Source organism: Saccoglossus kowalevskii, chromosome 21, assembly GCF_978046115.1.
Source record: "Saccoglossus kowalevskii chromosome 21, keSacKowa6.1, whole genome shotgun sequence".
NCBI lineage: Eukaryota > Metazoa > Hemichordata > Enteropneusta > Harrimaniidae > Saccoglossus > Saccoglossus kowalevskii.
The window spans coordinates 24,684,433-24,751,380 of NC_140661.1; the positions used below are offsets into that span (position 1 = coordinate 24,684,433).

General features: G+C 35.4%; 3 protein-coding genes across 4 annotated transcripts; 2 read left to right on the forward strand and 1 right to left on the reverse strand.

Moving 5' to 3' along the window:
* The first annotated feature begins 3,466 nt into the window (after positions 1-3,466).
* Positions 3,467-19,994, forward strand: LOC100370902 (sodium-coupled monocarboxylate transporter 1). Its single transcript, XM_085494947.1, has 14 exons — positions 3,467-4,010; positions 5,953-6,018; positions 6,885-6,936; positions 8,943-9,010; positions 9,167-9,321; positions 10,526-10,666; positions 11,094-11,223; positions 11,502-11,590; positions 12,017-12,129; positions 12,654-12,808; positions 16,515-16,783; positions 17,894-17,994; positions 18,470-18,591; positions 19,470-19,994. The coding sequence occupies exons 1-14, from the start codon at positions 3,675-3,677 to the stop codon at positions 19,542-19,544; spliced, it is 1,872 nt and encodes a 623-aa protein (XP_085351073.1). The 5' UTR covers positions 3,467-3,674; the 3' UTR covers positions 19,545-19,994.
* Positions 19,995-26,406: 6,412 nt separating this feature from the next.
* Positions 26,407-30,440, reverse strand: LOC146729816 (galactosylceramide sulfotransferase-like). 2 transcript variants are annotated; one of them, XM_085494869.1, is made up of 4 exons: positions 30,376-30,440; positions 29,468-29,521; positions 29,235-29,373; positions 26,407-27,858 (listed from the first exon to the last, which is right to left on the reverse strand). In XM_085494869.1, the coding sequence occupies exons 2-4, from the start codon at positions 29,472-29,474 to the stop codon at positions 26,796-26,798; spliced, it is 1,209 nt and encodes a 402-aa protein (XP_085350995.1). In that variant the 5' UTR covers positions 29,475-29,521; positions 30,376-30,440; the 3' UTR covers positions 26,407-26,795. The 2 variants fall into 2 exon arrangements, with proteins under 2 accessions (XP_085350995.1, XP_085350996.1); XM_085494870.1 differs by lacking the exon at positions 30,376-30,440 and having other exon boundaries at positions 29,468-29,656.
* Positions 30,441-31,727: 1,287 nt separating this feature from the next.
* On the forward strand, positions 31,728-34,731 carry LOC144351330 (uncharacterized). The gene is made up of 3 exons (XM_085495177.1): positions 31,728-31,973; positions 34,011-34,146; positions 34,312-34,731. Exons 1-3 carry the CDS (start codon positions 31,961-31,963, stop codon positions 34,538-34,540), a joined length of 378 nt encoding a protein of 125 aa, XP_085351303.1. The 5' UTR covers positions 31,728-31,960; the 3' UTR covers positions 34,541-34,731.
* The last annotated feature ends 32,217 nt before the right edge of the window (positions 34,732-66,948 follow it).

Here is a 66,948-nt window from a genome sequence, read left to right on the forward strand (position 1 = left end):
ACATAGAGCAAATATTACGTTGATTGTGATTGGTGGAAAGTTGTTTGCGTCTTTGAAAAGGCTATAAAAGGTCATTTATGACTTGGGCTTGTAGAAATTGACACCCTGGTCTGACAATTTCTTTTTTTTACAGTAACACATAATCCATTGGAAGCTAGTTGGATGGTCAATTTATTTCAAGTCGCAGTTCTCAGACACGTACTCAGTGTATCTCATAACCCCACACGTGTACTCACCATGCCTGTATTCGGAAACTTATTAATATGCGAATTGTTTTGCAGCTCACTAGCGTTCCATAACCTGAAACTTTGCATAACAAATAAAAAACGTTTGCTATGACCATGCGAACTCTGTGTCTAAACATAATAGATGTGGCGTCCAACAAAGGTCCATTCTAGGACCTCCTCTGTTTATTCTATATATTAATGATGCATCTGATAAACTGGACTTTATAATACATGCAGATGATTTTTACAAGAACACTGTAAACAAGGAAATATAAACTCATGTTAACAAGTGGTTAAAAATAAACAAAAATCCCGTAAATGTGAAAAGAAAACTAAATCGTGGGATTCCTGCCCGGTATAGTGCTTGTAAATAAGATTTACACAAATTATACCGTGTTCGGAAAAAAAAGCTCTGCGTATTATTAGCAGAAGTGCATACCGAACATGTACTCGTTCACTCTTAACAAAATATAAAGTATTGAATACATATGACATGTACAAGCTGGAACTTTACGTATAAATATGCAAATAATGAGGATCGGCAAGGGGTATTTTCGTAAGCTGTAGTCAATTGTTTTTATTTTCGTAATAATGTAATTTAAATAAATGTAATCAGTAATTTGTACAAAAATCTAATTTTTTGTTAGCGTATAAAGCATTTTCAACATTAAATGTCGTAATTTGTACGCAAATTCCAATTTTGATTCTTAAACACAAATTATCAAGTATATTATGAAATGTAACATGTAATTAGGAATTTGCTTTATCTGTAAAGTGTAAGAAACATTTTTTTTACTGTAATTGGAACTTTCCTTTTTATTTCCTGTAAAAACTTAAAATGCATTTTTATTTCCTGTAACCTTGCTCCTTTCAATAATGTTCTCCCTGCCATATTCACTGGTATATTTACAAAACATTCTCATTGTCGCGCATACGATACTAGAAATAAAAATAATTTATAACTACGAAAACTGAAAACTCTATCCCGAACAAGGACACTACTAGTTTTTTCTGACCAAAAACTACCAATCAAATCAGTCAATCAATTAATCAAGATCAAGCGTATATGTATTTTAGTCGGCTCACAAAACCTTCTTGTTAAATAATCATATTTAAAGCAGAGGGGTCGTCACCTGCGCATGCACCGGAGTCCCAAGCGACGATAACAATGCACGTTTAAAACGCAAAGGCTCATGGGTAGATGCTTGTTTGTAAACAATGACACGCTATGGCCGTCTGCCGCATGCGCAGGTGACGACTCCACCGCTTTGAATACAGTACAAAGTGTGACCATTTATTTTTTTATTTTGTTTGTTTGTTCATATTTTGTTATTTTCAACTTTTTCTTCGTACGATTCGAAATGCGGGAAATGCACACTGTTGCCCACTATTGTTTACCACATGGCAGGGACGGGTACGGGTAAACGGGATGAACGGTACGGGTGAACGGGATGTGACAGTCCTAACCTGTTTTCAAAACTCTCCTCGTAATGCGTATGGTGCATCCTCACAAGACCATATCATCGCATATTAAACGTTTTGTGATCGGACGTTGAGGGAAGAGTACTACGCAAAAACATACAGCACATTTCTTGAATTGTTGAACGCTTGAAAGATTGAAATGTTGTATTCACTCGTTGAGAAATATAGGGAAATAAATCAGTCTTAATATTTTACATTTGAAGAAGTTATATTATTAAAAACCGTTAGGTTTATTGGCGTTTTAATTATCTAGATTTCGCCGCCTCACATACTACATTTGTATAACCAATTGCCAGACATCCAGACATTTTTTCGATTTGTTCTCTTTAGAGAGAATCTGTTTTTGATTCTTGAGAAATATAAAACCACACAGAGGTCAATTTATTTATCTACGTAATCAGTAGATTTGATTTGACTTGTCACTACAACTACGATGGTTCAGTATATTAAAAACAAAACGTCGTCATACTAATTATGATAAAAAATAATTTTGACATTTTAAATGATTGTGACAAAGGACGTTGGGGTACAAATGGTCGTGGCAAATGAATGCATGAATTTTATTTCACTAGATGCAGTCAATTAATAAACAGTATCATTATGTTAATAAGATAACTTAATAATAGTAGTAGTAATATCCACAACATTACTGCCTAATAATTTGATGTGGCTAGTCTAGTCTGTGGTCCGGTATCATATCGGGAAAACTGAATATTAGAAAACTATATACAATTATATATACAACATTGTTTACTACTAAGTATTCTAGTGGATTTGAAGGATCTTGTGACCTGCATTCGTTTAATGTAATTATGTTGTGAGTCAGACAGTGAAAGCAGGTACAAAGCTAAATCAAATTATTTAAATAGAGAAGCAGTGTGAGCGTGAAAAAAAAAGAAAAGAAAATGTATTCGGCGGATTATTTTTTCTGAAGCATTATATATAAGAAATCAAAAACATTTCCTGAGTTTATAACTTCATCACCAGAAATAAAATTGATATCAGAATCGATCCTTGTAGGACGCCACATTGGATTTTCAGAAGTATTCAGGATACTGATAGTCTGACGAGTCGCGTGAGTTGCGCTACCACGCCTACATATGAGGCTAGTATACTGACAGATTGTTGGCGATTACGTTTGGACCATGTAAGCAGCACAGGGTCGCAATACTGCAATGATGTAACCTAAAGTTACAATATTTGTCAATATTTTCAGCAATATCTGAAAGTAAGTCTACAAGGGCAAATTTGGTACTTCGCTTCTTCCAGAAGTATTTATAAGTATTTATACTGTGCATACAACAACAAGTTCCGCCACAAATGTATTATCACAAATAATATCCACACAATGAATAAATCTATCACGTGATAATTTCCGCTTAACGTATAATTATTCAGAAATTTGTAAAAATCACGTACGAATAATCTGTATATAATAATCTAACTATTCTTGTGATATAATAAGTCAAAGTGAACAACTTTTTTTTCACGTTTTATATTTGGGAAAAAATAAAAAATATACAAAATACAAGTAAGATATATTTCGGCACATATCTTATTGTGTCTCTGGTTTATATTAGGATAGTTTATGTACCGATGTATTACATATCATACGTTCATAAGTTGTTATTCCTTCAGATTTGTATGGTTTCCTCCGTTGGTACTTCACCAGTACATCGACCACGCCAGCTACCGACGCGCCGAGAGTGAAAGGGATGACCTTAGAATAGTACGTTTGACCCTGACCCCTCTCAGTAGTATTAAAACACGTGGCTACCGGTATATCGACGTAAATGCGCTGTTTGCTGCAATTGTTTTATTATCGTAGGTACACCGTGGTCTTAAAACTACGCTTTAAGTACGACATCCCGGACAACATCCAGGACAACATCAACACACGCCTATCACGCCGGGCCATCGCGCTGATTTGACCGAGAGTGCTACGCTGGTAATACCGGTATCATCATGGCAGCCAGCTTCTCAGTGGTCGATTACGTGATATTTTCGCTGGTGTTAGCGATCTCCGCTTGCATCGGTCTCTTTCACGCATTTACAGGAGGACGACAGAAAACTACTTCCGAATTTCTGATGGCCGACAGAAAAATGCGTTTCTTCCCCGTGGGACTGTCTTTATTGGCGAGTTTTATGTCGGCTGTGGCGTTGTTGGGGACATCGGCGGAAATCTACACTTTCGGTACCATGTTTTGGGTGATTGGGCTCTCTTATTTTATTATGATCCCAATATCTGCACATCTGTTTTTACCTGTGTTCTATCGACTGCGTATCACGAGTGTATACGAGGTAAGATCACAACTGACTCTGATTATTCCACTTCAATGACCTCAACTGTTTTTAAACATGGCCTACCATTATTGAAATATCGCACAAGTCTTTGTTTCTCTTAATTTTTGCATAATCTAATATTCAGTGTTGTCACTACAACACAAACGCCACGCACCCTCACCATGATACCCTCATCACAAACATAATTGTATTGACTGTCCCGCATTAAAAAAAATGAAATGAAGTAGCACCATCAAACGCAACCTTTAACCTTTTTGAATGTCACACTGGGTCAGGAATCCTGACATGTTCAACGAGTATTGGTGGCGGGTGATCATATTTTAGTATGACGGTTTACTCAATGGGACCAGTACAAATAACTTACTCAATACTGCAAATCGGGTTAAGATTTATCGTAAACTAAACATGGTGCGTTTACAGAACACGACACAGTACTCGTTAGATACAACAATCAAAACTACTAATACGCACCCGAACTGATTGTTATTGTACCAATGCAAATGGTATTACAGAATTGTATATGTCCCGCGGAGCGAATGATCAGATGTGAGCTTTAAGAACAACCTTTTTCAGTTCATGATAAATCATAGTCCAATTCATCTATCAATATACTGTGCCAAGCAACAATTCTAAAAATATGCATGTTCTTGTCCACACTGCATCTTTAAAGCGGCGTAGTCGTCACCTGTGCGTGTTTCAGATGGTCATAGCGTGTCATTCATTTGTTGACAAACAAGCGCTTTTTGAACGTATGTTGTTATCGTCGCTTGAGACTCTGGTGCGTGCGGAGGTGACGATCCCTCTGCTTTAAATATTATTATTTAACAAGAAGGTTTTGTGAGCCGACAACTAAATACATGATCTTGATCGGTTGATTGACTGATTTCCTTCCATAGTTTTGGGCCAGAAAATAGTATCCTTGTTCGGGATATAGTTTTGTTCAGTTTCCGTAGTTATAAATTATGTTTATTTCTCGTATCGTATGCGTGACAATGAGAATACAAACAAGCGTCTGCCCATAAGCATTTGCGTTTTAGCGTATGTTGTTATCATCGCTTGGGACTCCCGTGCGTGCGGGAAGCAAATAAGTCAGGTAGCAAATAAAACTCACACAGATAGTAAATTAGTATACGCGAATTTACTTGTATCGCATGATGAATCGACAATAAGAAATAATGGGTGGTAAATTGTAAAATACATTTATTTGCCTTCACTTATAATTAGTTTTGACCAAAATCATGTACGCTATTTTCATCTTATCCGTTTCCGAGTTCATGTCCACGTCCATATTCGTATCCGTATCTGTGCCAATAAAGTTTAGCTTAATGATAAATCTACAAATCGCGATAATTTATTAACGAGAAACAATAAAAGCGTTAACAAACATGCTTACAACAGTAAAATAATAAATAACCCCACAGTAATTTGTAAAAGCAATCCGGTGTAGTATAGAATATATAGAATGTTGGCGACGTGTTTGTATCGTACCACTTAGTCTCAACAACTTTATGAATGTCGCGACATTAAATTGTGTTTGGAATTAATGAAGGTGCTGTTGATATAATTCGATTCACCCGCTGTAGAAATATTGTTTTAATTTTTTTTTAAAATTCAATTCAGAACGAAGATCAGGCTGAGGAAATAGGGTCACCACCCGCAATTTAGTCAATTCGTCTGCGGTTGTGCGAAATAGGCGGATTAAAAAAAAATATATTACCAAAAACAAATAATTTGATAAACAAACCATACAACGGTAATGACAGAAACATCTCCCCTGCCCAGTAATGCCTGGTCGAGAGTTTGTGTGTGTGTGTGTGTGGGGGGGGGGGTCTGATGAGCTATTAATATTTTTTTGCGGGTTGGTGAGAATTGTTATTGTCATTAGATAAAAATAAAACACTACATTCAAGGCATAACCACACTTTGTTTTTGTTTTCAGTATCTCCAGCTTCGCTTTTCGATGACCGCTCGTCTTATAGGGTGCTTTGCATATATCGCTTACATGGTAAGTCAGCCCCAACCACTCGTTCAACCACGTGACCTGCCATCAAATAAAACAAATCCCACGCACTAGATATTTTTGAAAAAAAACACATATAGGATGTAGGATCTTTTTAATGACGTCTAATCTTGAATAATTAACTGTTGTCAATCAATGTCACCTGACATGGATACGCCGAACATGATGCATCAGTCTAATCACGCAACTCGCGAGAACTCGCAGTTGAACGGAGAATCATCTATTATGCGTTTTTCATTCGCAGATGCGCGTAGCAGGCGATGAACTCAAATTGTTCTTTCGATGTGTCACTTTCTGAATTTCCGACGGAAGCTTTTTTTAGTGCAGTGCGTCCGTGTGTCCCTGGGTCCAGACGTCCGTGCGTCCGGGGAGGTATCTTAAACATGCCTGAACCAATCACAATCAAATTTCACACGTACATCATACATATTATTATACATATTCATATCAAGAAACTGTTCAATGTCGCATCGTTCGTATCTTCGGAACACGCTCCGTATTAGCTTGCACACAGTCTCTTGTTGTTGTTTTTTCAATAAAATGTTATTTGAATGTATAAATGGCAAAAGCCGGGTAGGCCGCGAAATAAACAGTTTTGTTTGTTTGGCGATATACCCGGCTTTCGCGGTAATTCGGCTTTATACACTATATACATTCGTGCTTTATTCAAGTCTAGATTAGCCCCATACAGAATGTACGGAAAGAATTAGTGTTATCAGCTTGTAAATAAACTATGAGGGGTTCTGTGAACATGCGCTGCATAAATGATTAACAGCACTCATTAGCATAGCCACACCTCCAATAAACTATTTTACCAGGTGAATAATTTGTTTGATCTGATTGGTTTACAGATTATGTACATGGCTGTTGTGATGTACGCACCGGCACTAGCATTGAATGCAGGTAATACTATGTATAAATTTCCAGGTACAAAATTAAATGAACGAATGTCGAGGATGTAGTGGAGGTTTTCAGGAAGTAAAATTCACATTCATATAGAAAAATTATTATAAACCATATCAAGCCATACCATAAATAAATAAATAAATAAATAAATAAATAAATAAATAAATAAATAAATAAATAAACCAGTTGTTGAAGATTAAAAGGGATACAACATTTTTATTTTTCGAAAAATGTTGACTAAAGGAAAAAAACATTCACAGCAATTTTGATTTGCATTTTTCCTTTAAATGCCGTGCATACGTTGCGTTTTCACCAGAATATTTTGGTCGTTTTTACATTCACATAGTGAAATCCTTATAATGTGTAAATTAAAAAAAGGTCCACATCTTCAATCTCTGAAAAAAAGTGAAAAATCTGATGAGTTCCTGCTGATTAGTACCCATTTGATTGAGTCTTCTGTGACTAATGTTTTGATGTCCAGTAAATTGTAGATGATTGGTAAGCATCTGGAGATGTTCTAAAACTATATTATACTTGACTGTGTGATTTATTGATTATTTAAAATATATGTAAAGTATATGCAAATTTAGTCATCACAACAATGCAAGTTGTTAATTTTGACCACTGTGTTAAGTACGTACCATTTATGACAGAGGTCTGAAATTTTCATGAAATAATTAGACATACTTGTATATTTTATAAAATCTAAAAAAATCTTTTTGAGTATTGTGTTCCAAAACAATTATACTACGTCTTTAAGGTAGAAGCCTACTCAGAATGTATTCATTGTCCTAAAAATTGTACTTATAAATATAAGGATATTGAAAATAATTTGGGGGTCACCAGCTTAATTTTTGAGAAAATAATGGTTGTATTTTAGTGGATTGTGGCCATTTTTGTGCTTTTACCATATGTTCTTATGGCAGAAATAATATATTACATCTTAAATTGTAGACTGGTGACATCGGCCGAAAAAGTATATAGTGTGAATGATAGAGTACTTTTTGATTTTCTTAAATATTACAAAAATCTGGTGTTTTGAAAAGTGGCAAAAAATATAATTTTTCTTTAACATTGTGCTCTATAGAATCGTTTCAAAAAAAATACCGATTTTTGAAAAATATTGGGACAAGTTTCTCAAAATACGCCACTGTAACACACAAAAGAATGCTATTTCATGGTGCCTTAAGATAATGGCTTCACGATTTTACACAATAAACCATTAGACATTGTCATGTGATTTATGAAAAAAAATTCAGGATAACAAAAAGTACCCGAATCAATTAATAATTTGTTGACCATATGTCATCATTATGTCACCCTAGGAAACAATGTTATAGGCGGTCTCGTACTAACAAAATGGTCACCATTCACTTAAAATATAACCACAATTTCTCGACAAATAGACTGATGACAGCAAACATTCAAATCATCATGCATATGATCTACGATAAAAAAAAAACACATCTACTTTTCATTTGCATTGTATGTGTAAGTTTTTCCACGGCGTGGTCGTAAAGTTCAGTTAAAAATTAAATGGGTTTTTGGATTAAAGTAGTCCAGAATGTCAAATACGTTTACATAAAGTGAAGGGTTGGAAGTGTAGTTTCCCTTTGTACTTTTGTATTTTTTCGGATACAGATTTTGCTTGTATGTGTAAATAAATCATTTCGCCGGCCATAGCAACCATTGGCAATGAATGTGACTCAGAGTGATGAACTCATCGTTGCCATGGTTACTATTATTAAAGCGTACATTATCATAATTATCCTTAGCATCAAGCGATAGTAATCAACAAAATCACAATATGTTATGAAGCGAGAAAATCTGTTCTAAATTTCGATGTGGTGTGATTTTTTGATCATCAACATAGTTTACATTCCAAAGTAATGTAACAGCTTACAGCTTACACTGACCAGTTACAACCGCCAAGAAAATAATATAATAATAATAATAATAATAATAATAATAATAATAATAATACAATGTTTTATTTTTTTCAGTTACTGGGCTGAACATTTGGACATCCGTGTTGACTATTGGAATTGTGTGTAGTTTTTACACATCACTGGTATGTGTGCGTTGTTTGGATATGTTAATATTATAGAGGGGCTTATAATCAAAAAAGATCACATCCTGATACGTTGGGACTTTATTGAAAAACAATACATACATTAATCTATATCCGAGATGAGGCAAAATGTACTAAAACATGTCATTTTTTTAGGGTGGAATGAAAGCTGTAATCTGGACTGATGTGTTTCAGATTTCTATTATGTTTGCTGGTTTATTGGCAGTAATAATCCAAGGCAGCATACAGCTTGGCGGTTTTAGTGAAATATGGCAAATTAACAAACAGGGAGGCAGAATTGAGTTTTTCAAGTGAGTCAGTGTGTTTTGCTTTTCGTTATATGTATTATTTTATGTTAAAGGAAACATCAAGCCAGGCAACATAATGACCCCTGAAGAAAAAGGTCCACAAATGTAGGAAAATGCAATTTACAGTGTTTTTATATCACTTTTCATTCTCTAGATATTCAACTTATTATTATTATTATTATTATTATTATCATTATTATGTAGTCAGCCATCTTGATTCTCAAGCAAAGGATTGTGGGTAAAGTATGACATAGAATCTCTTGTCAAAAATTGAGAAAATTATTTCATCTATAACATGAGAAATACTGATGAGAATTAGTTCAAATTTTCGTTGTGCATATTACTCATGTATATAATTATAGTAGTGGAAATTAGAATATTACAAATACACATGAAGTGAAGATATTGCTAAAAACATTAAAAAATAAAAATCGATATTTTAGTCGTGAAATATAAAATGACACTTTTGTGTCCCCTTTCTGTGGTCAACATGTGATGTATCACCTATATAACCTATTCACATTGGTAAATTGTATACAATATAAGGAAATTTGAGAATTTGGTAGAAAAAAATATTTTCAGTTCTGTTTCCATGACAATTATTTTATAAACATGGATGGCACCAGTACATGTATGCTACCAATCTCTAAACTTTCAGCCAATTTGAAGTTCAACTTTTGAAGTTATAGATGAAATCTGACAACAGATTCTATGATGTCGTACTTTACCATAATCCTTTGCTTGAAAATCAAGATGGCTGACTACATAATACTGATGAAAAGTTGAATATCTAGAGAATGAAAAGGGATATAAAAAAACTGTAAATTGCATTCTCCTACATTAATTTTGTGGAACTTTTTCTTCAGGGGTCATTATGTTGTTTGGATTGATGTTTCCTTTAATTTGCAGTTCACATCATCCACTATGTGGGTTGCTGCAGTGGGCCCAGTTATGGCACAATTCCAGCAGCTCGAGTTTAAATGCATTGTACTTTGTGTCATAACACTGCCACACTAGTAATGCAGATTCTAGCCTGAGAACTCTGTTGATTGGATTTGAAATTAACAAATTAATGTACATTTGCTTGTGGCTTAGATATCTGATCGCGAATATGCTTCACCTTTTAAAATTACTTTCGACTAAAGAGGACACAAATACCACCCAAATTTCTCATATTGACTGTTTGATTTATTTCCTTGCTTTTCAGTTTTGACCCTGATCCTACAATTCGCCATACTTTCTGGTCTTTGACTATAGGGGGTTCTATCACATGGCTTGGCAATTATGGATGCAATCAGCTGTCCATCCAAAGGTATCTGAGTTGTCCTACAGAAAAAGACGCAAAGCTGTAAGTAGATAGAATTCTGTTATTTGTTCGAGTATCGTCTGATGAATAGAATTCCGGCCATGTATGGATGAGGGCTGGTGGGCAGTTCATATTTTTAGAAAATATACTAGTTGATGCATGTGTTTTAGATGTACGGATTACTGTGATATTTACTGACATTTTTCAACATGCTCATACATGTAGTTACATTAGATTAGAGCTTAATATTGAATCACTTCTTGGCGCCATATCGGAGTATTTGTAAGCTTGTATGACTATAATTTAGCGAGCCAACTGACTTTGCACATATACGTTTAATCATTATCGCCTGCTAAACAATTTTGCCCTAGCCGCCAATGGGTTTCCGATGATTTGTCTGCTATATCGGACTGTTTCGCGTCATAATTTTGCTGTTACATTTGACGTATTTGTATGTTTGTTTCCGCAGTGCATTGTATTTGAATCTGCCAGGTTTGCTGTCAATTGTGAGCTTAATAATAATGTGCGGATTAGTTTTGTTTGCTGCATATGCCGGGTGTGATCCGGTCAAATCAGGACACATCTCACGAGCCGACCAAGTATGTATACTTACATTAATTCTATATATATTGCTAATGGCAAAAACGCAACATATCGACCTCTGTATGTCTGTGACTAAAAATATTGTCATAGTGATATCTTATGATGGAATGCAACATCACAAGTACTTTGATTGTCTGATTGAGGAAGTGAATATCCGAGAACATAATTCTCACTTTTAGATATTGTAACGTATGATTATATATGAATCGTTTGTATATGCTAGCAGCACGCACACTTGATGATGATGTTGCAAATGTCGTATGTTTCATTACAGTTGCTAGCATATTATGTTATAGAGGAGTTATCGTTTCTCCCTGGTATGGCAGGACTTTTTATAGCTGCATTGTTTAGCGGCGCTTTAAGGTAAATATCACTTGTACATTCAACCTATATGTCGAGCATTGAGTTTAACATGAATGAAGTATATTTTATCAATTAGTAAATTTGTTCCTCACGTTAGAACGACAAATTGGCGATTACGTAACAAACATTGTATTGTTTAAACAACATACGATACGTGTAATGTAAACTGCAATTTTTAAATGTATTGTTTCTAATTTAAAACAAAACAAAATATACTTGTTTGTGGGTTAATACGTAAACAAATATATAAATGAAAAACAAGCACATAAATAAATCACCAAATTGAACAAATAAATTATGTCTAAACAGGGTCGTGTATATCCATGGAAACAAGAATATCATTATTCACGAGATGCTATAAAAAGCATATAACCAGTGTAATATGTAATGTTTGCTTATACTGACTTTTTATTCCATGTTTTACAGCACCCTTTCCTCAGGTTTAAATTGTTTAGCTGCGGTAACATTGACAGATATTGTAAAACCTGTAATAAAGAATTTACCAGAAGAAAAATTAGCAATTATAACACGAATTATTGGTGAGTCTCTGTATATATATATATATATTACAGGCAATGGAACACGCATATGAAACATGGGCTACAATGCTGATATCATGTCTGGGTATTTATATGATATCACCATTGTAGTCCATGTTTCATATGTGTGTTCCATTGACTGTACTTTTAAATTCTACTCTGAGGTTGTCTCTGCTCTTTTTTTTAGAACAGGGAGTGTTGCACAGTGGGTTCTGTGTTTGCCTACAGTGGCGAGGCACTTGTGTGTGCGTTTGTTTGCCTGCAAAATTATTATTTTCAGGATCTGTTTTACTTGCCACCAGAGATGAAAGTATAACAATAATTTAGCTGGTATAAGAGAACGGAAATAACAGTACACTCAAATTTTCAAATCCTAGAACAAAAGACAAACAGTCAGTCAGTCAGTCAGTCAGTCAGTCAGTCAACAAGGATATTTCGCACTTAGTCATTGCATCTAACGTTTGATTCGAATGAAAATAAAACAGTTACTATTATTATCGTATAATTATGATACTTTGTTGCAGCATGCTCCTTTGGAGGTATATCAATTTTGATGGCATTTGCTGCATCACACATGGGACCAATATTACCATTAGCAATCGGATTATTGGGCATGATAGGGGGTCCACTACTTGGACTGTTCACATTGGGGATATTCTTTCCATGGACCAACAACAAGGTTAGTTTATTACAATTATTTCATTATTTTAACTATTAAATATAATATGGTTCGCCTGTCAGGTCGTAACGCTAATAAGAAAATAGTAAACTGAACTGCTAGTGAAGTAATTATCATAATGGTGTATATTCAATCGGTGGTGTGTGTGCTCGCAATTGTTTAGCTTGTTCAAAATCAGAAATGACAATTTCATATTACTTGTCTGCAATAAATATGTTCAGTTAGGTCTAGCGACGTATACTACAATGTTTGTGTGTGCTGTCCTATGTTCTAATCATAGTAATATGTTATTTCAGGCTGTAATATATATGTTCAGTTAGGTATAGCGACGTATTCTAAAATGTGTATGTGTGTTGTTCTATGTTCTAATCATAGTAATATGTTATTTCAGGCTGTAATATATATGTTCAGTTAGGTCTAGCAATGTATACTAAAATATGTATGTGTGTTGTTCTATGTTCTAACCACAGTAATATGTTATTTCAGGCTGTAATATATATGTTCAGTTAGGTCTAGCGACGTATACTAAAATATGTATGTGTGCTATATGTTCTAACCACAGTAATATGTTATTTCAGGCTGTAATATATATGTTCAGTTAGGTCTAGCGACGTATTCTAAAATATGTATGTGTGTTGTTCTATGTTCTAACCACAGTAATATGGTATTTCAGGCTGTAATATATATGTTCAGTTAGGTCTAGCGACGTATACTAAAATGTCTATGTGTGTTGTTCTATGTTCTAACCACAGTAATATGTTATTTCAGGCTGTAATATATATGTTCAGTTAGGTCTAGCGACGTATACTAAAATGTCTATGTGTGTTGTTCTATGTTCTAACCACAGTAATATGTTATTTCAGGCTGTAATATACATGTTCAGTTAGGTCTAGCAATGGATACTAAAATATGTATGTGTGTTGTTCTATGTTCTAACGACAGGAATATGTTATTTCAGGCAGTAATATATATGTTCAGTTAGGTCTAGCGACGTATACTAAAATGTCTATGTGTGTTGTTCTATGTTCTAACGACAGGAATATGTTATTTCAGGCAGTAATATATATGTTCAGTTAGGTCTAGCAATGTATACTAAAATATGTATGTGTGTTGGTCTATGTTCTAACCACAGTAATATGTTATTTCAGGCTGTAATATACATGTTCAGTTAGGTCTAGCAATGTATACTAAAATATGTATGTGTGTTGTTCTATGTTCTAACCACAGTAATATGTTATTTCAGGCAGTAATATATATGTTCAGTTAGGTCTAGCGACGTATACTAAAATGTCTATGTGTGTTGTTCTATGTTCTAACGACAGGAATATGTTATTTCAGGCAGTAATATATATGTTCAGTTAGGTCTAGCGACGTATACTAAAATGTCTATGTGTGTTGTTCTATGTTCTAACGACAGGAATATGTTATTTCAGGCAGTAATATATATGTTCAGTTAGGTCTAGCGACGTATACTAAAATGTCTATGTGTGTTGTTCTATGTTCTAACGACAGGAATATGTTATTTCAGGCAGTAATATATATGTTCAGTTAGGTCTAGCAATGTATACTAAAATATGTATGTGTGTTGTTCTATGTTCTAATCATAGTAATATGTTATTTCAGGCAGTAATATATATGTTCAGTTAGGTCTAGCAATGTATGCTAAAATATGTATGTGTGTTGTTCTATGTTCTAATCATAGTAATATGTTATTTCAGGCAGTAATATATATGTTCAGTTAGGTCTAGCGACGTATTCTAAAATGTGTATGTGTGTTGTTCTATGTTCTAACCACAGTAATATGTTATTTCAGGCTGTAATATATATGTTCAGTTAGGTCTAGCAATGTATACTAAAATGTCTATGTGTGTTGTTCTATGTTCTAACCACAGTAATATGTTATTTCAGGCAGTAATATATATGTTCAGTTAGGTCTAGCGACGTATACTAAAATGTCTATGTGTGTTGTTCTATGTTCTAATCATAGTAATATGTTATTTCAGGCAGTAATATATATGTTCAGTTAGGTCTAGCAATGTATACTAAAATATGTATGTGTGTTGTTCTATGTTCTAATCATAGTAATATGTTATTTCAGGCTGTAATATATATGTTCAGTTAGGTCTAGCAATGGATACTAAAATATGTATGTGTGTTGTTCTATGTTCTAACCACAGTAATATGTTATTTCAGGCTGTAATATACATGTTCAGTTAGGTCTAGCGACGTATACTAAAATGTCTATGTGTGTTGTTTATGTTCTAACGACAGGAATATGTTATTTCAGGCAGTAATATATATGTTCAGTTAGGTCTAGCAATGTATACTAAAATGTCTATGTGTGTTGTTCTATGTTCTAACCACAGTAATATGTTATTTCAGGCTGTAATATACATGTTCAGTTAGGTATAGCGACGTATACTAAAATGTCTATGTGTGTTGTTTATGTTCTAACGACAGGAATATGTTATTTCAGGCAGTAATATATATGTTCAGTTAGGTCTAGCAATGTATACTAAAATATGTATGTGTGTTGTTCTATGTTCTAATCATAGTAATATGTTATTTCAGGCTGTAATATATATGTTCAGTTAGGTCTAGCGACGTATTCTAAAATGTGTATGTGTGTTGGTCTATGTTCTAACCACAGTAATATGGTATTTCAGGCTGTAATATACATGTTCAGTTAGGTCTAGCAATGTATACTAAAATATGTATGTGTGTTGTTCTATGTTCTAATCACAGTAATATGTTATTTCAGGCTGTAATATATATGTTCAGTTAGGTCTAGCAATGTATACTAAAATATGTATGTGTGTTGGTCTATGTTCTAACCACAGTAATATGTTATTTCAGGCTGTAATATATATGTTCAGTTAGGTCTAGCAATGTATACTAAAATATGTATGTGTGTTGGTCTATGTTCTAATCATAGTAATATGTTATTTCAGGCTGTAATATATATGTTCAGTTAGGTCTAGCGACGTATTCTAAAATGTGTATGTGTGTTGTTCTATGTTCTAACCACAGTAATATGTTATTTCAGGCTGTAATATATATGTTCAGTTAGGTCTAGCGACGTATACTAAAATGTCTATGTGTGTTGTTCTATGTTCTAACCACAGTAATATGTTATTTCAGGCTGTAATATACATGTTCAGTTAGGTCTAGCAATGTATACTAAAATATGTATGTGTGTTGGTCTATGTTCTAACCACAGTAATATGTTATTTCAGGCTGTAATATATATGTTCAGTTAGGTCTAGCAATGTATACTAAAATATGTATGTGTGTTGTTCTATGTTCTAATCATAGTAATATGTTATTTCAGGCTGTAATATACATGTTCAGTTAGGTCTAGCGACGTATACTAAAATGTATGTGTGTTGTTCTATGTTCTAACGACAGTAAGATGGTATTTCAGGCTGTAATATATATGTTCAATTAGTTCTAGCGACGTATACTAAAATGTGTATGTGTGTTGTTCTATGTTCTAACCACAATAATATGTTATTTCAGACTGTATAATATATGTTCAGCTAGGTCTAGCGACGTATACTAAAATGTGTGTGTGTGCTGTCCTGTGTTCTGACCACAGTATTATGTTATTTCAGGTTGTAATATATATGTTCAGTTAGGTCTAGCGACGTATACTAAATGTATGTGTGTTGTTCTATGTTCTAACCACAGTGCTATGTTATTTCAGGGTGCTATATTTGGTGTGATATGTGGGTATGCGATGTCACTGTGGATTGGTATTGGGGCATACTTCTATAGACCACATATCATCACATTACCGACATCAATCGAGAATTGTACAGTTGACATGGTTACATCTAACAGTAGTGATATATTCCATAATATATCAACATCATTCAACTACAGTGTATTATACGATATAACTACCAATATGACGTCAATGAATAGTAGTTACGTCAATACTAATGAGCTATCATCATCAATAGAGTTAATAAGGTATGTCCGATACAGTGTGTTATAGGTTCCAGCATTCTATGGCGTATTCTCGCGGGCGGACATCCGGGCATTTTCACCGCATGGCAACCATCACGGTGAAAACAAAGGCCGAAAACTCTCAGAAAACGGTACTTTGGGATGGTTGTTGAGACTCCCCTGAACAGTGTAACAAGATTACCCCCTGCGTGTGTAACGCATATAAATTTGATTGTTCAGGATTACTTCGAAGTTGAGTTCCTGTTGTTTTCTAGAATTTTCACCGGCTCTTCGCTCAGCGTTCCACGTCTCTCAACAGCGCGCGCTGAGCCCATAGAAATACGTGGTACAGTGGTTGCGCGTCTTAGCAACGTGGAACGTTTTGTGACGCAGCTCCGCCCCGAGGATACAGCTAGACGAATTATCATTATCAGTATCATCAATAGTGAATTGTACTTTACTTATTTTACTTGTACTTACGAATGATGTATGACGATGACTTGTATTAATTATTTTGACTGTGTCTTCGACCTGGTAGATTATCTTAATCGATTTTCATTTGGGTGTCCCTCTGTTAATTATTGTACTGAGATAATGTGGTTGTTAGTTTGAAAAAAAATACTGAGAAAAACATTGTTTGTCAACACAAATCTCAACTTTTGTTGTTCCACTATCACAATCATAATTGAGCGATGAATGTTTGACAGTGCATTTAAAGATGATGAACTAATGAATCTTTATTTGTATTCAACTTAGAAGCCCCTTACAATAGGAATTTCGATTGGCTCTTACATTTACTGGTGTATTTTTAAATTCAGACAAATACACTTTTGAACATTTTTTCAACACTTCTGCACAAGAGAATTCCTATCGACAATGTTATCATTTCAAATATTATAGGAAATTTAATATTGGTATGCAGTGTATTCGATTCAATTAAATTATATTTTACTTAAGTTATTTTAACTAAATGGAATGTAGTTGAATTCCAATACTATATATGAATACCAACGTAATTTAACTGAATGTATGTCAATGGCTTCACTTTATGTGATGGAAACGTACGTGTGAGCGAATGAGTGCTTATTCATTAATGATTAACATTTGTCTGATTAAAATGTCATTACATTCTAGGCCGATTATTGCCAACTTGTATAGTATATCATACCTTTGGTACAGCGCCACTTCTTCATCCGTAACCATAGTGACTGGTCTAATAGTTAGTTTTATAACAGGTGAGGACAATTGTGTTAACATATTGCATAACTAGTAAAGATTAGAGTTACAGACCATCTAGTGACCACCCGAATAATAACTTAATTTTGTAAAACAAAATTGTATGTTATTTTGTATAAGTTATTTCCCCTTTACCAACTAACTATGCAAACACGGTAAATCAAAAGGGTCACCATTCTTTCATCTCTATTTTATTTATGCCTAGCATAAACCGTCATTGCGTCATTCAAAATCCACCAATTGTTTTACAAATTTTAGAAATCAAGTTCAGTTACAGACATTGTCACCGACTACCGTGTTTGTGTGCTTCGTACTTTACACACTAATATAGTAAAGTTTTAAACAAAAAGTACACCGAGCTAAGCATTTAAAAAAAAATTATATTCAATAATAATTTATATTATTTTGAAGTGAACACACACGATAACTCTTCTCAAGAAAAACTCACTGGTTACATTACCCTTCTCCATTCAGGTTATACCGCACCAGGTGACGTTGATCCTCGCCTTTTGTGTCCAATATATGATGATCTCCAACGTTGTATGCCAGACAGTTGGCGTACAAAAATATGCTGTGGTGGGAAATACAGTGATAAAGTAAGTCTTAGAAAACACCATGTATTTGATTTGTATGATGAAAAGCAATAACAGTCCACCTAATTGATATCCATAGTACATTCAGTCCATTGTACATAGTTATTTCAGTGAGAAAAGGGTGTACGGGTACAAGCAACTCAAATTGAAAACTTTTATAATACTATTGCTTGATCAAATTACCAGGGTATTAGTACAAATTGGTTTCATTATTCTCTATCTTTTTTGGAATCGCTATTCCACCAGTTCAATTTATCCAATCTATGCTAGTCACTGTATCGAACTTCAATGTATGCTAACAACCCTGTAATATTGGGAAGTGCATTTTCCTATGTGATTTCATAGAGCTCAAAAAAGAGAAAGTCTTACAATAAAACTGTTTACATTCAAGCATGTAATATTGCTGCCTCTTAGTGAGGTATATCAGATGGCGTTATGCTTTACTTTTTACTTGTGTAATATTGCATATTATAAGGTTTTGCGAAAATAAAAAACAAAACAAAACATGTAGTCACGGGGAAAATATTGAACAGAGTCATAATTCGGCAGCATATATCATACAACTTACAACACAGTTGACATATTTGACATAATAATTCTGGTTAAAATTGCCTATAAATTCCCATGTCACAATATTGTGATTTGGGATTCCATCAACTGTTTCGTTCATATTGTACGTAAATCCTCACAGTTGGTTTCGGGTATTTAGACTATTTCAGATAGTGTTGATGTAAAAAGTGTATTTTATTCTGAACTACTTTTGACGAAAATGTGTGTAGTAGTTGGATCCAAATGAATTCGAGTTAGCAAAGTCAAAGATGTTTGGCATCTTTATGAAGATGTATAACGTGATGTGTTTCCATGGCATTTGCCTCTTTTAGGAAATTGTAGAGAATGGTGTTCCTGATAAGGAAACGAAAAACGAATTAATGAAAAAAGATGAAACTGCTGTTTGACAAGAAATACGACTCGCTATCCTGTTTGAATGAATTGGCTTGTTATACATGCCGAACTCTGTAATGTGTGAAGAATATTTAAATTGACATGTATAGTATTTAACATTAATGAAGAAGCTCTATATAAATTTTACTTTATTTATTGTTGGGCACATGCAACTTCCATACATCGCAGACACATTTTACAGTTTGTAGTCCAATAAACGAGGACACACGGGATCGGGACAGGTTTATGAGGGTTGTTCTATTGCTTTGAAATACACAATTATTAGTTATCGATTATAAAAATATTAGCACAATTAATTGTATCATGTCACTGGGACATGGTGGATTAAAATGATTGTATCTGTTTTTCTAAAATGTAGATTTTTAATGGAGATTGATGAATAATAGTTTTGTATGTTTACGTTGAATTGCATAAATCAAGAGATTGCACGAAACGTGCATATAGTCCGTTGTTGTTTTTTGTTTAATACACGAGTGGGATGTGTGGTAGTTGAATATGAAGTATATCACTAAAAAATGTGAAAAAACAGCTTATTAGCCGATATAGACCCACTGTTTGAAATCCATAGTACCATTAGTTGCTTATATGGGTTTTGATTACAAATGAACAAGAATATTCACTAAAAATGAAGGCCAAAGCGAGTGTCGTGAGTGCAAGTATCTGCGAATTTCGGCTACTTTCAACAGGAACATTGAAGGAGCCAGACTGGCAATTTTGAAGAAGTGACTACTGTGTGAATTATCTTGCAGGTACGCTGTTTAAGACATCCAAAACATAAACATGAAAGCAAATGTCACGATGTAATACATCGTGTCAAATCTACATTTTCGATGTTCTATTGTGAAATAAACACAATTCAAGAAATTTGTCATTGCCACATCGTTCGTATCTTCATAACACGTTCTGTGTTAGTGCTAGACTTGAATTCAATTTGTTTGTTTTTTTCTATAAAATAAAATAGTATTTTAGTTTATAAAATGGCTGTATGAATGTATATATTAGCCCCATCCAGAACGCACGTGTTCCTGACTAAAACGTTATACTGCAGTCCCTCTATTCCCGGCCTGGATACATATTAGGTGTGAATTAGGTGTGACCCATACACTATTGTGAAATAAACACAAGTCAGGAAAATTGGCCATGCCACATCGTTCGTATCTTCAGAACACGTTCCGTATTAGCCCCATACTTAAAAATACCGTTTATAATTAGATGTATGGAAGTATATATTGGCCCCGACCAGAATGTATTTGTATCTGTCTGGAACGCTTTTGTGTTATCAGCTTGTAAATAAATTATCAGAGGTTCTGTAAATATATGTAACTGACTATCAACACTCATTAGCCACAACCAAATAAACAGTCGCCCTGACGACTGAATTGGGCCTCTAAATTTACACGAGGTTACTTCCCGGATCCAATTATTTCGAATGACCTGATAGAATAGTGTAGATATACAGTACACACTATACATTGAGATGTGGGTTACGGTTGACTGCATTGTGCAGAACCACGCACCATAATGGCCACTGGCGACGCTCTACTGTTTATTTCAGTGCAACACTGCACGCTGTGATGCCTGTGTATGTACATTGCAGCGGCGGATCTCAGGCGGGGGCTCTGGATGTCAGAACACATCTCTAGGAAAAATAATAAATTTAAATACCAGAACAACATGCCAAATTATGTCAAATATAACGTGTTGCTGAATGAAATGAATGAATGAGAATAATGCTGTATTCAATTGGCTACAATAACCTAACTAAACTGTCATTGGTTTTTATTGCTCCATTATAAATATGCGAATTACGAACCGCTTAAGGTAGCGAGAAGGGAAATTTTCACTTTTTTCTTGATTTTTCAAAAATTGATAAAACTGTTACTTTAGACCTTGATACATCACCCCAGGTTAACAAAAGATCGAAATTGCGAAATAACGTTACTCAAATTAGTGTTTTAAAACACTAGCAGGAAAAACTACATCTGGCGTTTCGTGGATATTTGCATAATCTTTATCTTTGAAAGGGTTTAAATGATAACATCTTATCTGTATACTCTGTTGTTGACGATTCTGATATAACGGGTGATAAGCTTCCAGTTGCAAACAATGCGTGTTTATCTAACGTCCATTGTCAGCATTATTGTCAGTCGAGACTTCGTCGGAGAAACATGGTCATACAGTACTCATTTCGCCCAACCTTCCGCTTTTACATCGACCGCTTATCGCTTAATTTCCGACCACGCGGTCTTGTCCGACCGGAAACCGACCGCATTTTAATCGCGTTTTTTTTTCGCTCGCTCGCTCATTGAAAACATTGACCGCTCGCCCAAACACTGATCACTGGCACATGGGTGGTCGAAATGGTGGTTTTGATAGTAAAGTGTGAACATACAACTAGTATTAACTATTATTACATTCTGAACGACACTTCAAATCTTAGACTAATAGTTGTATTACACTTGTATCGTGAAAGCAACTGAACTGGGACCTCTTGTTACGTGTTTTGGGTGCTTGTTCTAGTTGTAATATTTTTATTTTATTTTAATGAGACAGTTACGTGAAAAAAAGCCTAGGTAACTCCTTTTGACAGAGCAGAGAAACGAGGAAATGTTAGTGATTAATTCCAAAAATAACGATACCGAAAAGAAAAATAAAATTGTCAAAACTAGAAAACACATTGAATAGTTGTTTCCTTTTCGTGATTATATGTATTACACCAACGGCCAAGCCATGGCCGATGATCCGAAAGATTGAGAAGTCGGATATGATTTACAAAAACAATTTCTTCGAGTCCTGAAAAAAAATAGGCAACGTTGACAAAACGCTTAATTCGAGGTATATATTAAGGATTTTCAAGAGTTTCAATATATATAATATAATATAATGATATTTCAAGTATTGTACGTGATAATTAATGTCTAATAATGCTAAAATGTTTATATCACCCAGAAAGGAAAACAAAACACAGAGTGATTAAATTATCAGTGTTTTCTTATGATTACATAAATGTCACCGCTGTTTAATGAAAACAATGATTCAGTTCAGTCGATAGATAATTATAAAAGACGCCGGAAAACCCAAATCACAACAACGACAAACAATCGGTGATGGAAGCCAAGGGGGAGGGAACACATTTTAAAAAGATATTTGCAGCAAACATAGCAATATTCGCGGAATACGCGGATTTATCTATAAATACTAGTATTTAAAAACGTGTATATCACCGATTTGAATATCTGGATTATGAAGCGCCCTCTACATGTCTTATATTATTGATAATGTTGAACCTCTCGGAAGTTCCTCGCTGGGTTCACCACTACATTGAGACACTCACTCACTCACTCACTCACTCACAACAGACATAGTAAACTATTACAACACATGTGTATTACCTTAATATGTACGTAATGTTTATTTATATATCACAGTAATTCTGCTTATATGGAAACAAACAATAAACCCACCACAATAAGTGGAAGTAACAATAGGCAAAACTAACTAAACTAACCTTAAAATAAAATACACAAACTATACCACACTGAGGAGTCAATGACAAATTGTAGAGGTTTATGTGTCAATATGTGAGCAGTTTTGTAAGGATTTCTTGCAGCACAGAGTGTGGCCATTTATGTGTTCCATTGCATTTACTCGTTATGTGTCTGGAATGTCTCAAGGATGTGATTTCTGACTGCAGAATGTAAATATTGTATGAAGATTTAATAACATGTGTTGACATTTACAATGTAATCGACGTTGTATTATGATTTATTTCTTAAAAATAATTTTTGGATGTTGGAAATACCAATTCAGTGGTAGGCGTCTATTTTGTATTGAACGTATTTTAGTGTTCCTATCTACTGTACCATCGTTCTTAGTAGTAATTCAATTACAAGTAACACCGAATAGTCACTACTTAATTGCTTAAAGAGTCTACGTCTTAACTCGATTGTCCATTTTTTTCATGAATCCAGCATCTCCCGTTTCTCTGTGCATCTTGGAACAAATTTCAATATTCCTCTAACTACATATAATGATGTCATTCAGAGCAAGATGTTGCTCCAAAGTTTTGAAATGTGATTTCGTAAAAGAACGCATTGTGTTTGGTCTAAGTTTTCAATTGCTCCATTCGTTTGCATTCGTTAAATAACAGACGATAGGAAACTTGCATTTACTTAAAACAAGGTAATTTCTCTATTTTATCCCCAGTTCGCCGTCATGGTACCACACCATTCAGTAACGAATATCTGTATTCATCCGCATACATTGCGCCCAATAGCCCGTCTTATCTATTTATCAAATTTATTACATGCGGTACACATTTTGTGTTTGTAAATATTATATTTATAGTACATTTCAGCACAAAAATATCATAGTAAATTGATTCCATAAATTAGAAGATAATGCATCCGTGATTAAATCGAAATGACATATTTAGGTTTTCTATGAATTTGATTCTTTTATAACAAAGTAATAACTTATTGTCAGTAACGAACATCCTATTATTCATTATTAGAGGTATTACGTAACATGTAATTAAGGAATTTATTATATCCCAGTTTGTACTTTAAATTTAATGTTGGATGCAACACATATGGGACAGAAAACTGCCTGGGACACAATTCTCGGAGGCGGACATCCGGGCATTTTCTACCGCCTAGCAACTCTCGCGGTGAAAACAAAGACCAAAAACTCGCAGAAAACGGTACTTTGCAATGGTTGTTGAGAGTCCCCTGAACAGTGCAACAGGATTAGCCCTACGTGTGTAACATATATGAATTTGGTTGTTCAGGATTACTTCAAAGTTGAGTTTGTGTTGTTTTCTCGAGTTTTCACCGGCTCCACCGGCGTTCAACAGCAGCGCGCACAGAGCCCGTAGAAATACGTGGTACAGTGGTGTGCGTCTTAGCAACGTAGAACGTCCGTGACGTAGCTCCGCCGCGCCCCGAGGATTTGGATTAGCTGTGCGAATCGCATTCATTATATTTGGTGATAGCCTATCACGCGGTACAGTGTCCTAGCTGTGCGAATCGCATTCATTATATTTGGTGATAGCCTATCACGTGGTACAGTGTCCTAGCTGTGCGAATCGCATTCATTATATTTGGTGATAGCCTATCATGCGATACAGTGCCCTAGCTGTCCGAATCGCATTCATTATATTTGGTGATAGCCTATCATGCGATACAGTGCCCTAGCTGTCCGAATCGCATTCAATATATTTGGTGATAGCCTATCAAGCGATACAGTGTCCTAGCTGTGCGAATCGCATTCATGATCATACATATAATTTATTCCGATCCCAACGTATCATGACAACGCACCAATTGTTAATATTGACCACGTTACAGTCAATGAGCAAACGGTACAATAAAGCATTCAATATACGCTACATGGTTTAATGTGTCAGCGCCCTCAAGCAGATGCATTCACTGAATTTACAGAGTAAATATTTATGCGGAGAAAATTTGCCATTAACACGATAAATACATAAATCAAGTTACAAGCAATTTGTTATCCACCGTCAAAACTACTGCAATTAAAACAGCTCTTCACATCCAAGATTAAGACAAAATAATAATTCGGATATTGAAATATTCTGCGTTAGCATTATTTAACTAAATATTCGAGAGGTCACAGATACACATGATCAGCCGTCTATGAACTCAAAGTAGTTATGTTGTTTTTTTCCCGTATGAATTCGTCATTAGGTGTGAAGCGAATTATGAAATACACACTTTAGTGCGATTAAGCGCAATAAAGAGAGTTCTCCAGTTCAGAAATGATGCTTGGAGCAAATGTTGAACTCGTCACATAGTTAGGGGCATTAACTCTGGCTTTGGGGTCACTGGCGATAAATACCGTGTCGTTATGAACACGTCTCGACTATCGACCGGTTGGTGTTACTCATCTGTATACATGTTTGTGTAATAAAAAGCATGTATGACGAATCACTTTGCTCTTTCGCTGACACAACACGGGTCTCAATGGGGCTAGCAAGCACAGTAAAATAAAAAACACGTGATAGCGCCCTATCTGCCCAACACCGCCATTTGCTTCATAGTTTGTATAGATACTACCTATTACAGAATTGTTGGTTGATTTCTATAAAGCTTTTGCAAGATATAGTAATTAATGAGTTCACCTCGTAACATTCAGAACAGGGTTCATGCAAAGTTTTGGGTTTTGCGAATAGTTATTTCTGGGAATGTATTCGACAATAATTGCCGTAATGATTTAATGTGAAAGGCAAATAGGCTTGCTCATGAAATTTGAGACATGATATTTTACCTAATTGAAAACTTTATCATTAATTTCCCACATGTGTACGACCATAATTAACTTCCCAAACTATAGCAGGTGCAAATGTTCCCGCTGACTACCAACATCTCGTTTAGAAAAGGAGAGCCAACTAATTTGCTTTTGCTCCCAAATACTTCTCTTCTATTTATCCAAATACAATAGTCACATAGGTCAGCGGAACAGTGGACACGATGACGGTAGAAAAAGGAAAACGGTTTGGGAGGCCATCATAGTCTCACGTCTCTCTCGTTGTCAACGACATCTCAAAAAATAATATCGAAAGACAACACATTTTACACAAATGGTTGTTTTAAGATAACCAGGTCACAAAAATCCGCCAAATGTTTCGAAAAAACACAACCAGTCATTTAAAGACGGGAGTCTTCAGAACAAGATCATTGGTAGATGAAGCTAGTCGCGTAAATCGAATATATCAATTCTGTACTCCTAAAATACATATTAAAAGTATATATCTAATATTTATTCGGACTCCCGAATATAAGAAAGTTTCTCACTATTGAACAACGCTGAACAATAAAGCACCACAAAGATTGATTGGTCAGAAAGTGGTCCCGCATTATATTTCACTTCAAAAAGTCAAGTATACAATAATAAATCAATTCACTAAACTTAAACTTGACACAGCACAATATGCACCGACACCAAATCAAATGTTAGAAGAATGCCGTCTGGCGACAATGTGCATGTGATGCACAAAAGGGATAGATGTGCCGTTCATGCCGCTAAAATCAATTTAGCTGGTGTATTGAATAGATGTGTGACTAAACGAACTATCAAAACAGCTTTCCATAGTATAATGTGTACTGTAACCATTTCTCTACAGCGTTAAATGGGTAAATCCCTTGACTTTTTATTAACTTTATGAATATAAGATCAAATTTGAAGAACAGAGTAATTGTTCACACAGTCACAGCTCCATGAAATCATGGTGCACAAAATCTCGCATACTGCTTCGCTGAAATGAGTGTTGGTGTGGTGTTACAAGAAACACGTAGGTCGGGGCATTTATTGGGTGGGCCCGCACACTCCATCAATGTCTTATTTTTGAGTTCTTGGAATAGACGTAGATCTTCCTGAAAGTTACCGTCATAATCTTTTATTTTCTGCCAAAATGTTTCATTGAAGTGTCTATACAATCGAAGATCATCAGCATTCCACGCTGACGCGATTGCTTTCATCTTTTCGGTAAATGGTGGTCGTGAAGTTTTTGATCGGACTCTGCATGATATGTACACCATATCATCAAAACTCCAGCACAACAGTTTTTTCAACAAGACAAGGGATTCATCCATATATTCAGTAATCATAACTAAATCAATTTCTTTGCTAAGATCTTCTATTTTCTTACCAACATCGAGGGGGTCATTATGGTCTTGCCATCTGTATCCCAACTTCTGCAGTTGTCCATTCTTTCCCTGTCCTAAGATACGCATGTAGTTGTATGACACATTGCGCAAAAACTCCGCGAAGGGATTACTAGAATTCCCGAGGTTCATCTTCTTGTCGACTTGTAAATAATAAAACGCAGATTCTAATTGTGTATGTGGTGCTCTTAGTATGCTTATAAATTTTGCTTTCGGTATAAGATGTCTCAACACAGTATAATTGTAATACCCTATATGACTGGCAAGGTAATTATATCCGGGGAAATTGTCTGCACACGGATATCTTATTATCTCTGCATTCCCTTTAATAATGTTTATGTGCGACGAATGGTTAACAGGCAGCGCAGCAACCAAACCATGAGTCATCCCGTATCGACGAAGGATACCGGCGACTGTACTACCTCCGGTTTTGGCAGTTTTCACAAACACGTAATGTTCCACAGGTTTACACGTGGAACCTTGTGTCTTCTTTTGTGATACACTTTCGATAGATTTCGACTTTGCTTTTATGTGTTTTTTATCATTATTTGTGTCATCAACATTGGCAGATACGGAATATATCGTCTTAAAAAACGACTCCAGAGAGTTTATATTATTCCATCTGAAAAAACAACAATAGCATGGTTAAAAAGCAACAGAGAACCACGGTGACATTAGTCGTTTTTCATCATTTCCATGATCCTAACAAACGTAATTAGTCCATAGGCGAGAGATGTGATTTTGGCGTGTGCAATGTAGTCTATATTACACAAAGGGAGAAGAGCAATGTGGTGCTTTTACAATGACAATGTACTTGAGGCATGTATTAGAATCATATTTCATTATAGAATGGAATAATTAAATTATGCGATATAATACCAGCATAAAATAATAACGATGAAGTAGGTTTTTTTTTCATAAAAAAGTGCTATACTTCTGTGAAATACTTCTATTTCCATTTTATTCCTAAATATTCTGGGACGTGTCTGACCACAGTCATCGAACAGTCAATCAAATCACAAACTACTGTTACACTATATAGAGTTGAGCATATACATGCACAGACATATGCACACGAATACATTACCAGTATTAGAAGACACGCGTGTCATGGTATTAAATTAAAAACATATATCACTCAAAGTAAAATGCAAAACATTAATTTTAATATTCAGTGAAAAGTGTGTAGTCTGGGATAAATGCAATTACCTATACATACATCTGAGCATGATCTCATAAACTAATTAATTAAACTAATTAATAAGCAGTATTGATATATCTTCGAGCGCGTAGCTCGAAAAAAATATAAATATTGCTTCGACCTCATTATGATGTTTGCAACTGTATCAACATGAATGTCGGAAACCGACTACTAGAAACTGGACTGAGTGAGTATAAACAATAACAGCCGATACCTGTGAGAGCTGCGGAAAGTACAATTCGCGTACTTTAGGACACGTGCTCGTTACTGCTATGAACATAATAGATGCGAGAATAATTGTGAAACATTAAATCATTTGCTTTGCCAAACTATTGACTCAAATTATTTCTAAAACTGGTTAATTTTATGTACTGGTAAATTGGAATTCTTATTATATTAAATATGCCAACAATTTTTAATGTACAAACATTTAGAAATGAAAGTTTGCTATGAAAATAAACAAGACACTCTTTCTCGGACTCTTCTGTGTAACATAGTCAAATCATATCGCTTGATGTAATATGAATACCACAGAATAATACAGCCAAACCAATAGAACAGCATGAACATCCCTGTTACTCACATGATCAATATTATTATTCTGCATACATATCGATATTAAAGGAGGTGGTAGTCGCGTAGCGCGTGTTCGAATTCCATGTCAACAATGTATTTCACACGCGTTGTATAAGTCGCGAAGAGTCCCATATTGAACAGAACGCGCCTCGACGACCACCGCTCTTTAACGTCTTACATAACCTTTCAAATAATAGATGATTGTATTGATAACCACTTACTTATTTGAGTTGCAGGTGGACATACGAATGTCTCTTCCATGTGAGAACCCTACATCCTCGTAAATCAAAAAGTACATTACCCCACTCCCGATAAGAAAGATCACAGTTATTAGTGTAATCTTTTTCTTCAACGCGGGTCCTGATGGAGGAACAGAATCGATTATACAAACTATACACTATATCACTACAGCGAATTAAGTACACATTAATTTTGATAATGAATGGATACTTACCCATCATTTTCTGCAATCCTGGTAACAATTTTCAACCAACCTTTCTTTGTTTTGCTACATTTGAACAAAAAGACATATTATAGATGGCCATGCATGGCAACTACTAATGTCCCATATGAATACCGAGACTTAATATCACTGACAACTGTTTCCTTGGCCGCAACGAAATTATGGGCTGTTTTAGACTCGAGCTTGACACTTTGCCAAAATACAAAGTCTAATAGGGATTATTTTGCTTTGCCCATTTAAGTTTACGGCGTGTATTCGTACGAGCGAACACTATTTAAATAAATGTATTGTACATTAAACTGCAGGCTGGCGCATTGCGTTGTGTATTATAATTATGATCGTTGCGTATGGCCTCGCTTTCCAGTAAGATATTATTCGATGGTCGCTTTGTCATAACTGCATCTGAATTCAATTAACTGTGAGCATCATGATGTGATTGGTACATTTTTCAACCTAGTATTCTATGAATTGTCCATAGCTTAGAATTATTAATATATTTGTTGATTACTATCTAACCATTGAACCAATTGACTAGTTTAATATTAATGGATGATCATTTCTTGTTTCCAGATAATACAAACAAGTAAAATAGAAATGGGTTTACGGAAAAGTTATCATATGTTGGGCGTTCTATAATTTACTGTATATGGAATATTTCCATATATGTCACGTAATATTTTCAGATACTGTTCATTGACATTATTTGTGTTACTCCGCGAAACAATCGCTATATTCACTAACAACTGTTATGCTGAAATAGGCGTAGCAATAAATAACAGCAATTCGTTGAACTCCATGTTATTGCAATATATGAATTGAAAAAGTCAACATAATATATGTATCAACTGTTATAATGCAATGACGTTGTACTACATATTACACTTAGATATAAGACATACCTCTATAAGGGAAATTTGTCCGACACAAGTAGTGTAGTGTAAAACAAAGCAGCAGTAATTGTATAAATGAGTATACGAGCATATTTAGCTAGAATATGCAAATCATTTTGAAGCTACGTGAGTATCAATAAATGCATTTTCCAACACAATATTATTAATACTTAATTTGCACCAGTCGTAATGAAACTAGTTCGCAGTATTTAATTCCCCTTTTTCAGTTTTTCTTTGTATAAATATAACTGCTATATTACAAAGGCATTGAACCGAGACTTCGTTTCTGGTGAAGACCATACTCCCACGTATAGTGCAAACATTTGGAAGTGAATGGTAGGTGCCACCATAGACCCTCCACTGGAGGGTCTATGGTGCCACACGCGAAGCGGGATGATAATGGGCGCTACATATGAAGCAGGGAGGCGGTGGATGTCACATGTGAAGCAGGATGATAATGGGTATCACATATGGAGCAGGGTGATATTGGGCGTCACGCGTGGAACAGGATGATAATTATGGGTACCACATGCAGAGCAGAGTGACAGTTGATGAGTGAAGCAGGACGATGGTGGGTGTCACATGTGAAACAGGGTGATAGTTGATATCACATAAGAAGTAGAATGATATTTGACGCCACGTGTGGAATAAGGTGATGCTTAGTGACGCATATGAAGCAGGATGATGTTGGGTGTCATATGTGGAACAGGATGATAGAGGGTATCACATGCGGGGCTGGATGATATTGGGCTTCACGTGTGGAAAAGGATAATAATGGCAGGTGCCACATGCAGAGCAGAGTGACGGTTGGTGTCTTCTAAAGCAGGATAGTGGTAGGTATCATATGCAGAGCAGAATGGTATTGGTTGCCATATTTGGAGTAGGGTTTTCTCATTCTATTTTCCAACACCTGAACCCTTACCATGCTTCAATATATATTTGGTGATTATTATAATGACATTAATATTTTCGAATTAAAATTGTGCATTTAATTTAATTTTGATCTATTATTTATTTGTTATTATTTTTTCAAAGTTATGGTAATTGCGAAAGTATGTAACAAAAAACATAAACAAATACAATGTAATTACAAAAATAGTAAAATAAATATTTATAATAAAATACACGCCGTACTACAATACATCATATTTTAATCAGATTAATGTTGGCGCATATTTTGGATCATCATATATTATCAATTGTAATTCGGTTGTTTAATATTATCACCGTTTTTCTAATTAGCATATAATTGTAAGTGAATGCAAAGGGGATTATCTCATCCATGTCATGGGTCAATTTTAGAATGCACCAGATGGTGTGATGTGTATATAATTGCGTAATTTATGCTATCTGTAGTCTCGGTTGCAGCAACCCACAAGTCAACAGCAAAAATGATTGCTAAATTAGTAGTGGCGACTCGTCAATTTTACAAGGCGTAACTCCACCAACCATCACTTGAAACATGACGTTGATGTTAAAATTCAGAAGTGACTGTGCTTGAGAGAAGAAAAGTTAACAAGAAATATCTACACGCCGAATAAGGCGACCAACCACGTTGTAAACTACACGGCAAGTACTTTTTGCAGGAAATCTGATGGATAATCTAGGTATGATACTTTAACGTGCTGTATTCTTGCTTGATCACAACTTGCTATCTTTTTACAAAGTTATCGAGATAAATCATCCTCTTTCATTTGTTTATTTAGACAATGGTATTTTTGACAAAACTTCTTCAGGTATTATTGTGAGGCGATTTTCCGTTTCACCTAAGATGGGGTCGTCTATCTGATAATGCGATAATGCTTGGTGTCCTAACTAGTGTACATTACGTGGGCTTGTTCGGTTTCCCTGTACCTTGCTGTACGACATATTAGCAGTTTATTTTCAGTGCTGGCGAATGCTCTGTTAGAATCGCGTTCTTCGTGCCTATGTGTTTCTCTATCTAGGCCAATCATGCTAGAGTTAAAATTTGATTGTCAAATGTAGATGCACCCATTCGTATTTGAATTTTTGACCATTTTCATTGTTAATCGAACACAATTGTTTCAGGTATTTAATTATAAGAACTAAGAAGATAAATATAGAATTAACACTTAAAATGCAAATTGGTTTGTAGCAAATCGATTTTTCTTGTACGAGTTTTGATAATTACAAGACCTTATTAACAGTGACATTCTCGTGTAGTTTTTTCACACATATTTTGGCATATCGTCTACTTGTATACATATTTTATTTCACTATCGCGTTATATTTGTCCATTTGATGTACTTACAACTTTGTATAAACATACCTCTTTATCAAGTTGAAATTTTAACCAGTGATTTATTGTCCTGCGTTTCGACATGCCGTCTACTCGTATATAGAATGTAGAACAGATATTTCCTCTATATAGTTATAAAATTATGTGTTTCCTTTTGGTATAACGGACAATGAATAATTAAAATTTCTGCAATTGTACACACAATGTTTCTTATAATATATTTTCGTTTGGTAATGGCTGATTTAAACACTTTGTTGTCGTCGAATATGTTTATCGCCCTCTCTTGTTTTTGTTAAAATCTCATGTTGCTTTATAACTTGTCCGGCCGACTCTCAAGAGCAAATGATCGTTCGAGTTGTGGGCTATTATGTAATTTTTTTTTGAAGTTGAGATTCGATTGGGGCTTATCATGATTTGACTTAATATGAAATATTACAACCAGATTCCTACTATGAACTATGACAGCGCCACCATTCGATGAACATTGATGAAAAATATTTCGACAGCACGCACATAATAGCATTCCCGATGAATGGAGAAATGCGGTTCACGATAAAACGCCTATAGTGAGCGATATAACTTCTTCATACTTTAGTTGAAATGTTTGCTCGAATCAGGTAGCATTCGTCTTATAGTACTATAAAGTAAGAAGTCGTTTTGTACAAAATTAGGTTATCATGAGTCGTTGATGGCGCGCTTCATATACAAACTTCGAGCGAGACTTCTGCGTTACTAACGTAACATAACTTATAATATCTCGTGCACTTGAAGAAACGCAATAATTATTTATTAGTCGTCCAAAAGTACTTATAACTCATGAAATAAACCATTGTTCACTTAATAGATAATTTTAAATTAAAATATGTTAAATAAAAACACACGTAACCACTGCAAGAACGTGTGCGTTTTGAGAAAAATTAAACTTTTTTATTTGGGTACATCGTTTGCCATGCTATGACTGAATTTTATTTGTTGTCATCTAGAGTTTAATATTATAACTGCATATATGTTATCCAGGTACAATATAATGTTGTACGGTGTGTTAAAAAGAACTATTAGCCACAGTTTGTTCTGAAGTCCCGGCTATGTTCAATAATAGTGAGCAGGAAAAGCAGTAAAAGAAACGGTCGTTTCAAAATGAAGTAAAATATAATATTTCTGGGAGCTGTTGAATATTTCACTCTAGGCTGGAAGGAAGAAGTGATATTTAAATCATATCGAAAAGGTTGTCTGGTGTGATAACTATAAATGCGCGTAATTATTACTAAAGTTTTGTTATAAGTCAAAAAACAAACAAACATCGAGACATGTTCGAGAGATATGGTAGTGTGTTCTAGTTTACATGGTGTGTGCTAAATTTGACGTATCCTTTTTCCTCACGCAGGACGGACACGAAATTTAGGACCTGGTCCTTTTGTATTTGTATTTCTTCTTGGCTGCTGCCTACTGTATTCATACCTGAGCGCCAAAGTGATAGTTCCGAGTGGTTTTCTACCACCAATCCACGTGGAATTAACCAGGTATGCATTTGAATCTTATTTGCAGTAGTCCAGTATCCGATATAATAGCTAATAGCACAAAAAATCATTCAATATTGTCGAACAGTGAAAGAAGAATTGTATGTAGAATTATACTTACAAATTTGACAGGTGTATTATCTCACCATCTGTTTTCTTTTGACATAGGTCGGAACCCATCGGCGCAGCAGAATCAAATAAGACTGCAAAGTATTCAAGTATACCAACCGTACCATATATTAGACATAGCGATATAAAGGAATCAGTCGTACGTTTAAGTAATGCCAGCACACCATATTATTTACACGACGGTGTAGCAGAATTACTAAATGATAGTTCAGCAAAGAACAGTACTAGAACAGATATTAGACACGGTAGCGAGGAAAAATTGAACTGACCATTCAGAATATACTACTGTGCCCAAATATAAGGGCACCGATGTACCAGACTACTTCACTATTCATTGAATAATATATGGACGGTAAATCCCTTAATTGAAAAGTTAATAATAAGCAGGATATAATAAAGTCCTTAATAGTTTTCTGTTCTATGAAGAACGGGAAACAGTGCGACTATGCATTCTACTAACCATGGCTACTAGTATGTTTAAATTAGCTTAAAGATTTAGCGATACTATGTTGGTTCAGTTATTCTGGTGCTCTTACAAGATGAAAGTGAATCTCCTTTACTTGAGAAGCTCCTTCATCATTTCTATGTTGTGAAAACTGAGTTACTATTACCAACATCTTAATCAAGAAACGGCCACCCTACAAATGACAATTTTTTGTCTTGTTCAAATTTCCTGAACACTTGATATTTCTTCAATTTGTTCACAGAGGGCCTATTTAATACACTGGGTGTAATTGACATGACATAGAAATGGTTTGACACAATGTGGGATAGAGGTGGAGCATAGTAAAATATCATGCCAAATTGCATAACACATAATGAAATGTTGTTGTTTCAAATGAAAAAAATGACTTTGGAATGACATCACAAATCTGTTGGTTAAAATACTCCCGCTACACTGTCTTAAGCTTCGTGCATACTTTGCGGTATCCTCGTAATAACCTCATATTATATCAATATATATGTTTATATTGCGAAATAATTCTTAACCTGCAACTTGTCATCTGCGTTGTGATGCTGCAGTTGCCAACAGCATCTTAGAACTTGGCACACCCACATTGCTGCTTGCAGCTATATTCATATTATTGTAGCATCGTGGCAAACAGCATTTTTGTGGACTATTGTACATCAAGTTGTTTGTGAATGTCATCGATATATTGTACAAAACGGTGTTCTGTACTATAGGGAAAGAAATGATTAAAACAAAACCACATTACACAGATTGCGTTGGACAATATATCTGTGCCATTGAGTGACAACCTTAATATGAATATCAATTTCGTTAATATAATGGGCGATATGAACAATTTCACTTGGAAAATGTACACTTAAATGTAATTGCAGAAGGATTATGCTGAAATTAATTAATTTCTGACACTAAGTGTAGCGACTGTCATATAGACAGGATATACGAGAGATGGATTCGTAATATTATATTATTATAAAGATTATATAAATTGATGTTATGTCATTCTGATTAAATCCATGAAGTCTAATAACCGTTTTTAACGACGACGTGTGTACCGAGTAGCAAATCAAAATGTCATCGTATTAAGTTGTACAATTTTATTTAAAAAAAACAAAACTGCTGCGATTATCACACCGAGTCAGTTACCTGATGAATTTCTGCATCACTGGTGCAAACATGTCCTCAGAATGATTATATCATTCACGAACATTACATTCCTTATCTACAAAACCGTCTGTCTGTCACCAGGAAAACTTAATCTGTTTTTGACAAATGTCAGTAGAGGTTGCCTTTCACACAAGGACTTATAGTTTTTACTGCGCGTAATTTAATTCGTTTTAGATGAACACCTCTGACCGAAGTCCCAGTGTGGGACATTATCTAGATATTGCCTGCCCACAATCTAGATACAGAGTCATTTTTAGAAAAGAATGACTATTATTAATTCATATGTTGATTGTGCAGTGTAACGTAGTCCAGCTGCGATGTCTTTGCTGTGTAACTAGTAATGACCAATGAAAAACAAAACCCGAAACACGTCAGTTAAACCTTCCGTGCAATTCTACGGCGATTGAGGTATTATAAGTAAGATAATGCATTTTATATCGTGTATTCATTGAAATATTTGACCACCACTCGGACCTTTTGTCTAAAAGTTATAATACTTTAATATAATATTTTCAGATAGAGTGAGCCTTACCATAAGTGCCAATCGATTATTATTTTTAGAAATTTGCATTAATTGCCATTAAAACAACAATTTAGGGAGTGATTCTTCATTTATGTCTATACAAATTAAGAATACATTTTTCATGAAATTTGTAGGTAGGGCTGCTCTTGGAACAAGAATCAATTGACTAGGAGTCTGCTAGAATTTTAGATTCTGTTTTCCTGATTATTGACTGCCATAACTATAGCAAATATATTGGGAACGAAATCAAATGACCACTCCTTAGCGTTACATGCACCCGAGACTAAGATAGGACCTTAATTTTGGGTAATTTGATCACAAGTTTGCAATTTGCCATACTGCAATTAATACAAACAAATGTAATAGACTGAACAAGAAATTAACCTGAATTAAATTATATTTCCTCAGTATTAGTGTAACGAAGTTGTTTAATGTCGATCCCAGCTTACGTTGCTGGTGTATAGGTGTAATATTAATGTTGTGACAGTAAATGTAACATCGATAGAAAGAATTATTGTGCCTTTCAATGACTTCGAGACCTTTCAATCAAGAACCAGCACCCAATCTGCTCCGCCTGTCAAAAGTGATTTAAAAAAAATTAGCTTCTAAACCATGTTTCCTGTCAAAATTGGTTTATGGTTACATCTGTTTACTATGAAAAAAGTGCCGTCTTGAAAACTGTCTACCAGTTGTCAATTTTGCAGGGCAGCAGCTCAAATTTCACTACTTCAAGTTTATGCATAAATTAACACCCAGGCTAGTTGTCTGTACGATTGTTGTAACACTGTTCAACCAAAAACAATGCCCCGACGGCGCTTTGAAGATAAACACATTGTCAATCATTTGTGAAAACTTCAAAACAAAAGGTCAAAGCATCTAGGAGCTATTTGTTTTTAAAGTTCTGGGATGTGCACTAAAAAGAAGCTGAGATAATTGCTAATTTGCATAACAATTCACTCAATAAGAAGTTTGCTAATGCTCATAATTAAAATGGCTGTAACAGTTCCAAATTTAAATGTATTGTCTTTTTGTTAAAAGTTAAATATAGTGCATAATATGGAGATCCCGTCATTTCTTTTTTTCACCATGTTTCCTTTTTATTACTTATGTACAGCCTTGCTAAATCTTGCTAAGCATTCAGAAGAGAGAATGTTTGCACCCGTTATCTATATTTTAAACTCGTTTTTTGAGTATGTTCCACTATTCACAATTCTACAAAATTTGAACAGTCTATAGACAAGAATGTTTGGATAATAAAAATCAAAAAAAAAAATCACTCCCAATTGCCCACAAACCTTCATCTCTACCTTAATGAATGGTTATTTATCCCAAGGCTGGGTAACACACAAGCGAAATTAAAATTGATAAAACCGGAGATGTTTAAGTAACCTATTTATATAATTAATAGCAGTCTTCGAAGATTACTAATGGAGATATGCCAAACTATGTAACACTATGTAATCCTGTACCCGCTAAAGAATCGCTAAATAAAAAAAAAGTTACGTCAGGTCAAGGCTCAGTGCACCCAATTCAATAAATTCTTGTACAAGTCAAGGACAGGTTATACGATGATAAACAAACAGTATTGAAACGATAAGATGGTATAAAAACAGTGTATATTTAATTAACGGTTCTGCCGTGTGACCTGTTCCATCCGAGTACTACTACCCAGCGTTATAATGTCCGAATCGGCTAAGTAGTCCTAAGTTGCCGGAATAACCTAAGTTAACATACATATTTTAACTGATACAATGTACATCTGATGTAACCAATTAGCAGTATTCACTTGATACACATAAACCACAACCAAATCCCGGTATCTAATTCCAGCATATCACATATCATACCATGTTTGTATAACCCTTCACCCTGTCAAACATCTTATCCAAATCATTTATTTATGTCAACAATTCTCGTATACAGTTGCCATATTGATAACCCGTAAAATACGGGATTAACAATGAAACATCGTGCGGCAACTTTTATCTATCTATTTAAGGTAGCGAGAGGGGGAAAACTAGAGAAAAAAACTTTTTTCTAAAAATCCCGGATTATGCAACCTTATATTGTGTACTTTCTTTATCTTTGGTCCGAATTTACAGTGCGCGATGCATTTGTTGAGTAATTTCAATTTATTCCCGGAAACTTAGTTGTAGGTGAACATGTCCTTCCTGCATTTACATATCATGTTGAGTGACGGACTGAAGACAAAGGATTTACTTTGCACACTGATTTGTTGACCATCCAGCCTCATTATATCCTGTGTAATCTATAAGAAGTGTCCGTTACGCGATCGAAGCACAGATAAACATTACGCTATCGTATTCAAGCTTTTCTCGGTGTTTTAATTAAGCAATAACCCCCGCCGAAGGCGGGTATACCACGAGATATTGCACAATTCACGACATATATGCACGAGCCGCAGGCGAGTGCATATATGGAGTGAATTGTGCAATATCAAGTGGTATACCCAACTTCGGCGGGGGTTATTGCTATTATATTATACCAGTATATTGACAATTCGATAAAACTTGTAAAAAAAGAGTTTACTTTCATCTACTAAAAGATCATGATTATGGCCCTTGAACATGAATATTTATAAGAATAGTATGTAGTTGTACGCTGAATGCATACAAAAATTACATGCGCAACACAGTTCAAATTGAATACAAACTACTTTTTATTCCACATGAAAAAAAACATATCCACGTTGAATAGAGCAGCGTAAACACACAAATTAGCATAACAAAGGATGACCTTTCTGACCTTTTACCGACGCACAACGCGATTTGAAATACAGGGTCGTGTACAGTTTGGATCATTTAAACAACGGATTTTCCACGTTTTCATTCCGGTTTTTGTACAATTTGGACTGTAATTTCCCCATTGAAAGTACAGTTGTGAAATAAACCGGTTTTGTGACTTATCATACTACTTGTAACTGTGGATATTTGACGTTCAGCGGTACGCGGCGGTACGCGGTGTATCATGTACGGCGACCGGCACAGCGACCTCAGTTCCAACATCTGACCTGGATACCTTTGGTCACAGTCCCTCAACACCAAAGTTTTGTGACAGTATGACTGACAAGTTTTGTCGTTGTTCTGGGGTAAGTTTGATGGTGTAAGATCGGATTTCCGCATCGTTTTTGTGACACGTACATGATATGCCTTGTCTCAACTCCGGCCGAAAGACTTTGCACGCCGTCGCTCTAATACAGTGGTTGGTGTACACTCGGCACAAATCTGTAGCTTTCGAAATTACCTTCATCATCTCCTGTAATTTATTTACCCATAGTGAAGAATTACAATACCATATATCGTCGTCGAATCCTGCGTTGTCCCGTGTTTTTTTGAAACAGATGGCAATTACCCGGGTGCACTGCAATTTTGTCAGCTGTCGCTACCGGACACCGGTTGTTATTGGTGGCATACATTTTTGCCTGTGACTCATAGTTTTTGCATTTTTATGTCATTAAATCCCTCAATTATATCTTGTACTTAAAGATCATGTTTTCTTTGTTGGAAGTTCGCAATCCATCTCAAAGTAACAACACTGAGAACATAGCGTTCTGGCGTTCGTGCAGGCACCTCACGGTATTAAGGGACGGTGGTTTAGGTTTGTGTGGCGAACGACAATCACCCAACGACCGACGCTCACAATTTGGATCCCACCATTAACAAAAAGCAATATTATAGTTATATAACTTTTCAGATGTTTTTAATTCAGTATTTTTTTCAATATTCTTCTAAAATTCAACCACTGTATTTCCCTAAAAATCAAATAATACCGGTTTTATATATTTCCGTATTAAACCTGTAGTCAATTCATGTTCCAGGGCCACTTGGTTTAGCCGTGCATTATCAGCCAATATACCATGGATTGCATATGCAAATTTTGTGTTTGGACCAATCAAATCAATGGATTAACACCATCAATATACTGGTATAATATAATAACCTAATATATCATGGGAAGGAGTTCTAAGATGAAAAAAAAAAAAAAAAAAATGGCCGCCGACAAATGTCCGACACCGTTAAAAGATATCTAAATGAAAATGACCTGGGCTCATATTACAGTCAGCCCACAGAGTGGAATCAAAAATGTAACTCCGTAACTGACATTTTTCCTGCGTCAAAAAAGAGTGGACATTCTTTTGATGTGAATCGTAAGCCGGTGATCGCGGCTCGTGGCATTGGAAAGGGTAGTCGCGCAATGCGTAAATTTAGTAGCTATATGGGATTACCGACTTCTCTATTATATTTGGAACCACATTCAGAGAAAACACTCGGAAAGTTTTAGACGTTGCTAAAAGACTATTAGAACAAGAATTTCAAGATGCCGCCGATGAAATAAGAAAACTCAAAACAGAATTGGCGGAGATAGACGAGAGTGGTGACACCGATAAAAAAACAGTGGATATAGCGGTTTCTGTCGACGGGTCAAGCTGGGTGGTCCGAAGTATTTAAACTATTTTCTTGACTTTCCGTAGACACCTGACTGCTATCCTTTTTAATGATTTAAATGCGCCCATGTTTATGTTTGCGTAATTATTACGAATGCGACGCATTATCAAGTCAGTAATATTGAAATATTCACAGACCCAATACCCCGGGTCAGTGCCCTAACAATAGTAAAAGATAACATGAATTTTGCGTAGTTATACGCAAAGCTATACGTTACGAAGTTGAAATATTCAGAGCTGGTACAATATTGTAACAAATTTGCGTAATTAGTAAAAGCAGTGCACCAAGTAAACGATGTTGATATATTCAAAGTACAGAGTTGCATACAAGTTGCGTAATTACAGTACCGTCGGATATAAGTTTACTAGATCGACGCGCGGACCACGAAAGAAAAAGGTTGCCAAGGTAACGCGCCAGTTCAGTGCGTGAATTGGGGTCAAACTTCGGTCAACACACACTTGATGTCAGCATCGCCGCACAGCAAGTTTCGCAAAGAAGTACTTGAAGTTCAATTGCATCCCAAAATGATGTCACTGTTCACTCAGTTGTCGCATCGTGTGTTGTGTCATGTCATGTCCATGATGCACCCCGTTTCGACTTTGGCTTGCTTTTCCTTCTTAGTGCATGTTCTTGTTTACGTAAAATGCGACCTCTCACCAACGTATTAAAACACTTTGAATTTATACTTTGAATGATTATATTTGGTCAACGCGAAACATTATTTTTTCTAAACATTTTCTGATACCATTTTTATCAGCGCAGGGTTATTTTTTCAGACAAGATGGGCTTCGTAATATCTGCCATAACATCGCCCGGGCGCTCTTTTGGTCCACATTTTTCTAAAAAAAATCGAATCCTCCATAAGATCGCCCGGGCGGGGTATCGGCCAAATCAGGTAGTGCTGACTTAGAGCTAACTGATTATAACAAATCCGATAACGGTACACTCTCCATAGGCTGAGAGTAATGCAAACATATCTGTACTTGAATGCATGTATATCCCGTAAGTAAATATATGCTGTCACGAAGGCCCGCCCTATGTTTAGAGAACCGATTGTACTGTTGACGCTGTTCAACATAACAAATGGACTTGAATAAATTAATTGCGCGGTCGCCATCTTGCTCAAGTTAGCACCCACTTTCGAAGAAACTGCTAAGTTTTGTCACGTTTTAGAAAACAACCAACCAATTTTTCACGATCTAACATTCCACACATATCAGATACTTGTATATTTATTGAAGTATGATCGAAATGGTCGACATTTTGTCATTAATTAGCTGTTTATCTGTGGCCAAATTCGAAAAAAACGTATATTGAGTTTTTACGGAAACCAATTTTTGACTATCATAACTATTGAAGATGTCATCTTTCAACACTTTTCTTTACGCTAACGATGTATAAATTACACAATCTACTCGTCACAAAATGGGCTAAAATAAGATGTCTCATGGACGTTTATGTGAGCCGTTGACGTTGAGTTACGGCCTTGGGAACAGGAAGACGTTCGTAAAATTTAGTCCATAAAGTTCAACAGGCTTTATCTCCAGAACTATGGGGCACATAACAATTTCGAGACGCATTCTCAAAGATCATTATCATATAAAGCAACAGTGAAAAGATCAGAAACATAGAAAAAAGGAACACCGAGAAACGGCCAATCCCGCAAAAAAACTCTCCGTTTAGAAGGTTAACGGGAACGATCGTAACTTAATCCCCTGAGCAAATATCAAGACGAAACATATATGATCGTATTCTGCTATATCTCAGCTTTCTGAAAACATATACATTGCCATAACTGCATGCTTAGTAACTGGTGAGGAAAGTCCTAAACTCCATTAAACTATAAATTATGTTTCCCCTCTCGCTACCTTAAAAGTCCTATAAAAAGGTTAATTGATTATTTGACCAATAATTTCGTTATTTACCATTCATGATTGGGCGCCGACCATACACAGTGTTCGGGTGCAAATCATATTAAAATGTTTTGTGTTATTATATTTATATTATCGACTTTTCACCAGCATTTATTTCTCATTATATTCACTCATGCATTGTGGCTGTTAGTCATGTCAATACAAATTATTCGATGCTGTGGCTCCACGAAAATTGTAGCCAGGTTAAGTATGAAAAGTGATTTGACGTATGGTATGCGGGGTCAACAGGTCAAATGAAAATAGCCATACTGCTGATATAAGATGAGATAACGTACAAGCCACTTGGACTTAATTGATTGCAGTCACATTAATATGCAATCCAATCATTGTCCTGTATGACATATGACGTAAGATATATTGCCCAAATTGTTGCCACAGCACAACACATGCTTATATAATAGGGATATAAGTTGGCGCATGAACAGGCTGGCTGACAGTGAAATGACTTTGACGCACTCTTTGACTACTGGTACCAAAGGCTCTGTCGTTGAATAGACCACCGACAAGAGACCACCTACCCTTACATTTTCGACCTATTGGAGACTGACTATTTACACGGCACTGATCTGTATTTCAGCATTGTTCCATACCAGTCAAACGTAATTGGTACTCTTTCAAACAAATGAAACTCTTATCCTATAGGATAGGGTAACCGGAGACCTTTGGAGACTATTACGCCACCATAGAGGCAATGGGACAGCAATAGGTTGTACTATTACTTCAAAACTATTTTCTCAGGGCAGAAAACGACACAATATCGTCCACGGGAGACATATAGATAATCCAAAATGAACTGGTCTGCCCGTAATGATCTAGGATAACCTTTATTAATGTATCACTTATCTCGGTAAATGCCTTGGTTAAGTCACTGTATCATGTGTTATTAACCCATCACGCGGTTTCTCTAAACGTAGATATAATAGTATCACATTTCACATAGTGCTATATTGTGATTCGATTCACCCGGATGCTATAATGGATCGGCTTATCACATTCCGTAATGGAGAAAGAATACATATATCATCATTGGGCTCAGATACGCGAGTTTAGTTCAGAGTGAAGCCGTTTAATATGAATGCAGTCGATGTAAACCGTTCTACGCTTTTGATGAACGAGATGCAAAATTTCACCGACATTCACAGGGATGGTGTGGTTTGTTTGGCATCCAGCAATGTCTACTTCAAAGTAGCTACAGGTATAGCCGTGGTCGGTATTATACTTAACATTTTGTTCATTTATGTTTTGCGTCGAATCCCTTCCGTGAAGACTACTGCAAACATATATCTTGTGAATCTGGCTGTCGCCGACCTGTTACTTCTCATCTCGGTATTGGTGTACTATGTGTTTGTGATCACCGGAGGCGTTTATATTCTTGAAAACGTTGGTTTTATATGCTACATGACAATCTTTCAAAATCTCTTACTTTTCACGTCTCTTTTAACAGTTATTGTTCTTAGTGTAGAGAGACACATCGGTATTTGCTACCCACTGAGATTTCGCAACACTCTTACTAAAAAAAGAGTAATCTCTTTAGTTCTGTGCACGTGGTTGTTGGGAACCCTTCTCAGCATTCCACGGGTGATGGAATGCTTTGTCTCCGGTAACACGCGGAAACAAGTACAGAACGTTGCGTACGCGTTGTATATCGTCATCTTCTCTGTCTCCTTGGTGGTACTACCTGTTATGTACGTGATGACGGCGCAAAGTTTCCGAATGTTTATCCGGCAGTTGGAGTCAGACGTTCGTGCTATTCGAAGGTCGGACGAGAAACAGATACTGATAACATGCGTGTCCATTACCACTGTCTTCTTCCTGTGCATGACCCCGACTGTCTTCAAGTTCATTGACCACCTAACATACAACGTCACTGGTAACTCCTCTGCTGACGTAATGGCTATCATTTGCATATACGATTTATCGCGTTGGTTATTGATCATAAGTCTGGTTGTCAACCCTATACTGTATAATCTGATCAGCTCAACCGGACGTAAAGCATTCCTCCAAGCATTCGGCTGTCGTGAACCAGTTCAGAGAAGGAAGACGGTCGCTACAACAACAACAACAACAACAACAACAACAACAACAAATGCAGATTTAAATGTATAGATGTGGTTTGTACAATCTGGAAAATTCTATTTTTGGCGATACTTTGCAGATTTGGTCGTTTCTAGATGCGTTTTGTCAATATAATGTTTTTCAATTTTTCAAATCGTAAAAATAAACGATCGACAAAGTTAAATTTATTTGTTCATTGAACACAATAAAAATCATCAGTCGATACGAATTAGTAACACAGGGTAACACCGTGATTTATACATATTGTATGTTAGATGTTTCACAAGATCAAAAACGTGTTTTGTCAAATATTTTTACTTTTAGTTAGGCAGTCGGGTAATAATGTTCATAATTATATATTAGATAACCAACTTTCAATTTACTCAGTAAATACAAAAGATTCATAATAGTATTTTAATGTGCTTTCAACGCTTTACTATACCGCCAATCTTTCTAATCTTAAGGACGTGCGAGATGAACTAAAGATTATATGTAATGACATTACTTTTGCTATTTCATATCATCAGGGTCCCCGATATGAAAAAAATGGGGTCACTATTATAACACTTTTACCACAGGTTCCTATGGCAGAGATATTATGCAATATCTCAAAATCTAGCCTGGTGACATAGGCTGACAAAATCATATATTGTTAATGATAAAGTACTTTTTGTTGTTCTGAATTACTATTAATCTGGGTTTTAAAAATTGTCAAAAGATGCAATTTTTCTTTAACACTGTGTTCTATGGAATAGTACTAAAATAGCAATGTTCAAGAAATATTAAGACACGTTTCTCAAAAAGCTTAACTGTAACACACAAAATAATGCTATTTAATTGTACCATGGGACATTAGCTTCGTGATTGTACATGATAAAGTATGGAACATTGTCATGCGATTTATGACTAATTTTGTCAAAAATTATGAGTAGGCTTTTACCTTACGGTGTGTTTGTTATTAGCAATGGCGTTGGTGGTTGAATGTGCAATTGACCTATCAATTATCCCGCATAACAGGGGCGGATACAGGATTTGTTTATGGTGGGTCCAAACTTTAAAATAGCCAGACTAAGTTAATGATTTTTTTGTATAAAAATAATTAAAATTAAAGCCGCAAGCGGCGTCACCGGGGCCCAAGCTGATAAGATTCTGTTTCATAATTAATGAGGTCACATGTTAGACAATCAGGTTGCTCTTATTATCAGTAACATGAGGTCGAAATGAAGTTGGTACCATGTATTTACCTGCTTTGGTTATCGAAATATGGTTTTCAGGATATATAATGAACCATGTTCTTATGCACAATAATGAGATTACATAATCATATATAGCCATTTCTAATGTCAGTTACATCTTTCATTCAATGTCTTCATAATGACACTAGTTACATGTCCTGCTCTGCGACAGTGTTTCAGATATGACTGCTATGCATATTAATGAGTTCACATGACCATATATGGTCATCTGTTATTTTAATCAAATCTCTTGTTCACTGTTGTCATAATAACACAGAATTCATCTTCCTAACTGCAACAGTGTTTAAGATATAATGGTTATGCATATTAATGAGTTCACATGACCATATATGGTAATCTGTTATTTTAATCAAATCTCTTGTTCACTGTTGTCATGATAACACAGGAATCATCTTCCTAACTACAACAGTGTTTGAGATATAATGGCTATGCATATTAATGAGTTCACATGACCATATATGGTAATCTGTTATTATAATCAAATCTCTTGTTCACTTGTCATAATAACACAGAATTCATCTTCCTAACTGCAACAGTGTTTAAGATATAATGGTTATGCATATTAATGAGTTCACATGACCATATATGGTAATCTGTTATTTTAATCAAATTTCTTGTTCAACGTTGTCATAATAACACAGGATTCATCTTCCTAACTACAACAGTGATTGAGTTATAACAGTTATGCATATTAATGAGGTTAGAAGCCCCCACCCCATGGGTGCCCAGCCACGTGGCCTAGCAGTGTGCTATTGGGGCAAAATGATGCATCTGATGACACAAATGCACATACAAAATTTGAAAGAAATCAGACTAATACAAAACATGTAGTTGCATAATTTCTATTTTCACAAAATCCAAGATGGCGGCCAAACCACGTGACTGATCAAAATAATATTATTTTTCTAATATGGAGCTAAGGCCAGGCATGGTAAATATAAAAACATCTAGTAGATTGGTTGAATCGTCTCTGAGAAACAAATGCCCAAACTTTTGGTCAATTTTGCTTAAAATCCAAGATGGCGGCCAAACCATGTGACTGATCTGAAATCTTTTTTAGGTTTCTGAAAGGGTTTCATATACAGATGCCATGAAGCAAAATTGAAAATAATCCCTCAAGTGTTGCCAGAGTAAAAAACTACTTCCTGTTTAGAAGAAATCCAAAATGGTGGCCAAACTACGTGACCAATCGTAAACATTTTTTCAAACATAAATGGGATTCATATATAGAAGCTAAATACTACATATGAGAGCATTATGCTTGATGGTTCTGAAGAAGAAGATTTTCAAGTGTTTTTTGCCGTTTTTAGGAAAAACAAAATGGCGGGAAAAGTCACATGACCGCTAAAGTTTTTATTGCTGATATCTATTACACATGAGTTGTACTATATACCATAAAAAAATCTAGACGCCTAGACCCTCAGAAAGTGGTCAAACAGCCACTTCCGGTTTTATTTCAATCCAATATGGCTGACAAACTAATTGTCCAATCGAAATTCTGAAAGCATGTTGCACCAGTTCACATTATGGACTATCAGTATAGAGCATTATCAGACCATTCCGTTCAGCGGTTTTCTCAAACGGCTTGACGAAAAAAGTTACGGAAGAAAGAAAGAAAGAAAGAAGAAAGAAATTAAAGCCGCAAGCGGCGTCACCGGGGCCCAAGCTGATAAGATTCTGTTTCATAATTAATGAGGTTACATGTTAAACAATCAGATAGATCTTATTATCAGTAACATGAGGTCAAAATGAAGTTGTACCATGTATTTATCTGCTTTGGTAATCGAAATATAGTTTTCAGGATATATAATTAGCCATGTTCTTATGCACAATAATGAGATTACATAATCATATATAGCCATTTCTAATGTCAGTTACATCTTTCATTCAATGTCTTCATAATGACACTAGTTACATGTCCTGCTCTGCGACAGTGTTTTAGATATGACTGCTATGCATATTAATGAGTTCACATGACCATATATGGTCATCTGTTATTTTAATCAAATCTCTTGTTCACTGTTGTCATAATAAAACAGGATTCATCTTCCTAACTGAAACAGTGTTTAAGATATAATGGTTATGCATATTATTGAGTTCACATGACCATATATGGTCATCTGTTATTTTAATGAAATCAATTGCTCACTGTTGTCCTGAAAACCCAGGAACCATCATCCTAACTACAACAGTGTTTGAGAGATAATGGTTATGCATATTAATGAGTTCTCATGACCATATATGGTCATCTGTTATTTTAATCAAATCTCTTGTTCACTCTTGTCATAATAACACAGGATTCATCACCCTAACTGCAACAGTGTTTGAGATCTTACGATTATGCATATTAATGAGCTCACATGACCATATATGGTCATCTGTTATTTTAATCAAATCTTTTGTTCAATGTTGTCATAATAACACAGGATTCCACTTCCTAACTGCAACAGTGTTTGAGATATGACAGTTATGCATATTAATGAGCTCACATGACCATATATGGTCATTTGTTATTTTAATCGAATCTCTTGTTCAACGTTGTCATAATAACACAGGATTCATCATCCTAACTATAACAGTGCTTGAGTTATAACAGTTATGCATATTAATGAGGTTAGAAGCCCCCACCCCATGGGTGCCCAGCCACGTGGCCTAGCAGTGTGCTATTGGGGCAAAATGATGCATCTGATGACACAAATGCACATACAAAATTTGAAAGAAATCAGACTAATACAAAACATGTAGTTGCATAATTTCTATTTTCACAAAATCCAAGATGGTGGCCAAACCACGTGACCGATCAAAATAATATTATTTTTCTCAAATGGAGCTAAGGCCAGGCATGGTAAATATAAAAACATCTAGTAGATTGGTTGAATCACCTCTGAGAAACAAATGCCCAAACTTTTGGTCAATTTTGCTTAAAATCCAAGATGGCGGCCAAACCATGTGACTGATCTGAAATCTTTCTTAGGTTTCTGAAAGCGTTTGATATACAGATGCCATGAAGCAAAATTGAAAATAATCCCTCAAGTGTTGCCAGAGTAAAATACTACTTCCTGTTTAGAAGAAATCCAAAATGGTGGCCAAACCACTTGACCAATCGTAATAATTTTTTCAAACATAAATGGGATTCATATATAGAAGCTTAATACTACATATGATAGCATTCTGCTTGGTGGTTCTGATGAAGAAGATTTTTTAGTGTTTTTTGCCGTTTTTAGGAAAAACAAAATGGCGGGAAAAGTCACATGACCGCTAAAGTTTTTATTGCTGATATCTATTACACATGAGTTGTACTATATACCATAAAAAAATCTAGACGCCTAGACCCTCAGAAAGTGGTCAAACAGCCACTTCCGGTTTTATTTCATTTCAACATGGCTGCCAAACTAATTGACCAATCGAAATTCTGAAAGCATGTTGCACCAGTTCACATTAGGGACTATCAGCAGAGAGCATTTTCAGACTATTCAGTTCAGCAGTTTTCTCAAACGGCTTGACGAAAGAAGTTGTGGAAGAAAGAAGAAGAAAGAAGAATTAAAGCCGCAAGCGGCGTCACCGGGGCCCAAGCTGATAAGATTCTGTTTCATGATTAATGAGGTCACATGTCAGACAATCAGCTGCAGGTAGATTGTATTATCAGTAACATGAGGTCGAAATGAAGTTGGTACCATGTATTTACCTCGTTTGGTTATTGAAATATGGTTTTCAGGATATATAATGAGCCATGTTCTTATGCACAATAATGAGATTACATAATCATATATAGCCATTTCTAATGTCAGTTACATCTTTCATTCAATGTCTTCATAGTGACACGAGTTACATGTCCTGCTCTGCAACTGTGTTTTAGATATGACTGCTTTGCATATTAATGAGTTCACATGACCATATATGGTCATCTGTTATTTTAATCAAATTTCTTGTTCACTGTTGTCATAATAACACAGGATTCATCTTCCTAACTGCAACAGTGTTTAAGATATAATGGTTATGCATATTAATGAGTTCACATGACCATATATGGTCATCTGTTATTTTAATCAAATCTCTTGTTCACTGTTGTCATAATAACACAGGATTCATCTTCCTAACTGCGACAGTGTTTTAGATATGACTGCTATGCATATTAATGAGTTCACATGACCATATATGGTTATCTGTTATTTTAATCAAATCTCTTGTTCATTGTTGTCATAATGACACAGGATTTATCTTCCTAACTGCGACAGTGTTTTAGATATAATGGTTATGCATATTAATGAGTTCACATGACCATATATGGTTATCTGTTATTTTAATCAAATCTCTTGTTCACTGTTGTCATAATGACACAGGATTCATCTTCCTAACTGCAACAGTGTTTGAGATATAACGATTACGCATATTAATGAGCTCACGTGACTATATATGGTCATCTGTTATTTTAATCAAATCTTTTGTTCAATGTTGTCATAATAACACAGGATTCCACTTCCTAACTGCAACAGTGTTTGAGATATGACAGTTATGCATATTAATGAGCTCACATGACCATATATGGTCATTTGTTATTTTAATCGAATCTCTTGTTCAAGGTTGTCATAATAACACAGGATTCATCATCCTAACTACAACAGTGCTTGAGTTATAACAGTTATGCATATTAATGAGGTTAGAAGCCCCCACCCCATGGGTGCCCAGCCACGAGGCCTAACAGTGTGCTATTGGGTCAAAATTATGCATCTGATGACACAAATGCACATACAAAATTTGAAAGAAATCAGACTAATACAAAACATGTAGTTGCATAATTTCTATTTTCACAAAATCCAAGATGGCGGCCAAACCACGTGACTGATCAAAGTAATATTATTTTTCTCGTATGCAGCTAAGGCCAGGCATGGTAAATATAGAAACGTCTAGTAGATTGGTTGAATCGTCTCTGAGAAACAAATACCCAAACTTTTGGTCAATTTTGCTTAAAATCCAAAATGGCGGCCAAACCATGTGACTGATCTGAATTTTTTTTTAGGTTTCTGAAAGGGCTTGATACACAGATGCCATGAAGCAAAATTGAAAATACTCCCTCAAGTGTTGCCAGAGTAAAAAACTACTTCCTGTTTAGAAGAAATCCAAAATGGTGGCCAAACCACGTGACCAATCGTAAACATTTTTTCAAACATAAATGGGATTCATATAAAGAAGCTAAATACTACATATGAGTGCATTCTGCTTGGTAGTTCTGAAGAAGAAGATTTTTAAGTGTTTTTTGCCGTTTTTAGGAAAAACAAAATGGCGGGAAAAGTCACATGACCGCTAAAGTTTTTATTGCTGATATTTATTACACATGAGTTGTACTATATACCATAAAAAAATCTAGACGCCTAGACCCTCAGAAAGTGGTCAAACAGCCACTTCCGGTTTTATTTCAATCCAATATGGCTGCCAAACTAATTGACCAATCGAAATTCTGAAAGCATGTTGCACCAGTTCACATTAATGACTATAAGTATAGAGCATTTTCAGACTATTAAGTTCAGCAGTTTTCTCAAACGGCTTGACGAAAAAAGTTACGGAAGAAAGAAAGAAGAAAGAAAAAACCGGACAATAAGAATAGGGGCCTCGCCCTTCAGGCTTGGGCCCCTAATTAAAGCCGCAAGCGGCGTCACCGGGGCCCAAGCTGATAAGACTGTTTCATAATTAATGAGGTCACATGTTAGACAATCTGGTAGCTTGAATTATCAGTAACATGAGGTCGAAATGAACTTGGTACCATGTATTTACCTGGTTTGGTTATCAAAATATGGTTTTCAGGATATATAATGAGCCATGTTCTTATGCACAATAATGAGATTACATAATCATATATAGCCATTTCTAATGTCAGTTACATCTTTCATTCAATGTCTTCATAATGACACTAGTTACATGTCCTGCTCTGCGACAGTGCTTAGATATGACTGCTTTGCATATTAATGAGTTCACATGACCATATATGGTCATCTGTTATTTTAATCAAATCTCTTGTTCACTGTTGTCATAAGAACACAGGATTCATCTTCCTAACTGCAACAGTGTTTAAGATATAATAGTTATGCATATTAATGAGTTCACATGACCATATATGGTCATCTGTTATTTTAATCAAATCTCTTGTTCACTGTTGTCATAATAACACAGGATTCATCTTCCTAACTGCGTCAGTGTTTTAGATATGACTGCTATGCATATTAATGAGTTCACATGACCATATATGGTTATCTGTTATTTAATCAAATCTCTTGTTCACTGTTGTCATAATGACACAGGATTCATCTTCCTAACTGCGACAGTGTTTAAGATATAATGGTTATGCATATTAATGAGTTCACATGACCATATATGGTTATCTGTTATTTTAGTCAAATCTCTTGTTCACTGTTGTCATAATGACACAGGATTTATCTTCCTAACTGCAACAGTGTTTGAGATATAACGATTACGCATATTAATGAGCTCACGTGACTATATATGGTCATCTGTTATTTTAATCAAATCTTTTGTTCAATGTTGTCATAATAACACAGGATTCCACTTCCTAACTGCGACAGTGTTTGAGATATGACAGTTATGCATATTAATGAGCTCACATGACCATATATGGTCATTTGTTATTTTAATCGAATCTCTTGTTCAAGTTTGTCATAATAACACAGGATTCATCATCCTAACTACAACAGTGCTTGAGTTATAACAGTTATGCATATTAATGAGGTTAGAAGCCCCCACCCCATGGGTGCCCAGCCACGTGGCCTAACAGTGTGCTATTGGGGCAAAATGATGCATCTGATGACACAAATGCACATACAAAATTTGAAAGAAATCAGACTAATACAAAACATGTGGTTGCATAATTTCTATTTTCACAAAATCCAAGATGGCGGCCAAACCACGTGACTGATCAAAATAATATTATTTTTCTCGTATGCAGCTAAGGCCAGGCATGGTAAATATAAAAACATCTAGTAGATTGGTTGAATTGACTCTGAGAAACAAATACCCAAACTTTTGGTCAATTTTGCTTAAAATCCAAAATGGCGGCCAAACCATGTGACTGATCTGAAATTTTTTTTAGGTTTCTGAAAGGGCTTGATACACAGATGCCATGAAGCAAAATTGAAAATATTCCCTCAAGCGTTGCCAGAGTAAAAAACTACTTCCTGTTTAGAAGAAATCCAAAATGGTGGCCAAACCACGTGACCAATCGTAAACATTTTTTCAAACATAATTGGGATTCATATATAGAAGATAAATACTACATATGAGAGCATTCTGCTTGGTGGTTCTGAAGAAGAAGATTTTCAAGTGTTTTTTGCCGTTTTTAGGAAAAACAAAATGGCGGGAAAAGTCACATGACCGCTAAAGTTTTTATTGCTGATATCTATTACACATGAGTTGTACTATACACCATAAAAAAATCTAGACGCCTAGACCCTCAGAAAGTGGTCAAACAGCCACTTCCGGTTTTATTTCAATCCAATATGGCTGCCAAACTAATTGACCAATCTAAATTCTGAAAGCATGTTGCACCAGTTCACATTAGGGACTATCAGTATAGAGCATTATCAGACCATTCCGTTCATCGGTTTTCTCAAACGGCTTGACGAAAAAAGTTACGGAAGAAAGAAAGAAAGAAGAAAGAAGAATTAAAGCCGCAAGCGGCGTCACCGGGGCCCAAGCTGATCTATCATGACAAGATTCTGTTTCATAATAAATGAGGTCACATGTTAGACAATCAGGTAGCTTGTATTATCAGTAACATGAGGTCGAAATGAAGTTGGTACCATGTATTTACCTGGTTTGGTTATCGAAATATGGTTTTCAGGATATATAATGAGCCATGTTCTTATGCACAATAATGAGATTACATAATCATATATAGCCATTTCTAATGTCAGTTACATCTTTCATTCAATGTCTTCATAATGACACTAGTTACATGTCCTGCTCTGCGACAGTGTTTTAGATATGACTGCTTTGCATATTAATGAGTTCAAATGACCATATATGGTCATCTGTTATTTTAATCAAATCTCATGTTCACTGTTGTCATAATAACACAGGATTCATCTTCCTAACTGCAACAGTGTTTAAGATATAATGGTTATCCATATTAATGAGTTCACATGACCATATATGGTCATCTGTTATTTTAATCAAATCTTTTGTTCACTGTTGTCATAATAACACAGGATTCATCTTCCTAACTGCAACAGTGTTTAAGATAAAATGGTTATGCATATTAATGAGTTCACATGACCATATATGGTCATCTGTTATTTTAATCAAATCTCTTGTTCAACGTTGTCATAATAACACAGGATTCATCACCCAAACTGCGACAGTGTTTGAGTTATAACAGTTATGCATATTAATCAGGTTAGAAGCCCCCACCCCATGGGTGCCCAGCCACGTGGCCTAGCAGTGTGCTGTTGGGGCAAAATGATGCATCTGATAACACAAATGCACATACAAAATTTGAAAGAAATCAGACTAATACAAAACATGTAGTTGCATAATGTCTATTTTCACAAAATCCAAGATGGCGGCCAAACCATGTGACTGACCAAAATAATATTATTTTTCTCATATGAAGCTAAGGGCAGGCATGGTAAATATAAAAACATCTAGTAGATTGGTTGAATCGCCTCTGAGAAACAAATACCCAAACTTTTGGTCAATTTTGCTTAAAATCCAAAATGGCGGCCAAACCATGTGACTGATCTGAATTATTTTTTAGATTTTTGAAAGGGTTTGATACACTGATGCCATGAAGCAAAATTGAAAATAATCCCTCAAGTGTTGCCAGAGTAAAAAACTACTTCCTGTTTAGAAGAAATCCAAAATGGTGGCCAAACCACGTGACCAATCGTAAAAAAATGTTCAAACATAAATGGGATTCATATATAGAAGCTAAATACTACATATGAGAGCATTCTACTTGGTGGTTCTGAAGAAGAAGATTTTTAAGTGTTTTTTGCCGTTTTTAGGAAAAACAAAATGGCGGGAAAAGTCACATGACCGCTAAAGTTTTTATTGCTGATATTTATTACACATGAGTTGTACTATATACCATAAAAAAATCTAGACGCCTAGACCCTCAGAAAGTGGTCAAACAGCCACTTCCGGTTTTATTTCAATCCACTATGGCTGCCAAACTAATTGACCAATCGAAATTCTGAAAGCATGTTGCACCAGTTCACATTAGGGACTATCAGTATAGAGCATTATCAGACCATTCCGTTCAGCGGTTTTCTCAAACGGCTTGACGAAAAAAGTTACGGAAGAAAGAAAGAAAGAAGAAAGAAGAAAAAACCGGACAATAAGAATAGGGGCCTCGCCCTTCGGGCTTGGGCCCCTAATTAAAGCTGCAAGCAGCATCACAGGGGCCCAAGTATACATGCCATTAATAATGTCAAATGATACACATGATACACAATTAGTTTGAATGATTAGTACCATGAGGTCGAAATGCAGTTGGTTCCATATATTTATTTGAGATATAAAGGTTATTAATATATAGTCATCATCTGTTATTTTAATCAAATCTCTTGTTCAACATAGTCATGATAACACAGGATTCATCATTCTATCTACAACAGTGCTTGAGTTATAACAGTTATGATTATTAATGAGGTTAGAAGCCCCCACCCCATGCAGTTGGTTCCATATATTTATTTGAGATATTAATGTTATGAATATTAATGAGTTCACATGACCATAAATGGTCATCTGTTATTTTAATCAAATCTCTTGTTCATTGTTGTCATAACACAGGATTCATCTTCCTAACTGCAAAAGTGTTTGAGATACAACGATTATGCATATTAATGAGCTCACATGACCATATATGGTCATATGTTATTTTATTCAAATCTCTTGTTTAACATCATCATAATAACACAGGTTTCATCTTCCTACCTGCAACAGTGTTTGAGATATAACAGTTATGCATATTAATGAGTTCACATGACCATATATGGTCATATGTTATTTTAATCAAATCTCAGGTTCACTGTTGTCATGATAACACAGGAATCATCTTCCTAACTGCAACAGTGCTTGAGATATAGCAGCTATGCATATTAATGAGGTTAGAAGCCCCCCCACCCCATGGGCGCGTAGCCACATGACCTAGCCATGTGCCATTAAGGGGAAAGAATGTATCTAAACAGTAGAATACACGTACAAAATTTTATTCCAATCGGACTAATACAAAACATGTAGTTGCATAATTTCAATTTTCACAAAATCCAAGATGGCGGCCAAACCACGTGACTTATCGAAAATATATTATTTTTTCCATATGGAGTTGACGCCAGGCATGGTAAATATAAAAACATCTAGTAGATTCGTTGAATCACCTCTGAGAAACAAATGCCCAAACTTTTGGTCAATTTTCCTCAAAATCCAAGATGGCGGCCAAACCATGTGACTGATCTGAAATCTTTTATAGGTTTCTGAAAGAGATTGGTATAGAGATGCCATGTAGCAATATTGAAAATAATCGCTCACGTGTGGCATGAGTGAAAAACTACTTCCTGTTGAGAACAAATCCAAAATGGCGGCCAAACCACGTGACCAATCATAATGAATTTCTCAAATCTAAATCTGCTCCATATGTAGAAGCCAAGTACTGAATATGAGAACATTTTACTTGGCGGTTCTGAAGAAGAAGATTTTAAAGTGTTTTTTGCCGTTTTTAGAAAAAACAAAATGGCGGGAAAAGTCACATGACCGCTAAAGTTTTTATTTCTGATATTTATTACACATGAGTTGTACTATATACCATAAAAAAATCTAGATGCCTAGACCCTCAGAAAGTGGTCAAACAACCACTTCCGGTTTTATTTCAATCCAATATGGCTGCCAAACTAATTGGCCAATCAAAATTCTGAAAGCATGTTGCACCAGTTCATATTAGAGACTATCAATATAGAGCAATTTCAGACTATTTGGTTCAGTGGTTTTCTCAAACGGCTTGACGAAAAAAGTTACGGAAGAAAGAAGAAAGAAGATGAAGAAAAAACTGAACAATAAGAATAGGGGCCACGCCCTACAGGCTTGGGCCCCTAATTAAAGCCGCAAGCGGCGTCACCGGGGCCCAAGCTGACAAGATTCTGTTTCATAATTAATGTGGTCACATGTTAGACAATCAGGTAGCTTGTATTATCAGTAACAAGAGGTCGAAATGAAATTGGTACCATGTATTTACGTGGTTTGGTTATCGAAATAGGGTTTTCAGGATATATAATGAGCCATGTTCTTATGCACAATAATGAGATTACATAATCATATATAGCCATTTCTAATGTCAGTTACATCTTTCATTCAATGTCTTCATAATGACACTAGTTACATGTCCAGCTCTGCGACAGTGTTTCAGATATGACTGCTATTCATATTAATGAGTTCACATGACCATATATGGTCATCTGTTATTTTAATCAAATCTCTTGTTCAGTGTTGTCATAATAACACAGGATTCATCTTCCTAACTGCAACAGTGTTTAAGATATAATGGTTATGCATATTAATGAGTTCACATGACCATATATGGTCATCTGTTATTTTAATCAAATCTCTTGTTCACTGTTGTCATAATAACACAGGATTCATCTTCCTAACTGCAACAGTGTTTAAGATATAATGGTTATGCATATTAATGAGGTTAGAAGCCCCCACCCCATGGGCGCGTAGCCACACGACCTAGCCATGTGACATTCAGGGAAAAGAATGCGACTTTTGAGTAGAATTGACATACACAATTTTAGCCAAATCTGACCAATACAACACATGTAATTGCACAAGTTTCATTTTCACAAAATCCAAGATGGCGGCCAAACCACGTGACTTATCGAAAATATATTATTTTTCTCACATGTAGCAATGTTCAGGCATGTTATATTCAAAACCAGCAGTTAATTGGTTTAATCACATCTGAGAAACAAATGCCCAAACTTTTGGTCAATTTTGCCAAAAATCCAAGATGGCGGGCAAACCATGTGACTGATCTGAAATCTTTTTTAGATTTCTGAAAGAGTTTGATATACTGATGCCATGCAGCAATATTGAACGTAATCCCTCAAGTGTGGCATGAGTAAAAAACTACTTCCTGTTTAGAAGAAACCCAAAATGGCGGCCAAACCATGTGACCAATCATAACAATTTTTTCAAACGTAAATGGGCTTCATATATAGAAGCTTAATACTACATATGATAGCATTCTGCTTGGTGGTTCTGAAGAAGAAGATTTTTTAGTGTTTTTTGCCGTTTTTAGGAAAAACAAAATGGCGGGAAAAGTCACATGACCGCTAAAGTTTTTATTGCTGATATCTATTACACATGAGTTGTACTATATACCATAAAAAAATCTAGACGCCTAGACCCTCAGAAAGTGGTCAAACAGCCACTTCCGGTTTTATTTCATTACAACATGGCTGCCAAACTAATTGACCAATCGAAATTCTGAAAGCATGTTGCACCAGTTCACATTAGGGACTATCAGTAGAGAGCATTTTCAGACTATTCAGTTCAGCAGTTTTCTCAAACGGCTTGACGAAAGAAGTTGTGGAAGAAAGAAGAAGAAAGAAGAAAAAACCGAACAATAAGAATAGGGGCCTCGCCCTTTGGGCTTGGGCCCCTAATTAAAGCCGCAAGCGGCGTCACCGGGGCCCAAGCTGACAAGATTCTGTTTTATAATTAATGTGGTCACATGTTAGACAATCAGGTAGCTTGAATTATCAGTAACATGAGGTCAAAATGAAGTTGGTACCATGTATTTACTTGGTTTGGTTATCAAAATATGGTTTTCAGGATATATAATGAGCCATGTTCTTATGCACAATAATGAGATTACATAATCATACATAGCCATTTCTAATGTCAGTTACATCTTTCATTCAATGTATTCATAATGACACTAGTTACATGTCCAACTCCGCGACAGTGTTTTAGATATGACTGCTATGCATATTAATGAGTTCACATGACCATATATGGTCATCTGTTATTTTAATCAAATCTCTTGTTCACTGTTGTCATAAGAACACAGGATTCATCTTCCTAACTGCAACAGTGTTTAAGATATAATGGTTATGCATATTAATGAGTTCACATGACCATATATGGTCATCTGTTAATCAAATCTCTTGTTCACTGTTGTCATAATAACACAGGATTCATCTTCCTAACTGCGACAGTGTTTTAGATATGACTGCTATGCATATTAATGAGTTCACATGACCGTATATGGTTATCTATTATTTAATCAAATCTCTTGTTCACTGTTGTCATAATGACACAGGACACATCTTTCATTCAATGTCTTCATAATGACACTAGTTACATGTCCTGCTCTGCGACAGTGTTTCAGATATGACTGCTATGCATATTAATGAGTTCACATGACCATATATGGTCATCTGTTATTTTAATCAAATCTCTTGTTCACTGTTGTCATAATAACACAGAATTCATCTTCCTAACTGCGACAGTGTTTTAGATATGACTGCTATGCATATTAATGAGTTCACATGACCATATATGGTCATCTGTTATTTTAATCAAATCTCTAGTTCACTGTTGTCATAATGACACAGGATTCATCTTCCTAACTGCAAAAGTGTTTAAGATATAACGATTACACATATTGATGAGCTTACATGACTATATATGGTCATCTGTTGTTTTAATCAAATCTCTTGTTCACTGTTGTCATAATAACACAGGATTCATCTTCCTAACTGCAACAGTGTTTAAGATATAATGGTTATGCATATTAATGAGTTCATCTGACCATATATGGTCATGTTATTTTATTCAAATCTCTTGTTGAATGTTGTCATGATAACATAGGATTCATCTTCCTAACTGCAACAGTGTTTGAGATATGACAGTTATGCATATTAATGAGCTCACATCTCCATATTAGGTCATCTGTTATTTTAATCAAATCTCTTGTTCACTGTTGTCATAATAACACAGGATTCATCTTCCTAACTGCAACAGTGTTTAAGATATAATGGTTATGCATATTGATGAGTTCACATGACCATATATGGTCATCTGTTATTTTAATCAAATCTCTTGTTCACTGTTGTCATAATAACACAGGATTCATCTTCCTAACTGCAACAGTGTTTAAGATATAATGGTTATGCATATTAATGAGCTCACATGACCATAAATGGTCATTTGTTATTTTAATCAAATCTCTTGTTCACTGTTGTCATAATAACACAGGATTCATCTTCCTAACTGCAACAGTGTTTAAGATATAATGGTTATGCATATTAATGAGTTCACATGACCATATATGGTCATCTGTTATTTTAATCAAATCTCTTGTTCACTGTTGTCATAATGACACAGGATTTATCTTCCTAACTGCGACTGTGTTTAAGATATAATGGTTATGCATATTAATGAGTTCACATGACCATATATGGTTATCTGTTATTTTAATCAGATCTCTTGTTCACTTGTTGTCATAATGACACAGGATTCATCTTCCTAACTGCAACAGTGTTTGAGATATAACGATTACGCATATTAATGAGCTCACGTGACTATATATGGTCATCTGTTATTTTAATTAAATCTTTTGTTCAATGTTGTCATAATAACACAGGATTCCACTTCCAAACTACAATAGTGTTTGAGATATGACAGTTATGCATATTAATGAGCTCACATGACCATATATGGTCATTTGTTATTTTAATCGAATCTCTTGTTCAACGTTGTCATAATAACACAGGATTCATCATCCTAACTACAACAGTGCTTGAGTTATAACAGTTATGCATATTAATGAGGTTAGAAGCCCCCACCCCATGGGTGCCCAGCCACGTGGCCTAACAGTGTGCTATTGGGGCAAAGTGATCCATCTGATGACACAAATGCACATACAAAATTTGAAAGAAATCAGACTAATACAAAACATGTAGTTGCATAATTTCTATTTTCACAAAATCCAAGATGGCGGCCAAACCACGTGACTGATCAAAATAATATTATTTTTCTCGTATGCAGCTAAGGCCAGGCATGGTAAATATAAAAACATCTAGTAGATTGGTTGAATCGTCTCTGAGAAACAAATACCCAAACTTTTGGTCAATTTTGCTTAAAATCCAAAATGGCGGCCAAACCATGTGACTGATCTGAATTTTTTTTTAGGTTTCTGAAAGGGCTTGATACATAGATGCCATGAAGCAAAATTGAAAATATTCCCCCAAGTATTGCCAGAGTAAAAAACTACTTCCTGTTTAGAAGAAATCCAAAATGGTGGCCAATCCACGTGACCAATCGTAAACATTTTTTCAAACATAAATGGTATTCATATATAGAAGCTAAATACTACATATGAGAGCATTCTGCTCGGTGGTTCTGAAGAAGAAGATTTTAAAGTGTTTTTTGCCGTTTTTAGGAAAAACAAAATGGCGGGAAAAGTCACATGACCGCTAAAGTTTTTATTGCTGATATTTATTACACATGAGTTGTACTATATACCATAAAAAAATCTAGAAGCCTAGACCCTCAGAAAGTGGCCAAACAGCCACTTCCGGTTTTATTTCAATCCAATATGGCTGCCAAACTAATTGGGCAATCAAAATTCTGAAAGCATGTTGCACTAGGTCACATTAGGGACTATAAGTATAGAGCATTTTCAGACTATTCAGTTCAGCAGTTTTCTCAAACGGCTTGACGAAAGAAGTTGTGGAAGAAAGAAGAAGAAGAAGAAGAAGAAAGAAGAAGAAAAAACCGGACAATAAGAATAGGGGCCTCGCCCTTTGGGCTTGGGCCCCTAATTAAAGCCGCAAGCGGCGTCACCGGGGCCCAAGCTGACAAGATTCTGTTTCATAATTAATGTGGTCACATGTTAGACAATCAGGTAGCTTGAATTATCAGTAACATGAGGTCAAAATGAAGTTGGTACCATGTATTTACCAGGTTTGGTTATCGAAATATGGTTTTCAGGATATATAATGAGCCATGTTCTTATGCACAATAATGAGATTACATAATCATATATAGCCATTTCTCATGTCAGTTACATCTTTCATTCAATGTCTTCATAATGACACTAGTTACATGTCCTGCTCTGCGACAGTGTTTTAGATATGACTGCTTTGCATATTAATGAGTTCACATGACCATATATGGTCATCTGTTATTTTAATCAAATCTCTTGTTCACTGTTGTCATAATAACACAGGATTCATCTTCGTAACTGCAACAGTGTTTAAGATATAATGGTTATGCATATTAATGAGTTCACATGACCATATATGGTCATCTGTTATTTTAATCAAATCTCAGGTTCACTGTTGTCATGATAACACAGGAATCATCTTCCTAACTACAACAGTGTTTGAGATATAATGGTTATGCATATTAATGAGTTCACATGACCATATATGGTAATCTGTTATTTCAATGAAATCAATTGTTAAATGTTGTCATAATAACACAGGTTTCATCTTCCTAACTCCAACAGTGATTGAGTTATAACAGTTATGCATATTAATTAGGTTAGAAGCCCCCACCCCTTAGGCGCCCAGCGAGAAAACCCAGCCACGTGCCATTCGGTTGAAAGAATGCATCTCAAGAGTAGAATGCACATATACAATTTTAGCCAAATCGGACTAATACAACACATGTAAATGCACAAGATTTGTTTTCATAAAATCCAAGATGGCGGCCAAACCATGTGACTGATCAAAATAATATTATTTTTCTCATATGGAGCTAAGGCCAGGCATGGTAAATATAAAAACATCTAGTAGATTGGTTGAATCACCTCTGAGAAACAAATGCCCAAACTTTTGGTCAATTTTGCTTAAAATCCAAGATGGCGGCCAAACCATGTGACTGATCTGAAATCTTTTTTAGGTTTCTGAAAGAGATTGATATAGAGATGCCATGACGCAATATTGAAAATAATCCCTCAAGTGTGGCATGAGTAAAAAAACTACTTCCTGTTTAGAAGAAACCCAAAATGGCGGCCAAACCATGTGACTAATCATAACAATTTTTTCAAACCTAAATGAGCTTCATATATAGAAGCTAAATTCTACATATGAGAGCATTCTGCTTGGTGGTTCTGAAGAAGAAGATTTTTAAGTGTTTTTTGCCGTTTTTAGGAAAAACAAAATGGCGGGGAAAAGTCACGTGACCGCTAAAGTTTTTATTGCTGATATTTATTACACATGAGTTGTACTATATACCATAAAAAAATCTAGACGCCTAGACCCTCAGAAAGTGGTCAAATAGCCACTTCCGGTTTTATTTCAATCCAATATGGCTGCCAAACTAATTGACCAATCGAAATTCTGAAAGCATGTTGCACTAGTTCACATTAGGGACTATCAGTATAGAGAGTTATCAGATCATTCTGTTCAACGGTTTTCTCAAACGGCTTGACGAAAAAAGTTACGGAAGAAAGAAGATGAAGAAAAAACCGGACAATAAGAATAGGGGCCTCGCCCTTTGGGCTTGGGCCCCTAAAAACCGGACAATAAGAATAGGGGCCTCGCCCTTCGGGCTTGGGCCCCTAATAATTGTATTATTATGACACTGGCCTTGGTCTTGAAATTTATTTATTATTTTATTATATTGTAATCTCTCAGAATAAATATGTCTTTGTAATTTCGGATGACAGGATTTGAAACAATGAATTGAATCATCTGTCAACGCTAAATGTTGACGGGAAACAAATACATAATTCGAGCTGACAGTCAAATATGTACTAGAGTTAAGTTTGTTATTATCTTTCGTCTGACGTACACACGCCAGCAGTCAAATAAATTATTGTTAGTCTACTGCACATTCCAGCACATCCAGTACATAAATAATAAAAAAGAACCATGGTGAAAACAAGAAATGACGGGATCTCCATATTATGCACTATATTTAACTTTTTACAAAACGATAATACATTTAAATTTGGAACTGTTACGGCCATTTTAATTATGAGCATTATCAAACTTCTTACTGAGTGAATTGTTATGCAAATTAGCCATTATCTCAGCTTCTTTTTAGTGCACATCCCAGAACTTTAAAAAAATAGCTCCTAGACGCTTTGACCTTTTGTTTTGAAATTTTCACAAATGATTGACAATGTGTGTATCTTCAAAACGCCGTCTGGGCATTGTTTTTGGTTGAACAGTGTTACAACAATCGTACAGACAACTAGCCTGGGTGTTAATTTATGCATAAACTTGAAGTAGTGAAATTTGAGTTGCAGCCCTGCACAATTGACAACTGATAGACAGTTTTCAATACGGCACTTTCTTCATAGTAAAGAGATGTGCCCATTAACCAATTGTGACAGAAAACAGAAGCATAGTTTAGAAGCTAATTTTTTTTAAATCACTTTGACCAAAAAAGCACATTTTTGTGCATATTTCAAACTACAGTGTCTATAAAAAAAACTACTTACACAATTTTAAAATTCGTACAATAAGCTTTCCGAAAATATATAGTTTTGTGGACAAGGGAGGTCATCTTGGTTTCCTAATCAACTAATCAAAATACCTGTCAGGTAAACTGCATCTCTACCTTAAACAGTTGATATAATTGGTTTGAGAACTAAATACAAAGAAGAAATCAATCCCATTAACCAGCAAAACGTCAGACATTGAGATACTGGATTCCACTTGCCAAAAAGCAAAAAGAAGTCTAAATCACGTTGACTGTCACACTATTATTTTGAAGACTCTGATCATCGCGGCGCGTCGTGGTCGATGCGAATCCCGCGTGACGTATACAACACACCCAATTTGAGAACGCTCTACACGACGACGAGCACAGTTAGATATTGGGAGGGATGGTCAAGTCTTTACGAATCAGGAACATTTTGGAGGCGTCATATAATTTCCACTATCAGACAGTTGTATAATATTTTTTTTAAATATTATTCCTCAGCTCCTGAGAGCGAGGTTATTTGTAGATATGTTGGCGATCCCGCTGTGTCTGTGGAAGTACTATGGAAGATTGCATGATGGGAGTGAAAAGTCCTTTGATCAGTAAAATATTTTTAGAAAAGTGAAAACTGTGAAATAAACGTTGGTTTTAATTATTAAATATCATGACATTTGGATGTAATAATGAAAGGAAATTCAACTGGTATGAAAGGGCATTACATGTAGCCGGAACGCAAGGTCAAAATCCGGGGTTAAAATACGTCACAATACATCCATCAAGGTGGTTGCAAAGTGTCAACAACTATAGATGAAGTAAAAGACTTCGTTTGCAGTTTGCGTGGATGACCGGGGAGAAAAATTCATGCAAATTCTGTGCTTCAGTAATAGTATTTGCTTCTTCTTTTTTTGGGCAATGGAAATTAATACAAGAAATGCTGCCAATAAACATGTCCAAGTGCACAAAACAACCCTGGGACGTTTATCTTGAGAAATTGAGAAGACGAAAATCCCCTGGGACAGTCGTTGCGAAACAATAGACATGCTTCACCAGGGTATCAAGTTTATTTTAACTATTTGAAGATGGAAATTGTTCATAGTTTTTATTTCCAGTTTCTATTGTTCATAATTATTTACAGTAATAACATATTTTTCTGATTGTGTGCATGACAGCTGGAAATTCTAACTACTATTTCGCAGAATTTGACCAGCCTTGCTTTTACCAGTCATTTAAGTCAACTCCCATATTGTCCTTCACAGTGAAGGTTAATGCAGATATATTGTAAATTACACAGAGGTAACATTACAATACATTTCCCTTCACATTCCCCTGTATTACATAACAATCTTTGAGCTGAGGCAGTTATGGTTCTATAACCATCACCAGTTCTCCTGTTTACTTTGAACTTTGCATTTGTAAGTGGTAACCTCACTTTTCATGAGATATTCATGAGAGACTCACCACACTTATCGTAACACATAACGTAACAAAAGATGACAGATGTATAATCTGCCACTGTAACGCCATAAGTTACAGCGCGCCGTAATTTTGCGGTATTTTACGGGTTATTTTCATCCTACCCTATTAGGAAATGCGAATTTCAAATATGGAATGTTTACGCGCGTAAGGATCCTCTAATAATAAAAGCAAACATTGCTGCCACCGGGGTTTGTCCAGACACACAAAGTAGTTTGTTAATTCTGTTCTAAACTAAATGGATTTAGGCATTCCCATGATGTATACTTGAAAGGAAAGGATGTATAATAATAAGGTTATTACGAGGATACCTCAAAGTATGCCCTTAGACAGTACGCTTTCGCATCGACTTCCGCTGCGCGCGGCGTCAGTCGATACTCTCGCTGTACTTTCTTCGTGCATACTTTGAGGTATCCTCGTATAACCTCATATTATTGAATGCTGGCGAATAGAAACACATACCACGGGTGGGGAGGGAAAACTGTACTAAATAAACAAGTACATACATATTCTTATCTGAAACTCCCCTATAACAAAAATTATAATTTCTCTGAACCAGTACTCCACCGAGCACCTAGGTTTACCGGACGACCACAGCGCCCAAGGCTGTTCTAAACCTTAAAAGTCCACACGCTCATGACGTGATAACTCGAATAATTTTTCGGCAACGTTTCAGTCGAATCAAGGTGGTTATAATGTATTTTCTTATATAATAGAATAAAACGAATATTTCATGCTAGAACAACGTAATGTTTAGTATTTATTTCAAATAACTATTAAACGAATTCACTCTCATCTCATTAAATAGACGTACATCTCCACACTGCTGTTAAAGGGCGGTAGTCGTCGCGCCACGCATGCGCGAGATATATGGCCTCAT

Excerpts from the sequence above, each read along its gene's own strand:
- LOC144351330 (XM_085495177.1), top strand. Across the intron at positions 34,147-34,311 it reads ATCCACGTGGAATTAACCAG|GTCGGAACCCATCGGCGCAG; the intron begins GTATGCATTTGA and ends CTTTTGACATAG.
- LOC146729816 (XM_085494869.1), bottom strand. Across the intron at positions 27,859-29,234 it reads TCCACCTGCAACTCAAATAA|ATGGAATAATATAAACTCTC; the intron begins GTAAGTGGTTAT and ends TTGTTTTTTCAG.
- LOC100370902 (XM_085494947.1), top strand. The coding sequence starts at position 3,675 with ATGGCAGCCAGCTTCTCAGTGGTCGATTACGTGATATTTTCGCTGGTG. Across the intron at positions 12,130-12,653 it reads AATTATAACACGAATTATTG|CATGCTCCTTTGGAGGTATA; the intron begins GTGAGTCTCTGT and ends ACTTTGTTGCAG. Across the intron at positions 12,809-16,514 it reads TTCCATGGACCAACAACAAG|GGTGCTATATTTGGTGTGAT; the intron begins GTTAGTTTATTA and ends ATGTTATTTCAG.